Consider the following 72,089-nt stretch of genomic DNA (forward strand, 5'->3'; position numbering starts at 1 on the left):
GCTACTGGCCACGCCCTTTTTGACGCCCCATAGCCCTTTCCCGATCCCCTCTCGTGCGCGCCGCCACGGAGTTGGCTCGCCAGAGCTCCCTCTAGTGTGGCGCTGACGTGGCCGGCCTAGACCCACCCCCAGGGTCACTTCCTGGTGGCCCCAAGGGCCCGGTCTGACCAGTTAACCAAGTCAACGCAGTTGACTGGGCAGCGCCCAGTCGCTGACATAAGGGGCCCGCACCACCTGCTAATTAATTAATTTGATTAAGTTAATTAGTTTAACCTAATTAGTCATTAACATGTGGGGCCCAACCACTAATTAACTCTGTTTAGCTAAATTAAACTGTTGCTAGCCCCACTATCTATGACAGGTGGGACCCAACTACCAGGTTTGACCTGAACAGCTGTGGTTGACCTGTTGACCTCATGTTGACATCATGCTGACGCAATAATTCATTTCTGTTAATTTAATTCATTCCAGAATATTATTAAAACGTTGAAAATTCATAGAAAATTAACCGCAGCTCAGATGAAAATGTTTTCTACATGAAAGTTACCCTGAACGATGAGACGAATCCGAATACGCAGTCCGTTTTTCTATCACACGTCCCTAGCATAGTAAACGTTGAACGTTTCCCCTCCGGTTCATCTGTCTGGCAGACGTCCGGAACCGGGAAAACTTTCCCGGATGTTGCCCCCTTCACCAGTATCACCTAGCACTACGTTAGAACACCTCTAGCCCCGCTTATTGTCTTGTTATGCATATGATTGCGTGCATTTACTGTTTCTTCCCCCTCTTCTCTCCGGTAGACCCCGGGACTGTTGTTGATGCCCCTGTGATCGACTACGTCAACGACGACCCTCCTTCATGTCTGAGCAACCAGGCAAGCCCCCCCCCTTTGATCATCCCGATATCGCCCATTCTATACTCTCATGCTTGCATTAGATTTTGCTACTGTTATTGTTTGCTCCTATTCTGATGCATAGCCTGATTTTGTACGTTCTTATTGTTACCTACCTGCTTATCCTAAACTGCTTAGTATAGGTTGGCTAGTGATCCATCAGTGACCCCCACCTTGTCCTTTTTACCCCTGCTTCATCATCGACGACTCAATCGACGTGATCGACGACCAGAGCCCGACACCTCACATCACATCACGCCCCTTTTGTTGCTCGACTCTGTGGAGCTACTATCAAGTGCCGAGGGTGATCCCTCATAACGCACTCCTGATGATAATTCTGTAGTGTAGCTATTCGGTCATGGTCATCGAGGGTGATTTCCTCTTTCACCATTCCCGATACGGCTCTATCGTTCAACACTTCAAGTGTGAACCTCGAGGGTGGTCCCTCTTACATTCACCTTGATGATTACATTGAGTAGAATCCACCGGGGGTGATTCCTCGGGTTTTCCCCTTGATGTCTGGACACACAATTAGCTTGACTTTACTTGAGACCTTTGTTGAAGTCGGGCGGGCCCGTTGAGCACCCGTGAGTTGATGTGAAAGTCGGGCGGGCCCGTCGAGCACCCGCGAGTTTTCCACATGGCACAGCCGGGCAGTCTGGGCCCTTGCCGTAAGTCCATGAGATGGGGCGATGGGGTCATGTTATCATGAGTCTCTGCTCGTTTCCGCGAGCCCCCAATGCACTAAGAGGTTTGGGTATTTGTTCTGAGTTGGCCTATGGCCTTTACGCACTAACCACCATGCGAGAATAGATATTGGCCTCGACGTTGCGGTATCAGCCGAAGCTTTGTCAAACGTCCAGTTCAGCATTGTGGCACGGTCGGATCGTGCTGGCCATCCGAGGCGGTGCTGGTATCCACCCTTCACACAACGACCCGGAGTGCTGCGAGCGATGGGCCCAGACCCCGGAGTGCTTAGGATGTAGACCGGCGGGGACCTCCCTGCTGAGCCTAGGTCGGGCTGTGACGTGTTGATCTTCCGAGGGCGGGCATTGACCCCAGAAAGGTGTGTCCGTCCAGTGTGATCGAGCGTGTTGGGTAACGTGGTGCACCCCTGCAGGGAAGATATATATTCGAATACCGTGTCCGCGGTAATGGACGTTCGGACTTATATCCTAATCTTATATAACTAGAAATGGTTACTTGAGATATGTGATGGATATGTGGCTCCGTGATTACTTTACCGCAGGGAGTCGGGGAAGGATCTCTGGGCGTTGATGTTACAACATGTTTGTTAAATATTATAAACTGCTATTCTTTACTCTTCTACATGCTGCAAGATGCTTGGAGCTGCTTGAAGATGCTAGTCTTTGATAGGCTAGGCCTTACCCCTCTATTCTGGCATTCTGCAGTTCAGTCCATAGATACAACCCTTCCATTTGATACCAATGCATGCTTAGTATAGATCTGATGCTTGCGAGTACTTTGGATGAGTACTCACGGTTGCTTTGCTACGCCTTTCCCCCCTTCTTTCTTATTTCCGGTTGATGCAACCAGATGGTAGAACCCTGAAGCCAGATGCCACCGCCGAATGATGCTACTATGTGAAGATCGCCGACGACCAGGAGTAATTAGGAGGTCCCAGGCAGGAGGCCTTGCCTCATCGATTGTTGTTGCTTTAGTTCTAGCCTTCTTAAGGCATCCTTGTTTATACTTATGTCTGTACTCAGATATTGTTGCTTCCGCTGACTCTTATGTATCGAGCTTGTATTCAAGCCCTCGAGGCCCCTAGCTTGTAATATAAAGCTTGTATTATTTTGATTTGTGTCTAGAGTTGTGTTGTGATATCTTCCCGTGAGACCCTGATCTTGATCGTACATATTTGCATGTATGATTAGTGTACGATTGAATCGAGGGCGTCACAGAGACTAAAGGAAATATGCCCTACATGCAATAATTAAGTTATTATTTATTTCCTTAATTCATGATAAATGTTTATTATTCATGCTAGAATTGTATTAACCGGAAACTTAATACATGTGTGAATATATAGACAAAATATATAGTCCCTAGTATGCCTCTACTTGACTAGATCGTTAATCAAAGATGGTTATGTTTCCTAACCATAGACATGTGTTGTCATTTGATGAATGGGATCACATCATTAGGAGAATGATGTGATGGACATGACCCATCCTTTAGCTTAGCATTATGATTGTATTAGTTTCATTGCTACTTCTTTCTTCATGACTTATACAAGTTCCTCAGAGTCTGAGATTATGCAAATCCCGAATATCAGAGGAACACTTTGTGTGCTACCAAACGTCACAACGTAAAAGGGTGATTATAAAGGTGCTCTACAGGTGTCTCCGAAGGTGTTTGTTGAGTTGGCATAGATCGAGATTAGGATTTGTCACTCCGTGTTTTGGAGAGGTATCTCTAGGCCCTCTCGGTAATACCCATCACTATAAGCCTTGCAAGCATTGTGACTAATAAGTTAGTTGCGGGATGAAGTATTACGGAACGAGTAAAGAGACTTGCCGGTAATGAGATTGAACTAGGTATTGAGATACCGACGATTGAATCTTGGGCAAGTAACATACCGATGACAAAGGGAACAACGTATCTTGTTATGCGGTTTGACTCTTCGTAGAATATGTAGGAACCAATATGAGCATCCAGGTTCCGCTATTGGTTATTGACCGGAGACGTGTCTCGGTCATGTCTACAAAGTTCTCGAACCCGTAGGGTCCGCACGCTTAACATTCGATGACGATTGGTATTATGAGTTTATGTGTTTTGATGTACCAAAGGTAGTTCGGAGTCCCGGATGTGATCATGGACATAACAAGGAGTCTCGAAATGGTTTAGACATAAAGATTGATATATTGGAAGCCTATGTTTGGACATCAGAATGGTTCCAGGTGAGTTCGGGCATATACCGGAGTACCGGGAGGTTACCGGAACCCCCCGGAAGTATATGGGCCTTATTGGGCCATAGTGGGAGAGTGGAGGAGGCGGCCAGGTGGAGGGCGTGTCCCCCCAAGCCCAATCCGAATTTGGTGGGGGGCGCCCCCCCCCCCTTTCCGTCCTCCCTCTCTCCCCCTTCCTTCTCTCCTAGTCCAACTAGGGAAGGGGGAATCCTACTCCCCGTGGGAGTAGGACTCCTCCAGGGCGCGCCATAGTGGGTGGGCCCTCCCCCCTCCTCCAATCCTTTATATAAGGGGGAGGGGGCACCCCATAGACACACAAGTTGACATTGTTTAGTCGTGTGTGGTGCCCCCCTCCACAGTTACACACCTCGGTCATATCATCATAGTGCTTAGGCGAAGCCCTGCGCCGGTAACTTCATCATCACTGTCACCACGCCATCGTGCTGACGAAACTCTCCCTCGGCCTCAACTGGATCAAGAGTATGAGGGACGTCCCTGAGCTGAACGTTTGCTGAACACGTAGGTGTCTTTGGTTTGGTGCTTGGATCGGTTGGATCGGGAAGACGTTCGACTACATCAAGCGCGTTAACTAAACGCTTCCGCTTTCGGTCTACGAGGGTACATGGACACACTCTCCCCTCTCATTGTTATGCATCACCTAGATAGATCTTGCATGATCGTAGGAAATTTTTTGAAATTACTACGTTCCCCAACAGTTATTGTTGTGTAGTTTCCCACACTTATATTCTGTGTATGCTGCTTTGTCTTAAATAGATATGATTTGAACTGTCTCTATCTTGATTTGGCAACATAAATTAGAATGATATAGACCATACAGTGACCATACTACATAGATGTTTGTTTCATGTTGTTATCATGTCCACCTTACTACTGAACTGGTTTACCAAAATGAGTTTCATATACAACATGGTAAACATGTGATGTGTCTGTTTGTTTCTCTTTAGAATGCGGATAAAATATTGGAGAAGAGTACCCCGTTATGCAATTGTAAAGGAAGTAATGCAGATAAGGTTCAAGATAGTGAGACATCCCTGTTGGGTCTCCAAGAAAGCTGATAAAAACTATATTGAAGACACTGAGACAACCCTAAAGTCATGTCTTGATGTAGTGTTCGAGTTATTGGCTACTACTGCTGGCACCAGCTCTTTGAACTCGCTGCCTGAATCAGTTTGGCTTCTTGAGTCTCAACTTCAAGTTGAAAGACATCGATCAGATGTTATGCGACAAGAAGCCGAAGGACTGAGGAAGTCCCTACAGAATTCAGATGCATACTTTCTGGTGCAACAGCAAGTGCTGGAGGATTTAAGCGCCAAACAAGATAAAGTTAATAAGCTTGCTAAGCATCTTGCCAGCATTATGTGTACCCAAGATATTGTTTCTTGAGCTCTTCTGAAGTGGTTTCAGTTCTGTACTTGTTTTGCTGCGGCGTTTATTTGCACTGGTCGCCAAGTTTGACAACCAGTGTATGTGATATGTTGCTTTGTTCCTTTATTTGCACTGGTGGCGAACTTTCATGCCCAGTGGATGTAATATGTGTAATAGTCGTGATAGCGTAGTGTAAGTTGCTTGCTTATTTATTTTCTTGTTGTCTTGTTTATTTGTTTGCTTGTAGTCAGTGCAGATCTTTTTCCATGGTTTGCTAGTGGCCGCAGTAAATAATTTTAAAAACTACGCCACAATAACCATGGGCTACATATTTACTGTAGTGACCCTGGGCCTCCTACGGGCCGTAGAAACAATGGGCCTTCTATGAACCGTAGAAACAATGGGCCTTCTACGGGTCGTATCATCAATGGGCCTTCTACGGGCCAATAACAGACCGCATTATGGGCCGTAAACGGGCTAGAGTTGGAATCGCCCGTTCATGGGCCGACCATAACGGGCCGTTGTTAATTGACCGTATTTGATGATGCCATGAAAATGGCCCAACGAACTAACTGGCCACAAACGAACCGACTGTAACCACAGGCTGAATTTGGCCCACAAGCAGAAAGGGACAGCAACGGGCCGTAAGTAACCAAATGCTGGAAATGAGCCCAAGAATAAATGGGCCCTGAGAAGGCTGAAAGATAACATGGGCTGGAAACGGCCCAATGGAATAGTGGACCGTTAATGGGTATAAAGTGATACACTGTTCATTACGGCCAGGTTCACCATGGGCCATTAATGGGCCAAGAGTTACAAAGGGCCTCATATGGGCTGAAAGACGTCATGGTCCCTACATGGATTGGAAGTTAAAACGGGCTGGAATCATATTGGACGGCCTAGATGATGCTACTGGGCCTAATTCGGATTGGCCATAACGGGCCACTCGTTAGCAGGTTGTAAATAGGCTATATGCGAATAGGCTGTTAACAGGCTTTCCGTGGGCCAGCCCGCTACCTTTTGACCAAGTCAAACGGACCGACCTTTTCACAGGAATGGGCCTCTGTTTGGTCATGCCACGTGTCGACGTATCATAGGCACCTTCAGTCCAATGAGTGGATGACATTTGTCCCAATGGTGAGCCAACATGTGTTTCCTCCAGCCAATGATGATTTTACACGTGGAAAATCCCCATTGGCCGTGGCTGTTAGCGGGTTATCGGATCCAAAACCGGACCCGATAGCTTAACAGCGACCCGTTACAGTGGATGCCACGTGTCGGTCACCCTTGACGAAAGCACTTCCATGACGCGCGATTTATCGTCATGGAAGTGGACACTTCCGTGATGATAATTTTGGTAATGTCATGGAACACTTCTATGACAGCACATGTATGACTATCTTGATTCTATCACAAAATCGTCATGGATGCACATACATGACAGAAAATGTGACCTACTATGACAAATACGTATCATCACGGAAGTGTATTTTTTTATAGTGGCTTCATCCTCATAATTTGATCCTCCAACACTATTTTCACGCTAGTCCTCCCTCCTTCTCTTAGTACCGACCAACATACGATATGCGCATGGTAAAAGTATTGTTTTTCTCATAGTCCCAAGTCGAAATGTCACCCATGTTTTTTGTACATAATGTGATACTTGCAACTGCATCCACATCATGTGCAAGAAAGACTTGGTGTTGTAGCTCCCTCCTCCATGTTGCACTAGTAGCATCGATAAGTTCAATGACTCTAGTTGCTGGGTTACTGTACAGACATGCAATCGGCCTCATCATCACAATGGTAGGTATCCAGCTATCCTCCCAAATCATTGTTGATGCTCCATTGCCAATCCTCTGGTTCAAGCAGGAAAAACTAGGTGCGCAGACCCAAAACCCTAAATGGTAAAGGCCCAACAAGCACATGATATAGACACTCGAATTAGGCTCCCCTAGAGCTCTGAGATTCCCGAGGAATGGACGGACACAAAAATGACCTAAATCGAATTAAAAAACAGACACATGAAAATTAGGAAAAGAGAACATCTAACCAGAGCTTGTATTCCGTGCGAAAAATACATCTAAGAAGAGCCTAGCTATAATATTCTTTAGTGGATTTCTTTTATCATACTAGATATGTGCCCGTGAATTGCCACAGAGGTCATACATTTGCTAACATAATAAAGGAATAATATTGGACAAATCTTGATCAAAGCAAATAGACAAAATAAGCTTATGATTGAGTTACCAAAGATTGGTTTGATGAAAAAACCAGAAAAAAAGTGAAGGGTGGAAGGTTGGGCAAAGGGATAGTTAAAAGAAAACAAAGTGAAAGATGGAATCTTAGGTTCTTTTTAAGTATATAGGGGTAGAGATAGAGATAGAGAAGTGATGGAGATAATAGAGGCAGAGAAAAGGACGTGGAGTATCCGCTCGCGAGATCAAATGCACCTTGTCGTAAAATGTAAAAAGATAATAAAACTGATTATTTTGGTGGTAAACTTTGATAAATGTTTTGTGTACTTGCAAAAAAAATCATGAAAGAACATTCGTGGAAGTTGTGGCAAAAAAACAAAATTGATGCTAAAAAATGTTATTTTGAAAGCGTGTTGAAGTGCTGATTTTGTTTTTTGTTGCCATGACTTCCTTCTTTTTGTGGGAAGTCATGACTTCCAACAGTGTCATTTCTTAATAAAAATTTGTCAATCATACAAAACATTTGGTGTTTATGGAAATCTAGAAATGAAAATAGATTTCACAGCAAAGCAGGTAACCCTCGACAGGTTCATCATATAGCTCAGGCAATTGCTGAAAACCATGAACTAGGAAAATGCATGGATAAGGACCATCACAAAACATATTCTGGACACGTAGGATAAGCAAATGTTTTTCTAGAACAGGGAAGCACCATCAAGACGGATCTCTTGATCCCATGTGTAAAGATCTTCTCTGATGCATCATGGAAAAATGTCAAAGTTCCAGGCCTTGCCGAAGGAGAAACAGCTACAGGGATTGGTGTTGTCATGCATCTACCAGGAGAACAAAGTATCAACGTCCAGATTCAAGCTTCATCACCCACAACATCTACACCTTTGCAAGCCGAAGCAGCAGCACTCGTACTCACAGCAAATGTAGCAAAGCATCTACAGGTCTAACAAGCTACATTTTTAACAGACAACCTGACACTTGCTACAGCTGCTGCAAAAAGGGAAATTGCTTCAGACAAAATCCTTTGGGAGCTCAGAAAAAGCTTACAGCCTCTTTGATTTGCAGGATTTTGAAAACGTAGGAATAGGAAAAGTATAGGATTGGAGTGCCATGCCCACACTAGTAGAAAAGGGGGAATTTGTCCCGGTTCGTAAGGGCCTTTAGTCCCGGTTCATGAACCGGGACTAATGGGTCGTTACTAATACCTCCCCCCTTTAGTCCCAGTTCAAACACGAACCGGGATAGATGTGCCTCCACGTGGCCGGTGCGCCGAGCCCAGGCAGGGGGGCCTTTGGTCCCGGTTGGTGGCACCAACCGGGACCAAAAGGCCTCCACGCGTCAGCATTCCAGTGGCTGGGGTTTTTGTTTTTTTTTTGAAAGGGGGGGTTGGGGGTTTTGGGGGGTTAATTTAGGTATTTCATATATTGTGTTAGCTAGCTAAATAATAGAGAGAAGTGTCCTCTCTTATGTCCGTGCTTGGTCGACGCTACGTACTATATATACATAGAGAGGCCCTCGACACGCTAGCTAGTAAGAAAATAAAGGGAACCATTAAGTACAGAAGTTCGTCATGCATACCGAGAGAAGTGATTGATCGACCTCTCCTTCTCCGAGAGATTGGTCAAACAACAAGTTTTCGTATTATCTATCCGACGCTATTGGCTACATACATATACAATATGTAAGATCTCTTAATTACAATCCCCTAGCAATTGAAATCAACTTCCACATGGTATTCTCCGGCTTTATTGATGACGTGGTCAAGAAAGAATCCCGCCAATTCCTCTTGAATTGCTTTCATGCGATCTGGTTCTAGGAGTTCATTCCGCATCTGCCACGTCTAATTTGAAGAAGGGGGTTAATTAATACATATATATATATATGTCTGAATGAAACTCAACAGAAATGATGGTGTAATAAAATGAAATTGTGAATATTATTGCTTACGCACTTCATATTGTCTTTTAGAGTAGCCCCGCTTATTTTTCAAAGTCGCGTTGTGGATGAACTCGCACACGTAGTATCCACAGAAATCATTCCCTTGTTCCTGCCACAAGCACTTTACGAGAAATAGAGGTCAATCAAACTGATAATGAAGCATTATAAATGGCATTGATGAAAGTACAACTATAGAATCAATGGGAGTTGCGCGCAACTAGCTAGCCAGTAGTACTTACTTTCGGGTATGTATATCGCAGCTCCTTCGGCAGTCCCGGAGTTTCTGCGGTGAAATTTTTCCAAGCCCTGCAAGACAAAGAAAATAATTATTATTACTTGAGATATCAGGAAATGAACAAAAAGTTTCCAATATGGTGCGATAATGATAGATTGAACTTACTTGTTCAGCAATTCAGTCATTTCCGCATAGGTTTTGGGATCTTTTCGTCTCGAGTCTAAGACGGTTACTAGTCCCCGCTCAAGCTTAATCTCCAGAAGAACATAGTGGAAGCTGCGCACGCAAGCATAACTCATCAATTACATTACTATAACCTCGCTCGAGTAATAAGGGAAACCGAATATGCACACGACAGTAACTCACGCGAAGTTGGAAGGAAAGAGTATGGTATCTTTGTTTTGATTTTTGATCAACGATTGTAGCAAGTTTTCCTCGACCTCTTTGGCGTGCTTTTTAACTAGAAATTCATCTATGATATTTGTGTTAATGAACCCAATATCATAAATTTCTTGTTTTTTGCACTCGACGATCTTCAATCTGCATAATATATTGAGGATAATTAATTATAAATACATGCAATGAAAGAGCCGAGCTATATATAGAGACTTAATGACAGAAATAGTAGTTATAGGCAGTAGCAAAAGACCATTAATTTATCAAGGGCCTTTTGGTTGAAGAACGCGAAGAACTCCTCAAATGGAACACACAACATATCAGTTCCAACGAGGTCATGCTCCTCTTTAATGTTCAGATACAAACTATTCGTCCCCCCAGACTCTCTACAGGTTGTCATGTACCAATTATGGAATCTTCGCATCATCGTTGTTAGAGATTTTTCATCTTTGACGAGAGGCTTCCCGTACTCGTATTTGTGTTCGTCCACCTCCATGAAATCAGGAAGTTGATCGTCAGGCAGGTAATCTTGTAGATTGCCATAACCGGCCACCATCCCTGGAGCATTAGCGACAATGTTGCCGCTAGACACATTGAACAGGGGGCACGATTGGTTTGCTTGTTCGCCGAGCTGGTCAATTTTTTTCGCAGCTGGTCGTTCTCTTGACCTTTGATGTCTGACAGTACTTCCCGACTGCTCCGCTTGGAGATATGTCTGTTCAGTAATGCGCTCATAGTTGGTTCTCGACGGAGACTTTTCCGATTTCCTCAGGGCATCGAGAGTGCGCTTTGCTTTCACCGGATCTACCTTCTCCTCCGGAGGTGGATGTCTCTTTGATTTCACCCCTTCAAAGAACTCCTTCACGTGGGTCTGCACGATCGTCGCATTTTCCTCCTCGGTCCTATTGTACGGTAACTTCTCTAGAGACTTGAGAGGTGGACCATATCTGTATTGCCTCCCGCCTCTGGTTGTGTTGCTAGGCGCCAGACCAGACGGAGCGGCTGCGGCATTTGTCTTCTTTCGTGCTTGCTTACGAGGCGGAGGAGAAGGACTACGACGCGCCGGAGTAGCCGGGGAGGCGACGGGTCTCTTCTGCCCTTGCTGGCGAGGCGGAGAAGGAGGAGGCTGCTGGCTGCTCGGGCGCGCCGGTGCAGGAGGAGAAGGAGGCAGAGTGCCGCCACGCGCCGGAGAAGGAGGCCCAGTGCCCTGATCGTCACTCGCCGGAGGAGGAGGCGATGGAGGAGGCGGAGTGCCCTGACTCGCCGGAGGAGGAGGAGGAGGCGGTGGAGGAGGCGGAGTGCCCTGACTCGCTGGAGGAGGAGGAGGAGGCAGAGGCGTCCAGTTCGGAAGGTTGATGAGCTCCTTCCGCCATAGGCATGGAGTCTTCAGAGCAGAACCCAGCCTAGTCTCTCCTTCACCGGTAGGGTGGTCAAGCAGGAGGTCCTCAAATCCCTTCGATATTTCATCCACCATCACCCTAGCATATCCTTCCGGAATCGGCCGGCAGTGATAAGTTGCACCGGGTCCAGTAGGATAAACAGAGCCAACAGCCGCCTTGACCTTCAAATTCATCCATCGCGTCATAATGTGGCAATTTTGAGACTCCGTGATAGCATCCACGGGATAGCTGGCAGGAGCTGTCAAGACATGCTCCGGCTGAAGCAGCTCGGTGGAAGCCACGTTGCTTCTCCGCTGAGATGGCGGGGTAGCTTCGGGGGAAGCTTCGGCAGGCCGTTTGCTGCGATCTGCTGCTTCTCGTTCCTCTTCTCGTTCCTCTAGCCCCATTACCCTTTCGTGCAGCGCCTGCAGTTGGCTCTGCTCCAGTTTGTTCCTCCTCTCGTGGGTTTTGTAACCCCCTGCATCCGGAAAACCAACCTTCCACGGAATGGAGCCTGGCGTGCCTCGTGTCCGTCCAGGGTGCTCAGGATTCCCGAGGGCCATTGTGAGCTCGTCCTTCTCCTTGTCTGGAACAAACGTCCCTCACTGCGCTGCATTGATATAGTGTCGAAGCTTCTTGACTAGTATTTTTAGTTGCTCGTCCGTCCAACGGCACTTCCCTGATACAGGGTCCAAGGTTCCGCCAGCCCCGAAGAACCAAGTCCGGCAACGGTCTGGCCAGTTCATTGTCTCTGGTTCGATCCCTTTTTCAAGCAGATCATTCTCAGCCTTGGACCACTTAGGCCGGGCTTTGAGGTAGCCACCTGACCCCGTGTGATGGTGAAGCTTCTTCTTTGCAGCATTTTGCTTGTTTGTCGCCGACATCTTCTTACTCTTTTCCGATGTCTTGTGGGCCACAAATGCGGGCCAGTGATCTTTGATCTTCTCATATTTGCCGATGAATTCTGGTGTCTCTTCTTTGTCGACAAACTTGTTCAGCTCTTTCCTCCACCTCCTGAATAGGGTTGCCATCTTCTTAAGAGCACAAGACTTGATTAATTGCTCTTTAACTGGCTCCTCCAGATCCTCCTCTGGCGGTAAGGTGAAATTTGCCTTCAGCTGAGTCCAAAGATCTTCTTTCTGCATATCATTGACATAAGACACCTCAGGGTCTTCCTCCTTAGGCTTATACCATTGTTGGATGCTGATTGGGATCTTGTCCCTAACAAGAACCCCGCACTGAGCAGAAAATGGGTTCTTTGTCCGGATGGGTTCAATCGGTTCGCCATCGGGCGCGATTTCTATGATCTCAAACCTTTCATCCGAGCTCAACTTTTTCTTCGGGCCTCGTCTCCTTACCGAAGTTGTGCTCGATCCGGAGGGCTAGAAATTAAAAGGAAGAAAGACAAGAGTAATTAATATGTGTACATATACCAAAACAATGGATGCATCAATTAACTAGTCAGCACGGGCTTAACTAATATATATATATATATATATACCTGGCCGGACTCGGTTCGGTCACGGGAGCAGTCAGCACGGTCTCCTTCTTGTACCTCCATTGTGTCACCGGAGCCATCATGAATATAGCACTCTTCTTGTATCGGCATTAATGGGCCGAAGCCATCATGAACATAGCCCTCTTCTTCACCCAGTCCTTCCTGACCATCGGTGTCGTTGAGAAATGATGCAACTTCATCACTTCCTTGTGCGATTATGTCCCCCAACATCGCTTATGTTGCTTCGTCTCGGGAGTGCTCCATAGTTTCTGCAAATATTTACAACATGTCAATTATTATTCAAACATGGTACAGATGGATATATATTAGTGGCAAACGTAGAACTAGCTAGCTAATCACAATAAGGAATAATGTTAGTGGCCTCAATGCTACTTCTCTAGGGTTTGGGATGGCCTCGACACAACGCTTCAAGGGTTTGGGGTGGCCTCGACGACAACGCTCTTTTAACTTGGTAAATTTGGGTGGCCTCGAGAGAGTTAATTTGTCGGGTAGGGGTGCAGCGGGAGGGGGTATGAGACGACCAACATCGTTTTCTCTCTAGGGTTTGGGTGTCCTCGAGAGTTTTGGTCGAGCGAGAGGGCCGAGGGGGGTGCTGTCGTGGTATAAGTTATCACGGTCGAGAGAGGGTATATATATCGACCGCCCCTCATGTCGAAGTTATCCGGGAGGGGGTTATATCGACAACGACGCAACATACATATACAACGGTGGCGCGCCGGCCGCGCAGGGGCGCGGGACGGGAGGGGCGCGGGAGCAGGCTGTGCTCACAGGGGGCGGCAGCGACGGCGAAGGCGAGCAGCCTGACGGCGTCGGTGGCGGCGACGATGGCAAGGTGGAGCAGGGGCGGCGGCAGCGACGGCAAGGTGGAGCAGGGGCGGCGGGCGGCGACGGCGACGAGGAGGAGCGGGGGCGTTGGGGGAGAAGTGGGGGATTCGGTCGAAACTGCTAAGTGCTCTATATATAGCAAGAGCATTGGCCCCGGTTGGTGGAACCAACCGGGACTAATGCCCCCTTTAGTCCCGGTTGGTGCCACCAACCGGGACCAAAGGCCTCTTTTCAGCAGCCCAAAGGGCGGGAAGCGGCGGCCTTTGGTCCCAGTTAGTGGCACCAACCAGGACTAAAGGTGGGGCATTGGTCCCGGTTGGTGCCACGAACCGGTATCAATGCACCCCCTTTAATCTCGGTTGGTGCCACCAACCGGGACCAAAGGCCCCTGTGCTACCCGCGTCGCGGCCAAAGTTTAGTCCAACCTTGCTAGTTGAGAGGGGCGCGCAGTGGTTTATAAGCCCCACCAACGCACCCCTCTCAAGCTCCTCTCCACTGCAGGCTTACGGGCCTACTTGCTATTGCTTTGCCTGATGGGCCTTCTGAGCCTACTACGGGCCTGAATCCTGGCCCATGGATGGGTTTCTAGTCATATTCAGGCCGTGGGCCTATTGCTTTGCTATTTTTAATTATTTTCCAGTTTTTTTGTTTTGTTTTCTGCATTATTTATTTTCTTTTGTTTTTTGCTTTATTTTTAAATTATTTTTTGCTTTTAGTTTTAGAAAAATTATAAACTTTCTGTTAGTGCCATTAGTTTTCAAATTTGAACATAGATGCGCCTATAGAGTGTTCTTGGTGAGAACATAGTTGACAAGGAGCAAAACGGGATTAATGGTATTATGAGGGCCGAACCATAAGACATTAAAGCATTTCAAATGAACTCTAAAAAAGTTGAAAGTTGGCAAGGTATCATAAATTCACCCACATAGCATGTGCATGTATAAAACGGACAATGGTATCATACTCGTCTGTTACAAAGTTGGCATGGTATCATCATAATAGTTGCGGGAGAAAGTCTTCACTTTTTCTTCGCTTGTGTCATTTGCTTATTGCGCCGTAACCATGGATAATCTTCATCGTTTATCAGGATGCTGGGGTCAGCCTTGACTTTGAAGGGAGGAATTTCATTAAACTTTTCATAAACTTCAGACATGTCTGTCTTGCCCTCCACTCCCACGATGTCCCTTTTTCCTGAAAGAACTATGTGGCGCTTTGGCTCATCGTATGATGTATTCACTTCCTTATCTTTTCTTTTTCTCGGTCTGGTAGACATGTCCTTCACATAGATAACCTGTGCCACATCATTGGCTAGGACGAACGGTTCGTTAGTGTACCCAAGATTTTTCAGATCCACTGTTGTCATTTCGTACTATGGGTCTACCTGTACCCCGCCTCCTGACAGATTGACCCATTTGCACTTAAACAAAGGGACCTTAAAATCATGTCCGTAGTCAAGTTCTCATATGTCCACTGTGTAACCATAATATGTGTCCTTTCCCCTCTCAGTTGTTGCATCAAAGCGGACACCGCTATTTTGGTTGGTGCTATTTTGATCTTGGTCAATCGTGTAAAATGTATTCCAATTTATCTCGTATCCTTTCCAAATCGTAATAGTCGAAGATGGTCCCCTGGACAACAAGTGCAGCTCATCACAAACAGTGTTGTCACCTCTGAGACGTGTTTCCAACCAACTGCTGAAAGTCTTGATGTGTTCACATGTAATCCAGTCGTCGCACTGCTCCGGGTGTTTGGAGCGCAGACTGTTCTTGTGTCCATCGACATACGGGGTCGCCAAGGTAGAGTTCTGTAGAACTGTGTAGTGTGCTTGAGACCAAGAATATCCGTCCCTGCATATTATTAAGTCCCTTCCAAGCGTGCCTTTTCCAGTCAGTCTCTCCTCATACCGCGATTTAGGGAGACCTATCTTCTTAAGGCCAGGAATGAAGTCAACACAAAACCCAATGACATCCTTTGTTTGATGGCCCATGGAGATGCTTCCTTCTGGCCTAGTGCGGTTACGGACATATTTCTTTAGGACTCCCATGAACCTCTCAAAGGGGTACATATTGTGTAGAAATACAGGGCCCAGAATGACAATCTCGTCAACTAGATGAACTAGGACGTGCGTCATGATATTGAAGAAGGATGGTGGGAACACCAGCTCGAAACTGACAAGACATTGCACCACATCACTCATTAGCCTTGGTATGATTTCTGGATCGATCACCTTCTGAGAGATTGCATTGAGGAATGCACATAGCTTCACAATGGCTAATCGGACGTTTTCCGGTATAAGCCCCCTCAATGCAACCAGAAGCAGTTGTGTCATAATCACGTGGCAGTCATGAGACTTTAGGTTCTGAAACTTTTTCTCTGCCATATTTATTATTCCTTTTATATTCGACGAGAAGCCAGTCGGGACCTTCATACTAAGCAGGCAATCAAAGAAGATTTCCTTCTCTTCTTTGGTAAGAGCATAGCTGGCAGGACCTTCATACTGCTTTGGAGGCATGTCGTCTTTTTCGTGCAAACGTTGCAGGTCCTCCCGTGCCTCAGTTGTATCTTTTGTCTTCCCATACACACCCAAGAAGCCTAGCAGGTTCACGCAAAGGTTCTTCGTCACGTGCATCACGTCGATCGAAGAGCGGACCTCCCAAAATATAGATTTCTTCTTCCACATGGGTGTGTGTCCCCCAGCGTCACTCAGAACAGCTAGTCCGCCGGGACCCTTTCCAAAGATTACGTGTAAATCATTGACCATAGCAAGTACGTGATCACCGGTACGCATGGCGGGCTTCTTCCGGTGATCTGCCTCGCCTTTGAAATGATTGCCTTTCTTTCGACATTGATGGTTGGTCGGAAGAAATCAACGATGGCCTAGGTACACATTCTTCCTGCAGCTTCCCAGGTATATACTATCGGTGTCAAGTAAACAGTGTGTGCATGCGTGGTATCCTTTGTTTGTCTGTCCTAAAAGGTTACTGAGAGCGGGCCAATCATTGATGGTCACGAACAACAACGCCTTTAGGTCAAATTCCTCCTGTTTGTGCTCATCCCATGTACGTACACCATTTCCATTCCACAGCTGTAAAAGTTCTTCAACTAATGGCCTTAGGTACACATCAATGTCATTGCCGGGTTGCTTAGGGCCTTGGATGAGAACTGGCATCATAATGAAATTCCGCTTCATGCACATCCAAGGAGGAAGGTTATACATACATAGAGTCACGGGCCAGGTGTTGTGATTGATGCTCTGCTCCCCAAAAGGATTAATGCCATCCGCGCTTAAAGCAAACCATACGTTCCTTGGGTCACTTGCAAACTCATCCCAGTACTTTCTCTCGATTTTTCTCCACTGCGACCCGTCAACGGGTGCTCTCAACTTCCCGTCTTTCTTACGGTCCTCATTGTGCCATTGCATCAACTTGGCATGCTCTCCGTTTCTAAATAGACGTTTCAACCGTGGTATTATAGGAGCATACCACATCACCTTCGTAGGAACCCTCTTCCTGGGGGGCTCGCCGTCAACATCACCAGGGTCATCTCGTCTGATCTTATATCATAATGCACCGCATACCGGGTGTCGGTGTCAAAACCGGCGGATCTCGGGTAGGGGGTCCCGAACTGTGCGTCTAGGCGGATGGTAACAGGAGACAAGGGACACGATGTTTTTACCCAGGTTCGGGCCCTCTCAATGGAGGTAAAACCCTACTCCTGCTTGATTAATATTGATGATATGGGTAGTACAAGAGTTGATCTACCACGAGATCGGAGAGGCTAAACCCTAGAAGCTAGCCTATGGTATGATTGTTGTTCGTCCTACGGACTAAAACTCTCCGGTTTATATAGACACCGGAGAGGGCTAGGGTTACACAGAGTCGGTTACAATGGGAGGAGATCTTCATATCATATCACCAAGCTTGCCTTCCATGCCAAGGAAAGTCCTATCCGGACACGGGACGAAGTCTTCAATCTTGTACCTTCATAGTCCGGGAGTCCGGCCAAAGGTCATAGTCCGGCCATCCGGACACCCCCTAATCCAGGACTCCCTCAGTAGCCCCTGAACCAGGCTTCAATGACGACGAGTCCGGCACGCAAATTGTCTTCGGCATTGCAAGGCGGGTTCCTCCTCTGAATACTTCATAGAAGATGTTGAACACAAGGATAGTGTCCGGCTCTGCAAAATAAGTTCCACATACCACCGTAGAGAGAATAATATCTGCACCAATCTAATCTGCTGATGTATTCCGCAGCGTGACATCACGCCACGGCCAAGCCTTTATTCGAATCGTTTTACTGTTCCACCTCAGCGCGTTTAGCGAGGCGGTTTCCTTGGCACGTCTTGTCAAATTAGAGATCGTGTCCCCTTATTCCGGGATTCTCATCAATACGGGCGTGAGTAACCCAACCGTGCCTTTTGGTATGACTCCCTAATTGAAAGCGAGTCCCAAACGGTTACGGGGAGGGCTCTTGGTATTCAACTCCTTTATAAAGAGACCAAGGCTCGACTCCTTTCTTTTCAATCCAATCGAATCCACCCCTCGCCTCGAGTTCCAACACCCAAAGCTCTAGTTTTAGGCGCTTCGGACCTTCGATGATGTCCGGCTCCGACCTTCAAGGCCGGTGGATGCCTTCCTCCGTTATGGAAGAAGACGTGCGAAAGATGAGAGATGCCAGGTATCTAACCGGCGAAATCTCGCATAGGCTACCTGCTCAAGGGCAGGCCATTCCCACTCCCCAGCCCGGTGAGAGCGTGGTGTTCACATCTCACTTCCTTCGGGGGCTAGGCTTCCCGATTGATCCCTTCGTGAGGGGGCTACTGTTTTATTATGGGCTGGAATTCCACGACTTAGCTCCAGAGTCCATCCTCCAAATCTCATCATTCATTGTCGTGTGTGAGGCCTTCCTCCATATTACTCCTCACTTCGGATTGTGGCTTAGAACCTTCAAGGTGGAACCAAAGATGATCGAGGGGCAGTACGCTGAGTGCGGAGGAGCTATCATAAGCAAGGTGGTCGACGCTCCATGGCCCGAGGGCTCTTTCCAAGAGGAGTTCGGCTTATGGCAACGGGACTGGTTTTACATCACAGCCCCCAGGGGCACCAAATGGGTGGCACCACCTGTTTTTCGCTCGGGTCCCCCACCACGGCGAGCGTTATGGGTCAATGAAGGTCTTATCTGGGGGCCGTCCAAAGACGTGCCCCAACTGCAGGATCGCATTCAGGATCTCCTAGAAAGAGATATTAACTTGACCATAGTGGCGCAAGTTATGCTGATTCGCCGCATGCTGCCCTGCAAACGCCGCCCTCTCCGCCTATGGGAATTTAATCCGAAGGGACCGCGAGTCCTCCAACATTTTATGGGCGCGAAGCCCGTGGAGATGTACAAATTGTTCTTCGGATCACAAGCAAGGTGTCCGGACTTGTCCGAGGACGGAGGTCTGAGCTGCAATCGCCCGGATGCTCACGTAAGTAGCCCCGTATTTGGACACGCCATCCGTATTTTCATCATAACATTGCCCTTTAACAGAGCTATCCTTTGAACAGGAGTGGATAGCGAAGGCAAAGCTTATCAGGTGTCTAGCCCCCCTGCCCGAGACCGTGCCGGATCCCTTGTTAACCAGGATGCTGGAGATTATGCTTTCGACAGAGGGCGAAGAGGGGAACCAAGGAGCTACCGCCTCCGCGAAGGAGGCTGCCAGGAAGGGAGGAATCGAGAATTCCCCCAACCTGGGAAAGAAAAGGACTGCCTCTAAAGACCCGGAGGAGATGGCCTTGAAACGGGGGAAGAAATCTTCGCCAGAGGATCCGGCGCCGGAGAATGCCCCGCCGCATTGCGCCCTCAAGGGGATCAGCTCTCCTCCGAGCCATAAGTAAAGAGAGGGGTTACAAAATGAGTGACATCCCTGTTTTATTTCTGAGGAACATAACCGAAATATTACCTTGCAGTTCGGATCTCAACCCTTCTCAGCAGAGCTCGTCTTCAGGGGATCTTCGTCCGGAGATGATGGAGAGCGAAACGCCTCCCCTAGCTGCACCATCTTACGAGGCGGATGACCCCGAGGTGTCGTCCCGGAGGGTTTTTCCAGTCCGGACCCTGAAAAAGGTCGTCCGGCTAGTCCGGCACCCTTTGGTGCGCGGTCGGAGGGGCTGAGGGATCTGCTCGGGCGAGCGTCCATCTTAGAAGAACACCGTATGTTGATGAACACGGTGATAGGAAGGATTTCATCCGCGGAAAGCGGATTGTACGAGGCCGCCAGGAGTTTACTGACAGGCTTTGAGGTACGTGAAAAGGTGTACCTTTTGGTAGAGCCGCATATATAAAATGCGCCATGCATAAATGGTAGCCCCTGAGATTCTATGTGTCGTCAAAAGTGACGGCGCGCAGAGGATCATAACCCCAGGTGTAATATGTCACCTTTTTATGAAGGTGGCGAGGCATTCGGTGGCTAGCCGGACTGATGAATCTGTCGAGCTAAAGCGGCAACTTGACATGGCGGATGCCGACATCGCGCTTGTAAATAAGCGGCTAGACGAGGCACAAGGTATGCTCCACAGACATCTGATAAGAGGGGTTTGACGCTCGTGCCTTATAAGATATGTGCTTAATGTAGATGGTGATGCTGCCATGGAGAACCTTCGTGCGGAACTTGCACGAGCCAAGGAGCAAGCAAGGAAAAGTGATGCGGCTGCCATTAAGGCGGCTGAAGAGCTAAAAGCCGAACAGGCTGCTGACTGCCAGAGCAAGAAAGTAATAGCCGAGATGGCTATAAAATTGAAGGATGTTGCTGACCATTGTAAATTTCTTGAACAAGAAGATAGGGCGGCTCAGAAGGACCTTGAGAAGATCACTGCCGAGGCCAAGGATACTCGCTCTGCAATGAGAGCTATGAAGGAGGAGCTACATCAGGCCGGAGATATCACGGCTGGAAAGCCCTATATGCTGTGGATGAAGTTCGGGGATCCTAAGTATGCTCCGTTAGACCGGCAGTGGAGTGCGGAAAACACTTATCTGGATTTGGCAGCGAGTGCGGCAGACGCAACCGAACACTTCCGGGGTCGAGGTGACCATGAATTGGAAGAACTTTTTTGGTCGCAGTTCCACAATCCAGAACGCCCACTTTCGGTATCTGACCATTTGGCCGCCTGGGCGGAGCTGAATAGGTTATCCGGACTCGCCATGAGGTATGTTGCGAGTCGTCTGTGGCCGGAAGAGCTAGAGCCGCAGAGTTATTTTAGCTTGGTGCAACAGTTCCTTGGTTCGGTGCCGCATGTTGATGCAATGAAGAGGTCGGCGTGCATAGAGGGTGCACAGATGGCTCTTGCCCGTGTCAAAACATATTGGGCGGATATGAAGGCCAGTGTTGTTGCATCCCGTGATTCGGACGAAAGCTGAGTACCTGCCAAGCACTACTTTGAGGAAGTTCTTCAGGGCGCTCGTTTAATAGAGGCGCAGTGCTCAAAGGATGTTGTGTTCGAATAGCATGTGCTATTGTAAAACAAATATTTTGATAGAATATAAAAGCTTTTTATACTTGTGCTTGCAAGGATTATAATGCCTCCTGTGTGGCTGTTAATGTATATGTGTATATAACCTGAAAGATGGCAGTCGTTGGCTTCAGCCCCCACGCATATAATGCGGGGGTGTTCGTAAAAAGGCGCCTTTTCACACTTAATCCAACGTCTTGGTCCTATAAAGGAGGTGATAGCGCAGCGAACTAGGCAACCGGACTATAATGCTTTATCACTTTCACTTATCCATAGGAGTTTGACAGTGGGGCTACTTAATAGCCCCTAGGGGCACCGCGCTCGCCCGGATTCGGGGCGCGTGTGTGCCTGACCGGGAAGCGGCCCTTCGTTAATGCGGAGGAATCCTAAAGATTCCGAGAGTCATCGAGTGGTTGACCAGTCTCTCGCTATATCATGACAGTCAGTTTTCGGCTTTCTCTACTGAGGTGCTCGCCTGGCCGTACTGGGGCACAATCGCAGTAGTTCTCCTGGTGCCGCCTTAGCCGATAGAGCGAAACGTAAGGTAGCAAAACACAGGAGCCAGGCAAACCCAACATTTGACCAAAGACATGATTCGGAGCTGATGCATATAAGGCCAAACTCGCGACGCCGAACACTCCCTAAGGTATTTGGTCTTTATGAAAATGGGTCGAACAAAAGCCCTTGGTAAGAAGCCCTGGTGCCCAGGAACGCGCAAAATTCTGGCGTGGCCACATGCCAAGACGCCAGCCTCCTCCTCGGTTATAGCGAAAACCAGGGGATGTTATCAACAAGAGACAGTAAAATAGTTTTACGCAGGGTCTTAATCTGAAAAGAATCCTTAAAACAGGTCCCTACTGCACACCTGCGCCTGTGTCTCCATTGTGCCGTATCCTGGACGGGCGTAGCACGGTGTTCGTCTGCGAAAGAGAGGAACTTAGTAAAAAATAATCGTGCGAGAAATTTAAAATAAACAAAATATAATGCAGAGACATGAGTAAAATTGAGCCGTATTGTCTCCTGGTGTAAACATGTGGAGCCCCTTGTACAGGGTTATGCGGCTATTAAGCCTTTGTATGGACTCGTCGAGCCGTGTCCGGGGTAGTAAAGCTGGATTAGTGTGCGGCTCTCAAGGAGGCCGCACCATTATCCGTACTTCGGGGATCAATTGATATTTCCCTTTAATGAGATGATGCCTCGTGGACCGGGCATTTTGAGTGTAAGGGATGCATAATGCGGTATTGCGTTAAAGCGGGCGAAAGCTTCACGTCCCAGTAGTGCTTGATAGCGACTTATGAATGGGGCAATGTGGAAGGTTAGCTTTTCGCTTCAGAAGTTGTCGGGTGAGCCGAACATGACTTCTAACGAAAGGGAACCCATACTCTGGGTACCTGGGCCCGGCGTGACTCCTTGAAAGGAAGTGTTGCCATGGAGAATTATTGCTGGGTTTACCCCCAGTTTGCGGATTGTGTCTTGATATAACAGGTTTAGTTCACTGCCGCCGTCCATTAGGACTTGTGTAAATTGGAGTCCGTCAATAATCGGATTCAAGACCAAGGCAGTCCAGCCTGCGTTCCGGATACCTCTGGAGTAATCCTGATGATCGAAGGTGATTGGTTGTAACAACCAGTGGCGGTGCTCCTCTGGGGCAGGCCGTATGGCGCGTATCTTCGTAGGCGCCGTTCTGTTTTTCCCTTTTGTCACCTGAAGTGAATTTACTGTTTTGACTTCTTGTGGGAACTTCTTTTGTTCTCCGGTGTTCTGCTTGTGGGGTGCGTCGTCATCCTCGCTTGGTGTGTCGAGCCCCTTGTGTTCGGCGTTGAGTTTGCCAGACTGCTTGAAGACCCAACAATCTCTGTGGGTATGGTTTGCAGGTCTCCCGGGAGTACTATGGATTTGACATATTTTGTCCAAGATTTTGTTGAGGTTAGATAGCTCGTCCCTATCATCTTTGGGGGGCGGCTTTTTCTGATTTTGCTGAGAGCTTTTGAATACGGCGTTGACTGCCGTGCTCATCGGGCTGTTATCCTTGATCCGGCGCTGTTCTTTGTTATGGCGCGGTTTCCCGTTTCCATCTCTGAGTTCAGATGTACTCGGGTCGCTGGTGCTGCTTCTTGCCAACCAGCTATCTTCTCTTGCGCAAAAGCGGGTCATGAGGCTTGTTAATGCGGCCATTGTTCTTGGCTTTTATTGGCCGAGGTGTCTGGCGAGCCATTCGTCTCGGACGCGATGTTTGAAAGCTGCTAGGGCCTCGGCGTCCGGACAGTCGACTATCTGATTCTTTTTAGTAAGAAATCTGTTCCAGATTTTCCGGGCTGACTCTCCAGGCTGCTAAGTTATATGACTCAGATCATCTGCATCCGGAGGTCGGACATAGGTCCCTTGAAACTTTGCCCGGAAAGCATCCTCGAGCGCTTCCCAACTTCCCATGGTGTTTTCGGGAAGGCTTTTAAGCCAATGCCGGGCTGGCCCTTTGAGCTTAAGGGGTAAGTATTTTATGGCGTGAAGGTCATCTCCTCTGGCCATGTGTATGTGGAGGATATAATCCTCGATCCAGATTCCAGGGTCTGTTGTTCTGTCGTATGCTTCTATGTTTACGGGCTTGAATCCCACTGGAAATTCGTGATCCAGTACCTCATCGGTAAAACATAGGGGATGTGCGGCGCCCCTATATGTAGACGCACCGCGGTAGAGGATGCAGTCATTAGGGCATGCATGTATCTTCTGCACCTCCCATCCTAGAGGGCATACGACCTTCTTTGCTGCGTATGTACTGTCGGGCAATTCGTTATCCTTTGGAAGCTTCTTCTTCAATATTTTCAGTAGCTTCTCAAATCCTTTGTCAAGCACAGCATTCTCTGCCTTCCACTGCAGCAATTCCAGTATGGTACCGAGCTTAGTGTTGCCATCTTCGCAATTGGGGTACAGCCCTTTTTTGTGGTCCTCTAACATCGATCGAACTTCAGCTTCTCCTTTTGACTTTCGCATTGCGTCCTTGCATCGACAATGACCCGGCGGAGATCATCATCATCGGGCACATCGTCTGGTTCCTCTTGATCTTCAGCAGCTTCGCCCGTTGCAGCATCATCGTGCACATCGTCTGGTTCCTCTTGATCTTCAGTAGCATCACCGTATTCAGGGGGCACATAGTTGTCATCATACTCTTCTTCTTCGCCGTCTTCCATCATAACCCCTATTTCTCCGTGCCTCGTCCAAACATTATAGTGTGGCATGAAACCCTTGTGAAGCAGGTGGGTGTGAAGGATTTTCCGGTCAGAGTAAGACTTCGTATTCCCACATATAGGGCATGGACAACACATAAAACCATTCTGCTTGTTTGCCTCAGCCACTTCGAGAAAATCATGCACGCCCTTAATGTACTTGGAGGTGTGTCTTGAACCGTACATCCATTGCCGGTTCATCTGCGTGCATTATATATAATTAAGTGTGTCAAAAATTATTACAGAACATCATGAATAGATAATTAAGTTACCAAATTAATAGAAGTTCATCATCACATTAAAACCAAAGTACATACATAGTTCTCATCTAACAACATAAAGCTCTGCAGAGCATCTAAATTAATTAAACCATACATTGAAACTATGTAAACATTTCAATGCGAAAACAAATGCGATCATAATCGCAATCAATGTAACAATTGATCCAACGGCATAATGATACCAAGCCTCGGTATGAATGGCATATTTTCTAATCTTTCTAATCTTCAAGCGCATTGCATCCATCTTGATCTTGTGATCATCGACGACATCCGCAACATGCAACTCCAATATCATCTTCTCCTCCTCAATTTTTCTTATTTTTTCCTTCAAGAAATTGTTTTCTTCTTCAACTAAATTTAACCTCTCAACAATAGGGTCGGTTGGAATTTTTGGTTCAACAACCTCCAAGATAAATAAAATCTATGTCACGTTGGTCGGCATAATTGTCATAAACAATAAATGAACCAATAGTTATGAAAAGATAATATATACCACATCCAAATCATAGACAGGACGAGGGCCGACGGGGGCGAATACCAAAACCATCGCACTATATAAGATGCAATAATAAAAGTAAGAAAAATATACAAGTATCTATATACACATACAAGTAAGAATTTTTTTTCCGTTCAGAAAGAAGATAAGAACAAGAGGCTCACCACGGTGGTGCCGGCGACGAGATCGGCGCGGGCGATCGACGGCGGTGAAGACGGGGACGGGACGTGACGGACCACTAAACCTAGACAAATATTGAGGAAAATGGAGCTTGGAGGTCGAGCTTGGAGAGGAGAAAGCTTAAGTAGTGTGGCTCGGGCATTCCATCGAACACCTCATGTGCATAGGAGGTGAGCTAGAGCACCACAAAGCTCTCTCCTCGCCAACCAGGAAAAACAGAGCAGTGGGAGTGCTCTGCTCGCGGGCGAGGGGTATATATAGGCAATTAATTGGTCCCGGTTCGTGGCACGAACCGGGACTAAAGGGCAGCCTTTGGTCCCGGTTCAGGCCACCAACCGGGACCAATGGTGGTGGGCCAGGAGCGAGGCACATTGGTCTCGGTTCGTCCCACCAACCGGGACCAAAAGGTCCAGACGAACCGGGACCAATGGCCCACGTGGCCCGGCCGGCCCCCGGGGCTCACGAACCGGGTCAAATGCCCCCATGGGTCCCGGTTCTGGATTGAACCGGGAATAATGGGCTGGCCCTTCCTGGACCATTGCCCCCTTTTCTACTAGTAATGGGCTGGCCCTGCCTGGATTAGCAAGGAGTGTTTGATTTCACATAAAAAGTAAAGGAATTGTAAAAGGAGGTTGGAGTGGATGTTAGATTTCCTATGAAATATAGTACTAAAGATTCCAAAGGAAAAATTTCTGTGGGATTTAATCCTATGAATCAAAGGACAAACATAGGAAAAATTCCAAAGGATTTCAATCCTTCAAAAATCCTATTGAATTCCTTTGAATCGAAGTAGCCCTTAGCGGATTATATCCATGTTTCAGCAGGTCTCCAAACACAGGTGTATATCACATCTCTAGAGATCTAAATGGTATTTCCCATAGTATAGCTCATGAGGTTCTAAATCACTCTTTAGAACCTTCTTTTACATGCATAAACTCAGCTCACAGAAATAGGGAGTGCCCTGTAATTTCTTCCCTTCATCAAGTTAATCTCAAGGGATATGTACTCCATGTTGTAAACTGCTTATGAGTTGAATATAAGGCGTCTCTGGCGCTTTTTTTACTACTAAAAAACATTTTTCATAATTTGTTTTGATTTTACTGTTCATGCCTAGCTCAGCAGAACTTTCATGGAGAAAACAGTAACTAATCAGAGAGAGCAACTAGTTAACAAACGCTCCTTCGGGAGGCTCACAACGATCAGCGTCACTTGGCGCGCTCTTGCCCGCCCGCCACGTGTCGCACTCCGGGCGCTCCCTTCGGATTTTGTTTTTTTTCGCATGCGTTTTCGGCTTTTTAAACGGTTTTTTCGGGGTTTTTTTTTTGACATTTCGGTTTTTCACCGATCTTCCTTAACTTTTGGAACTAAATTTTTTTTGAGAAAAGAATTTTTTTGCGCGAAAAAACGCGTTTTTTTGCAAGAGTCACGGTTTTGTTTCTGCAAGAGGCACTGTTTTGCTTTCGCGGGAGTCGTGGCCGTGACTCTCGGAAACAGAAAAAGAAAACGTATTTTCTATTTTTTTTCCTTCCGCGAGAGGAACGGTTTTGCTTTCAAGAGAGGTACGATTGTGCTTTCGCGAGAGGCACGGCCGTGCATCTCGGAAACGAAAAAAACATGTTTTCTGTTTTTTTTTCATCCCGAGAGAGGCATGGTTTTGCTTCCGTGAGAGGCATGGTTGTGCTTTCATGAGAGGCACGGCCGTGCCTCTCGGAAACGAAAAAAACGTGTTTTCTGTTTTTTTTCTTTCACGAAAAACACGGTTTTGCTTCCGTGAGAGGCATGCTTGTGCTTTCGCTAGTGCCTCCTCGGAAACGGAAAAAAAGACGTGTTTTCTCTTTTTTTTTGTGAGAGACATGGTTTTGCTTCCGCGAGAGGCACGGTTGTGATTCCGTGAGAAGCACGGGAGTGCCTCTTTCGAAAAGAGAAAACCCCGTGCTCCCGGTTCGGTTTTTTCGTCCGGTTTTTTCTGGAAAAAAAGTTCGTCAAAACCTATCAACATTGGATCTAGTTCTGAATATCTCGACGTGAGGAATCCAACGGTGAAAACGGTTTGAGATTTGGACACACGGTTTAAGAGATAAAACATTTTGAATAAACGCATCTAAAAAAAGGAAAACTCCCCGGTTGCGACAAGTGGCGCACATGCAGCGCACCATTTGTCGCAACCTGAAAAAGTGGGAGTAATCTTTGCAACGAGTACTTCTTAACTACTGATTTCACTAATCGGCCAGTGGTTTAGCGAAATAGAAAAATAATCCGTCCATGGCTTTTCTTTTTTTTGAGCAAAAATTCATTTTGAGTCAACGGGTAGATCTTGGGCATCCTCATTCCCTCCCACCGTCACCACCATCAGATAAGCATGGTTGGATGGTCAAGACTATTTTATTCTTCGCCCTTCATGCTTTTATAGAGGTAGTAGATGCACGTGCAAGGCATGTTCCAAATAACTAAATAAGGCACTGGGAAGCTTGATCCTATCACCCTACGTGATGTGAGGTACAGAGAAAACCGAGTCATTAGAGGCAATTGTTCTTTACTATTACATTACTCTGCACACTAAATTTCTGTACTTCTTTAGGTTGCAAGTTCTTCCAAAAATACAATTCTATTAAATTTAGTCATCTTGAAGATAAAATATCAATCATAGATGCGCGGATTTCCTTATTTCAAAAGTGATGAAAGGAAGTCATTTGAAGTTACATTTCAGAAACTGCCTTGCAAAATTAGCAGGTTACATACATTATACAAGATACATTAAAAATCTACCACCGGATGCCGATGACATTTGCTCAAGCCACAGACGCTGATTTCAGGAGTAGAACTTGCCAGGACATTGAGGTATCTGTTTCGAGGTGTCCGCCTGCAGGGCTGCATGTGTTCAGTCACTCCAGTCGCAGAAATGAACCAAGTTACAATCATAATCCACAGATCAACTCTGAAATCAAACCTATATTATAAAGCTTGCATGCTACACCTTTGAGAGCTTCAGCAAAAAAAATCATGTATCAGTAGTAGGTACAAATATTATGACACTTGACGTATTTTGCTCTGTTTATCTGCATAGAAACCGATAAACGGACATTGATGGCGCCCAAGTAGCAAGGCAAGACATAGCCAGACACGTAGGAATATTTTAATTGCTATAATATGTAATTTAAATAGCATGGAGCAAAGAGTAAAACAATGTTCAGTGAACTATGATCCAATGTCTTTCATATCCCTATTTTTATAGTGTAGGTGCAAGAAGGAACTCTTGTATATTAAAGGTAGTTTTCCCCATGCAACTCTCTGCAGCTTGAGTGGGTGATGGCTCTGAACCACTATTTCTCTTTTGGGCAGCTTCAAATATTTCACAACCGATAACTCAATAGCATATCCATGTATTTTGAGCTAGCTTGCTAATTTTTCTGGATGTTACAATAAATTTATGTTACATCCAATCTGCCTGAATGAAATGGTGCATAGTGCAGGCAGGCATAGATCTACAACAATATGCGCTGCCTAACAATATCCACTTCAATTTCAGATTTCAATTTTATACTCCAACTTATCCTTGGGTATAAAGGAAAAAAATTGTGACTGGGAAATTGTACCACTACAAAGAGTAATCTGATCAAACTGCTTGCCAAGAAATTAATCCTCAACAAGATGAGAATTAGAGCAAAGAGCAAAAGTTATGTGTAGCTTTAACTAATCTAACCTGATAGCAGCATCGAGGGACATGGAGAGCATACCTTTCGATGCCTCTATGAACATGCTGAAAAAGTGCTTTGTCAGCTATAGTTAGTATTCAAAGCATGTAGAATAAAAGGGAAGGAAGCTTATTTAGTTACTTCAGAATGTTCTCATCAAATTGCCGTTCTGATTGTGAGCTCAGCAGTCAAGTAATAAGAGTAGCCGGTAAGTACCAGATACTCAGTGAATGAACAAAAATCTACCCATATTGGATGTCGCTTGTCAGGACAATGAGCATGAAGAGGTACAAAATCTTATTGAAGAGCATGACGACGGACTCCCGCGACAGCTTGACGAACGCCCACACCTATAGAAGGGAAATTGTTCGAGATGTTAAAAGTAAGGCCTCCTCTAAATAAATAAATAAACATTTGAGTAAATCCTGACCTTGCAGGATGCCATCTCTAACTTGGAAGATACTCTATAACGATGTTCTTCTCACTGTCACGTTGACAATGGCAGTTGGACATTCACATGTCTAAAGATCTCATGCTAATTATGTAGCAATCATGCTCAGTGATGATGCAAATTGTTGGTTTTGACAATGGCTTTACTTACGAATAAAAGAATGTACCTATCAATAGCAGCGGTCGCATGAGGTAACAGCAGTGGCAGCTGGAGGAGTGGTTCTGCTGTGCCCCCACAGTCAAGCACCAGCTTCCACCATCCAGCAGCACAGCAGTGACCATGTCGCTGAGCAGAGGAGGAATAGAGGAGCACCGGGATGACCTGCAAGCCAAAAATTAGGACCAAATTAGCGAGTTTTACAGGACTTCAATGGATGGGAAATTCAGGAGAATCCTTCTATGTTCATAAGAATCCCAAGAATCAAAACATGCAGGCTAACATGAAAGATTAGTCCCAGGCTTCTATTTCAGAGAGGAAAAGCATCTAGCATCAAGAGAGTTAAACCAAATAGTATAAAATTTTCTTCTTTAAACAATAGGCAAATGCCAAGCTATAGTTATGCATATTCTGCAATTAAGGAAAGATAAAGTTGGTCCATGATTGTTAAACATTGGCTTGATTCTGCTGCAGTAACTTCCTGATGCGAAATTATAAGATAAATATGAGCCTCTTATGTAGGAAACATGCAGCAGTACATGCCACCACATAAATCCAGATATAATTTTTGTAGAGTATAAGAAAACAAACTAATACTCCCTCCGTCCCGAAATACTTGTCATCAAACTGGATAAAAGGGATTGTATCTAGATGTATTTTAGTTTTAGATACGTCTCTTTTTATCCATTTTGATGACAAGTATTTTCAGGCGGAGGGAGTATGTATCAGCAAATGCAAGTCTCAACTAATGCACTAAAGCTAAGGCATAAATTCAATCAAATGCAATGTGCTCACCCAAGCACATGGATCACGCAAGGCACTTCTCATGTTCCACTGTTGTCTCTCGTACGATAATCCTCTTCCTTCACTTGAACCTTGGACCACAACATCTCCGTGCCTATGATTCCGAGCATGAATGTTTCCTCAGTCATGCTCTTATACCATAGCACCAACGCGTTTTTCGTCAGTAATTTGGTACAGGCCTCCACATTCCACAATTAGTACCGCTAATTCACAACTTTCAGATAACAAGTGATCCACGTTACAGCAGGTGATCCAGACGATTTTGAAGACATAGGTATGCACATCCAAAGCAGGGTAGCCACAAATCAAAAGCATCCACCAGCACGCACCTTTTTAATTCCAATGTACAGGGCCATCATTGTGACCGTTGTGGTCCGGCATTTCTTCGAACGGGTCGAGGGTGCATACACCTGCAGTACGATAGCTTCGAGTCAACTTCAGTTCAGAGAAAGATACATCTCGCCAAAGGATGGTAGAGAAAAGATGAATTGGCATGAGGAATATGCAAATCAGGATATGGACGAACCCGCATTGCTGGTCGCGTGCAGGGAGGTGCCTTGCGCGAGGAGGGCAAAGATGGTGATGCGGGCGCCGCGCTCATCGGCCTCGAAGTCATCCGTGACGCCGGAGGCCTCGAGCAAGGAGGCGGCCACATTGAACCCCCGGGCTTCGGTGAGGACGCGAGTGATGTTGCCTGCGGGGGACCGGTGGCTGTTGGAGACGGTCGCGGCGATGTCGAAGCCGTAGGGGACGATGAGGCCGCCCACCACGAGCACGCTGACGTTGCACGGGTCATTAGTGATGGCGCCGACGAAGGTGGAGTTCGACCACGAGGAGGGCGCCGTTGAGCGGACCACGACGGCCGAGCTGCCATAGCCGCCCGCGACCATGAGGTCACCGGCACGGCACCGATCTTGCGCATCCGCCGTCCGGCGAGCCGCGCCGATTCGCTGGCGTGGATGGGGGCCAAGCACGGTCGGGGGGCTGAGGTCTTGGTGTTGCATTGCCGGAGTGAATGGGGCAGCCGCGGACAGAGGTCGTGGCAGCCCGTGCCCTACGTGGATGGGGCGGCCTTGTGCGGAGGATGTAGCAGCGTAGTTGTGGCGGCGGGGCAGATGGAAGTGGCGAATGGAGGTGACAGGAGATTGAATACGTTTCCTGGAACACGCATTGGCGGACGAAATATTGGCAGAGTGCGGTGCGGTAGAAATTATCGCTAAGTGCACCCGAGACGTCAGATTGGATCAATGTAGTCTGTTAGATCTAATTAGTTGGGATAATCTGACGGTACAGCTGAGATTGTGTACACTGCATGGGGTGACTTTAAGAAAGAAAATGTTTGCTTATTTAATACTAATAATAAATAATAAATAATAAGTTTTTTTGAGGGAATTTAATACTAGTAAGTATAAGTATAGAAATCGGTCGATGGCTGTTTTCTCTTGGTTTCTGAGGAAGTGGGCCGGCCCACTCGCTCGGTCGTGGTTTCCCCTAACCCCCCAAAAAAGAATATCAATCTATGTTTGCCTAAAAAAAGGAAAATCAACCAGTGTCGTTCTGATCCCCTCAACAAATAATCTCCCAACATTTCAAAAAAAAAAAAATCTCCCAAACCCTAAAAAAAATCTCCCAGGCGGGCGGCGATTTTCCTGCCGTGGCGGTTGCCCGAGAAAAATATCGGGAGGCTGACGAGCGGATGTTGAAGAAGCAGGAGCAGCCGGCGGAGGGGAGGGGGCCAAATCATCTCGACGCGAGTACGACCCCGTACAGAGGGAATACACATACACCCGCTTCTTCAACCCCAGACTCGATCTCGATAAGTTGTGTAAGACCCCTCCGATTCCCCACCGATTCTCCCGCCGTTCGTTGTTGATTCCTGGTTGTCATCCCGGGACGATGAACCCGGCTTTTTTTTTCCTTTCGAGCTTTAATTGTGATGCGATTTCTCATAAGTGTTGTCTTGTTCGTCTCCACGTCGATGCACCGAGAGATGAATTTTCTGGGATGGAAAATAGATCGGATTACAATTTCTCATCGGTTGAACTGAACATTATAAAAGCCTTTCATTATACCTGATGACCCGCCGTTACAGGGATATATGCAAATCAAATAGATCTGGCATGATTCATCCATTGATGAACTGACCATTAATAATGCTATGCTTCAGCGAACAAGTAGTTTCTGAAGAAGAGCTACTTGAATACAATTAGTTTCTGGAGCGGCCTCGCAGCATGGTCGCCGGAGGGTGGGGCGATGAACCGGAGCTGGTGCTCCTTCGTGGAAGAGGCAGAATATTTTGTCAGGGCTTTGACAGTAGACCAAAAACTTCAGCCACAGTAGTACTACCATGTACTCCCTCCGTTCCAAAATAGATGACTCCTTGTTTTGGCATCATCATTAGACATGTAAAACGTCTCATACAGGATACAGCAACCACGCCCTATATTTACACCCGTCTGAATCAAGTAAGCTCCCAATACAACGCAGAAGGTTCGTAAACCACACCGTTACCTCATCCTGTTATGCATTCCCTTGACTTTCCCCAAGAATCAAGGAAAGTACAGACTCTGTTTGTACAGTATAACATTCCCTTAACTTTCCCAAGAATCAGCCCGCAGCAAAAAAGGTAACAACACATCCCTCAAAGGCAACGTTACTTTTCCATGCCGCCTTGGTCAGTATAACATCTAATTCTAAACTGAAGGTCTTCTTAGTGGCATTTGTACAGACTCTGTTTCCTGTGGAACCAAATATAAATATAAATATACGGGTACCAATTCAAGAATAACATGGTACACACTTAATTATTACTGTGCATAAGACGGTAGCAATAGGAATATATTGGGAGAGCTACCAAACAACCTAACCACTACCAATCATGTTGCAACCGTCTTTAGTTCCCTTGCGTACTCTACGTTTGGGCAAGGTTAGAAGGAATTTCTGTTCTCGTTTTCCAACAAAGAATTTATGTTCATTTCAGGAGTAAACTGGATAGCAGAAGCATATGACCCCTAGTTCAGCAATTGGTATTTATGCACACAAGTAAGAAAAATGAGAAGATAAGACAAGAAATGCATACCCTTGCTCTAAGCACGCGATTTAACTATACGTGCACATACTCTGGTTATTGTTTCATTCATGCTCCTAGTCTGTTCAATTAATAATTGAAGAAAAGTCAGGATGATCTGAGGAAAAAGGAAAAAGAGAGCTAGAAACTAAACTACTCCCTCCGTCCCATAATGTAAGACGTTTTTTGACACTACACTAGTGTCAAAAAACGTCTTACATTATGGGACGGAGGAAGTAATAAATATGCTCACCGGCTTGATCGTAAAATAATCATGCAGCCACCGCCGGATCTCATCAATCTTGAGAGCAAATTTGAACTCACAAAACGTACAAATCCAAATTCCCATAACTAGATGGCTCTCATTGAATACAGGTGCCCCATAACATCCCAGTGACCCCGGCATATCAAACTCAAAAACTCTAAGTCAGGAGCATACACTGGATCCAAATCCTTGCCAATCACGGGGCCGCCACTGCAGTAAAGAAAGACATGTTATGCATCTAGTGGATACCTTATACTAGATTTCAGTTATAATGTTTTCCCTTTATATTCTAGCAAATGCCAAAAACTCACCAGATTTTACCATTTATGGTAGTGCCAAATAAAACCTTGTCATCTTTCTGACAAGTGGGGAAGCAGAAAATTGAGAACACTTCTGTTGCCCTTTTGTAAAAAGACTGACCCATCAAGTCCTCATTGTCAATGAATTTAACAGGGACATATGACTTCTTGGGGTAAGGAACAAATACAAGACATAAGTCCTTCCACCAATCAACGCAGTATACTTCCCCCTTAGCTGAATGCCCATCAAGAAAGTCCACTCGTAGGATTATATTCTCATTTAGCATCCCAACTGAATTAAAATCAGGGCCAGGGCGTGTGGTGAAAGCTCTCAAAGCTTTAGAGGAGCTGAGAATTAAAATGAACTTTTTGGATGAGTGGATAATGGAACCTGTTCCGTAAGACCTCATCGGTTTCCTCCCCTCCTTAGAGCTATACTTCCACTGAACTTTTAAGGAAATGACTGACTCAAGATGCTTATCAGCGAGTTCACACATGATACGAGCTGATTTGCGGTCGTCATCCATGGTCAGCCACTGCCATATGATTATTCAAGCACATCATTAAGATAAGTAACACTGAAATGGAATTATATAATACATGCAGCCATTTTAAGTACAGTAAAGATGATTTCACAAGATGTAGAAATAATGCTGACATGGAATCTGGAATGCATGCCTTATAATGTCAATAAGAGATATGCAAACATATTTGCATGGCATTTCCCATATGAGCAAGAAAGAACAGGCAAAGGTTCAAGCAGCTGGAAAAGCTAGTGTCTACAATCCACAAGTTTCAATCTGAAGAGTATAGTGCAGCAGCAAATTGCATAAAACAGCCAATATAGTTAGGCAACAAACATGTGCATAAAGAAAAAAAAAGGAGAAATCCCCTGGTGTGTTCTGACCCTAACCATTCAATGCACCATCAGGTATATGTAAAAGCATCTCCAACTGAATCCTAATCGCAACCCATTGCTGTTTTTTTATCAGAAAGCAGAAAACCAGTCTCCAACTAACCCCATCAGGAGAGTATCTTCCTTATTTCTCGGTGAAATTTGGCTTGTTACTTCAGGAACAAAGATACAATACAGCTCAAAAATAATGTTTCATTTCTTATACGCGTTTTGGTTTTGGCTCGATGTTTCAAGATCAGATGACTTGAACAACAAAATATGTTGTTAGTTAACATGTGAAGATTGCCCTTTTGTGATGTTAAAATCCATAATATGCCAAGGCATGTGAATTAAATAAAATTATCTTGATGCTTCGTTATTCATGCAAATTTCTGATGTCTTTTCTATTTTACATGTCAGTGTAGTTTATTACTATGTTACCATTACTAAGCAACCCTAACACACATAGTTCACATCTAAACGCAGAACCGTCATGGCATTGAGCATTCAACAGCTGATATTTTTTGTGTGCTAGGTATGCTGCAGCAACAAAGAGCTAGTCGTCGTCGTATGACAATGAGACAACAAATCGAGAAATTACATGAGGAAGCTACGACCACGCACTGCAAGGTGGTCCCGAGACTCTTGGAGCATGAAGAGATATGGAGAGGGAATTTTTTTAAGAGGCTCTCCATATAAAGATATGGGGGTTTCTTTGGCGATGCTCTAGCTAAATATTATACAATATTCATGAAGGAAAAAATATGCTGCGGAATATAACAGCATATGAGATGGTAAGTTCTGTGTTTGCGGAAACAAACCATTCCCTGCATCATGATGTTGGCACGGTACTGCCATGGTAATATCTCTTAGAATTAGAAGTGTGGATGTTATATGTGCAACAGAATGCATAGGTAGTATTTTTAACACTTAATGCAGAAGGATTTCTATATATGAACAATGAGAAATACTTTATTGAAAGGCAGAAACCAAAATCCAGTCTACACAAACATATACTGATGCTTGGAAACTCCTAACGGCTCCGAAGCTATTTGTCTTTTGGAATTGCAAAAAAAAAATTCAACTGAAAGACACATGTAAATATTGCAATAATTATTTGGAATGGCAGATTTTCCTGGAAAAATATACATCTCTGCGAGCTGTGAAAAGAACAAGCACATCGCAGCACTAGTCTCCCATCCTCCCTTGTGTTCGTTTGCACAGTTTACAAATGAAAATACTGCTTCGCGGTCCATAGTTTTTTAACTCAAAAAACTTCTAAAATGTAGAAGAAAAAAAGAGCTCACTACAGCTCAGGAGCCAACTGTCTATTATCCTAATGTGGTGGATAAGGACTGAGTGGTGTTGCGCATAGCACTCATGGCTTGGAGTCAGGATGCTTCACAGACGACTCCTGCTGGCGTATGTGTGCCAGACATGTCCCTTCCAAAAGTCATAAGAAGAATATTGGTTCCCAAACAAATACTATCAAGCATGACAAATAATTGCTGCAAATCTACCCCCACGCATGCTATTCTTGTTTCATCTTCATACATACATATATAAGAACAGAAAATGGAAATTTTACCTTGGGGACAAGCTTGGCAGCTTCTGGAAGCAGAGGGGCGTCTGGGCATGCTTGGGCGGTGAGCTGACTTGGACATAGGTGGTCTTGATGGCGGACTGGGTAGAGACCTTGCCGGGGCGAATGCGGGGTGGGGGAAATGGGGACCGGCAGCTTAGATATGATTCTAGATAATCTGGCTACTGTTTTATTCATACTACTTGTCTGTTGGAATAATTAAAGAAAAGTCAGAAAGATATGAGGAAAATGAGAAGCAGAAACTAAATTAACAAAAATGTTCACCATCTCGATGTCAAAACAATCATGGAGCCACCGCTGAATCTGATCAAGCGTAAGAGCAAACTCCAATTTATCAAATCGACAAGTGCAAATACCCATAACTAAAAGATTATCTGTGAATACAGGTCTCCCAGGACACTCCTTTCCCCCCGGCATAGTGAACTCAAAAAACTCCAAGTCAGGATCGTAAACTGGACCCAAATCATTGCCAATTATTGGGAGGCCACTGCAGTGAAGAAAGACATGTTATGCATTTAGTGAATATCTTGTACAAGATTTCAGTTAAGCTGTTTTCACTTTAAATTTTAACAAATGTTAACAACTCACCATATTTTACCATTTGAGGTAGTGCCAAACAAAATCTTCTGACCATTTGGTATACAAAAGATTGAGAACACTTTTGTTCCCCTTTTGTAAATAGACTGATCCATCAAATTCTCATCATCCATGAACTTTACAGGTTCATAGGTCCTCTCAGGGAAAGGAATAAGTACAAGACACAAGTCTTTCCACCAACTGATGCAATAAACCATGCCCATAGCTGAATGCCCATCAAAGAAGTCCACTTGAAGAAATATATTCTCATTTAGTATTTCAATGGTATCAAATGCGGGACCAAAGCATGTGGTGAAATTTCTGAAAATTGTAGAGCAGCTGAGAATTAGCATGGACTCCTGAGATGAATAAATGATGGAACCTGTTGCCCGAGGCATAATCGGTCTCCTCCCCTCCGTAGACCAATCCCTCCACCAAACTTTTAGGCAAACAACTGACTGAAGATGTCTATCAGCAAGATCATTCATGATATGAGCTGACTTGCCGTTGTCATCCATGGCCAGACACTGCCATATGATTATTCAAGCACACCATCAAGATAAGTAGCATGGAAATGAAATTATATAATATATGCAGCCATTTTGAGCAAAAGTGAAGATGATTCCATCAGATATAGAAATAATGTTGACATGGAAATATGGAATGCATGCCTTATATTGTCAATAAGTGACATGCAAACATATTTAGATGTCTCCCATATGAGAAGAAAGAACAGTCAAATGTTCAAGAAACTGGGAAATCTAGCATGCCTACAATCCAATAGATTCAATGTTAATAGTATAGAGCAGCAGCAAATCACATAAACCAGCCAAATCAAGCAAGTCAGTGGATTTGAGCTTATGAGGTGTCCATCCTCATTTACCTTTTTCTCTTCAGCAACCGCATCTTCTGTTTTACTCTTGATTCCCCATGATTTGCTGCTATCTTCGTTGGGTTCTACAACCAGCACTCCATCCTCACCAGTTCCTAAGCCTGTGCTGTCTGCCTTGCTATCAGTCCCAATAAGTAGAGAGTTTGATCCAGTTGGGACATTGGATTTCTTTTCTGCATCCAAATCTTTCATGCCCGACTCATCCTTCTGAACCTCTGCTGCCTCGTTACAATCTGCATTCTTGTCAGCATCTTTTCGACTGCCATTGCTGCAACCATTGACTTTGTCACCCGCTCCACTGCCCTTTACATTTGTTGTCGCGACATCAGAAGGTGGAGACTTTGAGATGGGGATACTTCCCTTAACACCAGAATCACTTGGGGTAAACCTGATTGCAGAGAAAGGATTAGAAGAAGGAGCTGGCAGTGGCTGCTGGCTTGTAACCTCAACAGTCGTTCTGATTGTCAGCACTTCTTTACGAGCTTTCTTAAATGTCCTTGCCTCTGGCTCTGGTGAGCCATCATCAAGCTCAGGATTGTCCTTGTTGATTTGTTTATCTGCAGCCCTCTTCCTAGAGGTCTGAGGATGTTCCTCAACCACCATCTTAGGAGTTTTGAGTACCTGGATGTAAAAATATTGGAACAAACTATGAAAACAGTTACAAAGTAGTTTAGACAAGTAACCATCCAGTCATCACGGAGATAGCACAGTTTAGACAAATTTGACTACGCAGACCATTTACAGAATAAACTTAAAATAAACCAGGAAAGTTGAAAAGTTATTATTGTTGTATATGGTGGAACAAGTGTACACAAAATAAAAAACCATAATGTAGCCAAACTAGGTTGCCCAAAGTTGCAAAGATGGACTCATGTACATCACTGTGAGCTGTGAAAGAAAAAAAGCAGATCACAGCAGTAATCATCCTTGTGTTCGTTTGCACAGGTCACAAATGAAAAATATGCTTCATGATCCATAATGTGTTTCCTCATGTAAAAGGGGGGCTCCGGAGCCAACTTCTATTATCATTCCCATTAATCAAAAAAAAACTTCTATTATCATTCCCTCAAAAAAAAATTCTATTATCCTGGTACGGTGGAGGGAGTGACCGGTGGAGCGCATCGCACGCATGGCTTGGAGTCAGGTGGACGACTCGGTCTATGCAATTGTACATGCCATCTGCTGTTTCTTTTTTCTAATAAAAAGAAAAACAAGCCATCCGCTATCCTTTATCAGATACGTCCCTTCCATCAGGCATAAGAAGTCCCCAAAATAATCAAGCATCGCAATACACGTGGAAAAGCAAAACCACCCGCACACATAACAAATTAAGCAGCGCGCATACATCCATATGCAATAGAATGGAAGTTTTACCTCGGAACAAGTTCAGAAGCTTCTGATAGCAGAGGGGGCGAGTTTGGGGGCGAGCTGGCTCGGGCAGAGGCGGTCTTGACCGCGGGCTGGGCAGAGACCTCGTCGAGGCAGATGCGGACTGTGGCGAGTGCGTCCGGCAGCGGCGCGAGCTGGGCCGAGCTATGGGTGGACGAAGGAGGACGTGGAGATCTGGTACCGGAACAGGGCGGCCGCGGCGGGAGGATGGCGCAAAACCCTAACACCCGCCTCTCCTCGCCGGAGGAAGATCCAGTGAATATGCTTCTACAGAGTCACATATGAACAGCACCTCTCTAGGCCGTCTGATTGAGATCAATGGCCAGATTGGCATGAACAGTGACTCCTGCAACTAGAATCATCTTTTTTTTTTTGAGCAGTTGCTACTAGAATCATGAACGGTGCGCTCGTTGCTCTATTTGAACCGTCCATTTTCCTTCTTTTTAACGAGGAACTGTCCATTCTAAACCCAACAGTAAGGTCGTTACTTTTTCACAGCGTGAAATGTTTCTCCTTCTATCGGGTGACTCCTTAAGCGATTATGTTTGTCGGGCCGTCGCTGACCGCCTTCGTGAGGGCGTATTCGTGAGTTTTGCTGCTAAGGACCTGTTCTGATCTTCTCCAACTTCACAAAACTTCACATAACCAGCTTCTCATGCTAGCTTCTCGCTCTGCCTGGCGATCTCATTCCGTTCTGCTCGATCGGTAGCTTCTTCTAGCGATACATTAGCTGGCAGCCCAGCTAGACCAAGATCTGGCCTGTTCGGTGGCATTTGGGCCGGCTGAAACCAGCCCATTTAGAGGAGAGAGGAAAGGTTACGTACCAGGGTGAGCGAACCGTTTTCTTTACGAGGGAAAGAGCGAACCGTTTTCTTAAGCGGTGGCACATCGGCCGTAATATAAGCGAACTTCATCTTTTCGATTTGGTGGAGCTGGGCCGGCCTCGCTCCAGTTTTTTGCACTGGAATCGCCCAAAGCTTCCCGAAGCTAGCTTCCAGCAGCAAAATCGTTCGGCTCTGCTTCGCTCCAGAATTTTGTGAAGCGTGGAGTGGGAGGAGATCAGAACAGGCCCTAAGTATAGTAGTTTATGATTCAGTCTCGTGTGCATGGTGTATGTGGTGAGGTCGTAAGGAGTTGTGCTACTTCATATTCCTATTGTTAGGAATTTCTTCTCCTGGTTGACGTATTCAAGAGGAAGGGAGCAATAAGTTTTTTGGCTTGGAATTGTCATGGCAATGTTGATACGTCTCTAAGGTATCTATAATTTTTAATTGTTTCATGCTATTGTAATTGTCATAGATGTTTTATATGCTATTTTATATGATTTTTGGGACTAACCTATTAATTTAGAGCCCAGTGCCAGTTTTCTGGTTTTTTCCTTATTTTTGAGTTTTACGAAAAGGAATACCAAACGCGGTCCAAATGACCTGAAAATTTACGGTGATTTTTTGTGGACCAGAAGAAGCCCCCGAAGCAAAAGATTTGGGCCAGAAGAGTCCCGAGTGAACCACAGGGGTGGAGGGCGCGCCCTACAACTCCGGGAGGGTGCTCCGGTCTTGTCGTTGACTCGTGGACCCCCCTAACGTGAAGCCGGCGCCAAAAAATCATGTAAATACATAAACCCCCGAAAAGAAACCTAGATCGGGAGTTCCGCCGCCGCAAGCCTCTTTAGCCACCAAAAACCAATCGGGGCCCTGTTCCGGCACCCGGAGGTGGGAATCATCACCGGTGGCCATCTTCATCATCCCGGCGCTCTCCATGACGAGGAGGGAGTAGTTCACCCTCGGGGCTGAGGGTATGTACCAGTAGCTATGTGTTTGATCTCTCTCTCTCTCTCTCTCTCTCTCTCATGTTCTTGATTTGGCACGATTTTGATGTACCGCGAGCTTTGCTACTATAATTGGATCTTATGATGTTTCTCCCCCTCTACCTTCTTGTAATGGATTGAGTTTTTTCTTTGAAGTTATCTTATCGGATTGAGTCTTTAAGGATTTGAGAACACTTGATGTATGTCTTGCGTGTGCTTATCTGTGGTGACAATGGGATATTCATATGATCCACTTGATGTATGTTTTGGTGATCAACTTGCGGGTTCTGTGACTTTGTGAACTTATGCATAGGGGTTGGTACACGTTTTCGTCTTGACTCTCCGGTAGAAACTTTGGGGCACTCTTTCAAATTCTTTGTATTGGTTTGAATAGATGAATCTGAGGTTATGTGATGCATATTGTATAATCAAATCCACGGATACTTGTGGTGACATTGGAGTATCTAGATGGCATTATGGTTCTGGTTGATGTGTGTCTTAAGGTGTTATTTTAGTATGAACTCTAGGGCTGTGTGTGTGACACTTATAGGAATAGCCCAATAGATCGATCAGAAAGAATAATTTTGAGGTGGTTTCGTACCCTACAATAATCTCTTCATTTGTTCTCCGCTATTAGTGACTTTGGAGTGACTCTTTATTGCACGTTGATGGATTGTTATATGATCCAATTATGTTATAATTGTTGAGAGAACTTGCACTAGTGAAAGTATGAACCCTACGCCTTGTTTTCAAGCATTGCAATACCGTTGTCGCTCACTTTTGTTACTAGTTACCTTGCTGTTTTTATATTTTCAGATTACAAAAACCCATATCTACCATCCATATTACACTTGTATCACCATCTCTTCACCGAACTAGTGCACCTATACAATTTACCATTGTATTGGGTGTGTTGGGGACACAAGAGACTCTTTGTCATTTGGTTGCAGAGTTGTTTGAGGGAGACCATCTTCATCCTATGCCTCCCACGGATTGATAAACCTTAGGTCATCCACTTGAGGGAAATTTGCTATTGTCCTACAAAACTCTGCGCTTGGAGGCCCAACACGAGTCTACAAGAAGAAGGTTGCGTACTAGACATCACATGCTCTCGGTCATGACAATTCTTGAACTCTTGGAATCCAAGGGCGGATGTGATTTTTTGTCGAAATCTCATCTGAATAAAGATAAGGCTACCAAGTTACATCTGCAATTAGGTTTTGATTTGTCCCATGTTGTAGTAAGTCATGGTAGAGCTAGTGGTTTTGTCTGGTTTTACAGTCAAACAAATGAAGTTGTCCTAAATTTTCCATCCTAGAATTATATTGATGGCATGACCATGTCTAGGTCTAATGCGGGGTGGCGCCTAAGTGGATTTTATGGCGAGCTTGCTTGGGATAAGAAGCACTTGTCATGGGATTATATTTGAGGAATTTTCATGCTGGTGCAACTGGTCCATTGCTAATCACTGGAGACTTAATGAAATCTGGAACTCCAGTAAAAAGGAAGGAGGGGCCCAGAGGCCGAGTGCTATGATGCAAGTGTTCAAGAATTATTTGGCTGATTGCGGGCTTGATGATGCTGATTTTATTGGAGATCCATTCACATGGGCTAGAGGTATGATCAGAGAATGGCTGGACAAGGCATTTTGTAACGGAGCTTGGTCTGACAAGTTCCCAATAGCAACTCTGATCCATGAACAACAAGTACAATCAAATCATAAACCCTTTCTTGACACTGAGTACATTGATGCGTCACATCCTTGTAATCTAATGGAGGCGCCACTTTGAGGCTCATTGGCTACAAGAAGAGATGGTGTCAAGAAATTGTTCACACGACATGGGAAAGGGCGAAGCTCGCTGACATTAGTCCATCAATGAGGCTAGAACTCACGTTGTAATTGACGATCTTCACCAATGGGATCAACAAGGTTTGAAAGGACCGAAAAGCACATTGCAAAGCTGACGAAGGAACTTGAAAAAAATCATTGTGGGCCTTTAAATGCTGAAACTCAAGGGCGACAGAAAGAAGTACAAATTCTTATCGAAAATCTCCTTGATCAAAAGGAGATTTACTGGTTGCAACACATTCACGCCAACTAACTTTTGCATCGTGATAGAAACTCTTCCTTTTTTCACAAGGCAATGTTCGCACCCATTTTTGGCAAACCACCTGCCAATGAGACATTCCTATAATGGTAGGCGGCTCGGATGATTGCACCCGAGGAGGTACTCGGAACGTGAAGAACAAGCAAGAGACATGCAAGAAACACTTGGGAGCAAGGTGCACGGGGGGTCTGAGAGTGACCAATTCTAGCTCTCCCAAGGTGTTACAAGATGCCATGTCCCAATCGATAGGCTCATCAGTTCGGCATGTTCCATGTTCTAGATGGCATGCCACCATGTCCCAGCCAGTAGGTTATATCCGACTACCGCCATGCTGATGTAGGGAGGAACCCTAGATTCGAGCCCTTTTCACTCTTGGAGGGGGAAATCAAGATGAACACCCAAGAACACAAGAACAAGAGGAGTCTCTTAACGAGAACCAAGATACACAACCCACTATCTCACAAATCCATACAAGAACCAAGATCCATAATCAACGAAAGGAAATAGTTAATAAGGTAGTTCTTCCCAATCCTTAGAGGAACTGAGGTCTTGTAAGGTAGTCTTCTCCAATCCCTAAGGGAGGAGGCCTTGATATCCACTAGGGAATATTCTCCTAGGAGGTCTTGAATTCCAAGGAGTGATATATGAGAAAAGCTATCTCAAGGTCTAATACAATATACTTTGCTAGCCCTAACAAATGGAAGATGTATGAAATATATAGGTGGCTGGAGGTTGGGGACGAGCTAAGGGGTACAAGCTACATTTCCTCAATTGTTATGTGCGCAAGCATGTCGGATGTTCCAACTTAAGTCGGATATTCTAACTTGTCGAAGGTTGGGCCGGGTTTTACTTCGGAGTATCTAACCCAAGCTAAATACCGGATGCAGCAAGTCGGGTGTCCGACCGGAGGTTGGGTCGAAGGTTCCGACTTGACCTCCGACTTTTGCAGTTTCACCTGCTTTTGCCTCCTTGTGTCGCTTCTTGCTCTCCTCCTCAATTCCATCATACCAAATCACATTTAGCATTACAGCTTGAGGTAGCAACCATGTCTCATTGAAATGCAAGGGAATTTTAAAGAGGAGTTCACCTTGAATTCAATAGCACGTGCGCGGGCTCTTGTCATAGGACCACTGGGAGGCATAGGTGTTGGTGTAGGGACCATGGTGGTGTCCATGGGGTACTCTGCACCATCTTCCCCCTTGGGGAAGATTCACTCTAGAATTGATATACTCATCACCATGGAAAGGGGTCAAGTCCTTGACGTTGAAGATGTTGCTCATGTTGTACGTACCACGTGGGAGGTCGATCATGTATGCATTATTGTTGTGGCATTCCAATACCTTGAATGGACCATCTGCTCGAGGTAGTAGCTTTGACTTGTGCTCACTGGGGAATCGGTCCTTGCGAAAGTGGATCCTTGAAGAGATCACCAGGGTTGAATACCATCGGCTTCTTGTTGATGTTTATCTTGGCGATGAGGCATTGCACTTAATGCTCAATGGTAAAACTTGTGTCTTCCTGCATCTTCTTTGTGTAAGTAGCTCTTGCCCTTTCATAACCCACAAGTATAGGGGATCAGTTGTAGCCTCTTTCGATAAGTAAGAGTGTCAAAACCCAATGAGGAGCTAAAGGTAGAACAAATATTCCCTCAAGTTCTATCGACCACCGATATAACTCTACGCACGCTTAACATTCGCTTTACCTAGAACAAGTATGAAACTAGACGTACTTTGTAGGTGTGATAGGATAGGTTTGCAAGATAATAAAGAGCATGTAAATAAAAGGTAGAGGCTGTTTAGATAAACACACAACTAAGTTAGTTTTAGTAGAGAGCTTTTTGTCACGAGAAAGTTATTTGTCCCTAGGCAATCGATAACTATACCGGTAATCACTATTGCAATTTTATATGAGGGAGAGGCATAAGCTAACATACTTTATCTTCTTGGATCATATGCACTTATGATTGGAACTCTAGAAAGCATCCACAACTACTAAAGATCATTAAGGTAAAACCCAACCATAACATTATAAGGCATCAAGTCCTCTTTATTCCCATACGCAAACAACCTACTTACTCGGGTTTGTGCTTCTGTCACTCACGCCCCCCACCATAAGCAAATTATGAACATATTGCAAACCCTACATCGAGGATCCCTCGCGCTTGCGCAACACGGAGAGCACCATAGGACAACACTAATAATAAAACATGCAACTCAAACCAATCACGATCACCAATTAACCCATAGGACAAAACCGATCTACTGAAACATCATAGGTGAAGGAAATATGCCCTAGAGGCAATAATAAAGTTATTATTTATTTCCTTATATCATGATAAATGTTTATTATCCATGCTAGAATTGTATTAATCGAAAACATAATACATGTGTGAATACATAGACAAACATAGTGTCACTAGTATGCCTCTACTTGACTAGCTTGTTTATCAAAGATGGTTATGTTTCCTAACCATGGACAAAAGAGTTGTCATTTGATTAACGGGATCACATCATTAGGAGAATGATGTGATTGACTTGACCCATTCCGTTAGCTTAGCACTTGATCGTTTAATATGTTGTTATTGCTTTCTTCATGACTTATACATGTTCCTGTAACTATGAGATTATGCAACTCCCGTTTACCGAAGGAACACTTTGGGTGCTACCAAACGTCACAATGTAACTGGGTGATTATAAAGGAGTACTACAGGTGTCTCCGAAGGTACATGTTGAGTTGGCGTATTTCGAGATTAGGTTTTGTCACTCCGATTGTCGGAGAGGTATCTCTGGGCCCTCTCGGTAATGCACATCTTTATAAGCCTTGCAAGCAATGTGACCAAATGAGTTGGTTACGGAATGATGCATTATGGAACGAGTAAAGAGACTTGTCGGTAACGAGATTGAACTAGGTATTGGATACCGAGGATCAGATCTCGGGCAAGTAACATACCGATGACAAAGGGAACAACGTATGTTGTTATGCGGTTTGACCGATAAAGATCTTCGTAGAATATGTAGGAACCAATATGGGCATCCAGGTTCCGCTATTGGTTATTGACCGAGAATAGCTCTAGGTCATGTCTACATAGTTCTCGAACCCGTAGGGTCCGCACGCTTAACGTTACGATGACAGTTTTATTATGAGTTTATAAGTTTTGATGTACCGAAGTTTGTTCAGAGTCCCGGATGTGATCACGGACGTAACGAGGAGTCTCAAAATGGTCGAGACATAAAGATTGATATATTGGACGACTATATTTGGACACCGGAAGTGTTCCGGGTGATTTCGGAGAAAACCGGAGTGCCGGAGGGTTACCGGAACCCCCCCCCCCGGAGAGTTAATGGGCCACATGGGCCTTGGTGGGAAGAGAGAGGGGCGGCCAGGGTGGGCCGCGCGCCCCCTCTCCCTCTGGTCCGAATTGGACTAGGAGGAGGGGCGGCGCCCCCCTCTTTCCTTCCCCCTCTCCCCCTTCCTTTTCCCTCCTAGTAGGAGTAGGAAAGGGGGAGTCCTACTCCTACTAGGAGGAGGACTCCTCCTCCTTGGTGCGCCCACAAGGACCGGCCGGCCTCCCCCCTCCCTCCTTTATATACGGGGGCGGGGGGCACCCCATAGACACACAAGTTGATCTACGGATCATTCCTTAGCCGTGTGTGGTGCCCCCTCCACCATATTCCACCTCGGTCATATCGTCGCAGAGTTTAGGCGAAGCCCTGCGCGGGTAGAACATCATCATCATCACCACTCCGTCGTGCTGACGGAACTCATCCCTGAAGCTTTGCTGGATCGGAGCCCGGGGATCGTCATCAAGCTGAACGTGTGCTGAACTTGGAGGTGCCGTACGTTCGGTGCTTAGATCGGTCGGATCATGAAGACGTACGACTACATCAACCGTGTTGTGCTAACGCTTCCGCTTACGGGCTACGAGGGTACGTGGACAACACTCTTCCCTCTCGTTGCTATGCCATCACCATGATCTTGCGTGTGCGTAGATTTTTTTTGAAATTACTACGTTCCCCAACAGTGGCATCCGAGCCTAGGTTTTATGCGTTGATGTTATATGCATGAGTAGAACACAAGTGAGTTGTGGGCGATATAAGTCATACTACTTACCAGCATGTCATACTTTGGTTTGGCGGTATTGTTGGATGAAGCGGCCCGGACCGACATTACGCGTACGCTTACGCGAGACTGGTTCTACCGACGTGCTTTGCACACAGGTGGCTGGCGGGTGTTAGTTTCTCCAACTTTAGTTGAATCGAGTGTGGCTACGCCCAGTCCTTGCGAAGGTTAAAACAGCACCAACTTGACAAACTATTGTTGTGGTTTTGATGCGTAGGTAAGAACGGTTCTTGCTAAGCCCGTAGTAGCCACGTAAAACTTGCAACAACAAAGTAGAGGACGTCTAACTTGTTTTTGCAGGGCATGTTGTGATGTGATATGGTCAAGACGTGATGAGATATAAGTTGTTGTATGAGATGATCATGTTTTGTTGAAGTTATCAGCAACTGGCAGAAGCCCTATGGTTGTCTCTTTGTTGCATAAGATGCAAGTGCCAAATAATTGCTTTACTTTATCGCTATGCGATAGCAATAGTTGCAAGAGCAATAGTTGGCGAGGCGACCATGTGACGACACATTGATATAGATCAAGATGATGAAGATCATGGTGTCGTGCCGGTGACGATAGAGATCATGACAGTACTTTGGAGATGGATATCAAAGGCGCAAGATGATCATGGCCCTATCATGTCACATATTTTGATTGCATATGATGTTTTTATACATCTTATTCTGTTTTGTTTGACGGTAGCATTTTAAGATGATCTCTCACTAATTATCAAGAAGTGTTCTCCCTGAGTATGCACCGTTGCGAAAGTTCTTCGTGCTGAGACACCACGTGATGATCGGGTGTGATAGGCTCTACGTTCAAATACAACGGGTGCAAAATAGTTGCACACGTGGAATACTCAGGTTAAACTTGATGAGCCTAGCATATACAGATATGGCCTCGGAACACGGAGACTGAAAGGTCGAGCGTGAATCATATAGTAGATATGATCAACATAATGATGTTCACCATTGAAACTACTCCATCTCACGTGACGATCGGACATGGTTTAGTTGATTTGGATCACGTGATCACTTAGATGACTAGAGAGATGTCTGTCTAAGTGGGAGTTCTTAAGTAATATGATTAATTGAACTTTAATTTATCATGAACTTAGTCCTGGTAATATTTTGCAAATTATGTTGTAGATCAATAGCTCACGTTGTTGCTTCCCTATGTTTTTGCTTCCCTATGTTTTTATATGTGTTCCTAGAGAAAAACTAAGTTGAAAAATGTTGGTAGCAATGATGCGGACTTGGTCCGTGATCTGAGGTTTATCCTCATTGCTGCACAGAAGAATTATGTCCTTGATGCACCGCTAGGTGACAGACCTATTGCAGGAGCAGATGCAGACGTTATGAACGTTTGGCTAGCTCAATATGATGACTACTTGATAGTTTTGTGCACCATGCTTTACGGCTTAGAATCGGGACTTCAAAGACGTTTTGAACATCATGGACCATATGAGATGTTTCAGGAGTTGAAGTTAATATTTCAAGCAAATACCCGAGTTGAGAGATATGAAGTCTCCAACAAGTTCTATGGCTAAAAGATGGAGGAGAATCGCTCAACTAGTGAGCATGTGCTCAGATTGTCTGGGTACTACAATCGCTTGAATCAAGTGGGAGTTAATCTTCCAGATAAGATAGTGATTGACAGAATTCTCTAGTCACCATCACCAAGTTAGTAGAACTTTGTGATGAACTATAGTATGCAAGGGATAACGAAAATGATTCCCGAGCTCTTCGTGATGTTGAAATCGACGAAGGTAGAAATCAAGAAAGAGCATCAAGTGTTGATGATTGACAAGACCACTAGTTTCAAGAAAAGGTCAAAGGGATAGAAAGGGAACTTCAAGTAGAATGACAAGCAAGTTGTCACTCCCGCGAAGAAGACCAAAGCTGGACCAAAGCCTGAAACTGAGTGCTTACACTGCAAAGGAAATGGTCATTGGAAGCGGAAATGCCCTAAATATTTGGTGGATAAGAAGGATGGCAAAGTGAACAAAGGTATATTTGATATACAGGTGTTTGATGTGTGCCTTACTAGTGTTTATAGTAGCCCCTGAGTATTTTGATACTTGTTCGGTTGCTAAGATTAGTAACTCGAAACAGGAGTTACATAATAAACAGAGACTAGTTGAGGGTGAAGTGACGATGAGTATTGGAAGTGGTTCCAAGATTGATATGATCATCATCGCACACTCCCTATACCTTCGGGATTAGTGTTAAACCTAAATAAATGTTATTTGGCGTTTGCGTTGAACACGAATATGATTTGATCATGTTTATTGCGATACGGTTATTCATTTAAAATCAAAGAATAATTGTTGTTCTGTTTACATGAATAAAACCTTCAATGGTCATACACCCAATGAAAATAGTTTGTTGGATCTCGATCGTAGTGATACACATATTCATAATATTGATGCCAAAAGATGCAAAGTTAATAATGATAGTGCAATTTGTTTGTGGCACTGCCGTTTGGGTCATATCGGTGTAAAGCGCATGAAGAAACTCCATAAAGATGGATTTTCGGAATCACTTGGTTATGAATCATTTGATGCTTGCGAACCGTGCCTTTTGGGCAAGATGACTAAAACTCCATTCGCCGGAACAATGGAACGAGCTACTGACTTATTGGAAATAATACATACCGATGTATGCGATCCAATGAGTGTTGATGCTCGTGGCAAGTATCGTTATTTTCTGACCTTCACAAGATGATTTGAGCAGATATGGGTATATCTACTTGATGAAACATAAGTCTGAAATAGTTGAAAGGTTCAAAGAATTTCAGAGTGAAGTAAAAAATCATCGTAACAAGAAAAATAAAGTTTCTGCGATCTGATTGCGGAGACGAATATTTGAGTTACGAGTTTGGTCTTCAATTAAAACAATGTGGAATAGTTTCACAGCTCACGCCACCTGGAACACCACAACGTTATGGTGTGTCCGAATGTCGTAACCGCACTTTATTGGATATGGTGCGATCTATGATGTCTCTTACTGATTTACCACTATTGTTTTGGGGTTATGCATTAGAGATAGCTGCATTCACGTTAAAAGGGCACCATCTAAATCCGTTGAGATGACACCATATGAACTGTGGTTTAGCAAGAAACCCAAGTTGTCGTTTCTTAAAGTTTGGGGCTGCGATGCTTATGTGAAAAAGTTTCATCCTGATAAGATCAAACCCAAATTGGAGAAGTGCGTCTTCATAGAATACCCAAAGGAAACTGTTGGGTACACCTTCTATCACAGATCCGAAGGCAAGATATTCGTTGCTAAAAATGGATCCTTTCTAGAGAAGGAGTTTCTCTCAAAAGAAGTGAGTGGGAGGAAAGTAGAACTTGGTGAGGTAACTGTACCTTCTCCCGAATTGGAAAATAGTTCATCACTGAAATCAGTTCCAGTGATTCCTACACCAATTAGTGAGGAAGCTAATGATGATGATCATGAAACTTCAGATCAAGTTACTACAGAAACTCGTAGGTTTTCCAGAGTACGGTCCGCACCAGAGTGGTACGGTAATCCTGTTCTGAAAGTCATGTTACTAGACCATGATGAACCTACGAACTATGAGGAAGCGATGATGAGCCCAGATTCCACGGAATGGCCTGAGGCCATAAAATCTGAGATGAGATCCATCTATGAGAACAAAGTATGGACTTTGATTGACTTGCTCGATGATCAACAAGCCATGTTAAATAAATGGATTTTCAAGAGGAAGACGGACATTGATAGTAGTGTTACTATCTACTAAAGCTCGACTTGTTGCAAAAGGTTTTCGACAAGTTCAAGGTGTTGAATACGATGAGATTTTCTCACTCGTATCGATGCTTAAGTCTGTCTGAATCATGTTAGCAATTGCCACATTTTATGAAATCTGGCAAATGGATGTCAAAACTACATTCCTTAATGATTTTCTTAAAGAAGAGTTGTATATGATGCAACCAGAAGGTTTTGTCAATCCTAAAGGTGCTAACAAAATATGCAAGCTCCAGCAATCCATCTATGGACTGGTGCAAGCATCTCGGAGTTGGAATATACGCTTTGATAAGTTGATCAAAGCATATAGTTTTATACAGACTTGCGGTGAAGCCTGTATTTACAAGAAAGTGAGTGGGAGCACTACAACATTTCTGATAAGTATATGTGAATGACATATTGTTGATTGGAAATGATATCGAAATTCTGGATAGCATGAAAGGATACTTGAATAAGAGTTTTTCAAAGCAAGACCTCGGTGAAGCTGCTTACACATTGAGCATCAAGATCTATATAGATAGATCAAGACGCTTGATAAGATTTTTCAATGAGTACATACCTTGATAAATTTTTGAAATAGTTCAAAATGGAACAGTCAAAGAAGGAGTTCTTGCCTGTGATGCAAAGGTATGAAGTTGAGTAAGACTCAAGACCCGACCATGGCAGAAAATAGAAAGAGAATGAAAAGTCATTCCCTATGCCTCAAGTCATAGGTTCTATAAAGTACGCTATGCTGTGAACCAGACCTATTGTATACCTTGCTCTGAGTTTGACAAAGGAATACAATTTTGATCTAATAGTAGATCACTGGACAGCGGTCAAGAATATCCTTAGTAAGGACTAAGGAGATGTTTCTCGATTATGGAGGTGATAAAAGAGTTTGTTGTAAAAGTTACATCGATGCAAGCTTTTACACCGATCCAGATGACTCTAAGTCTCAATCTGGATACATATTGAAAGTGGGAGCAATTAGCTAGAGTAGCTCCGTGCAAAGCATTGTAGACATAGAATATTTGCAAAATACATACGACTCTGTAATATGACAGACCCGTTGACTAAACTTCTCTCACGAGCAAAACATGATCATACCTTAGTACTCTTTGGGTGTTAATCACATAGCGATGTGAACTAGATTATTGACTCTAGTAAACCCTGTGGGTGTTGATCACATGACGATGTGAACTATGGGTATTAATCACATACAGATGTGAATATTGGTGTTAAATCACATGATGATGTGAACTAGATTATTGACTCTAGTGCAAGTGGGAGACTGAAGGAAATATGCCCTAGAGGCAATAATAAAGTTATTATTTATTTCCTTATATCATGATAAATATTTATTATTCATGCTAGAATTGTATTAATCGGAAACATAATACATGTGTGAATACATAGACAAACATAGTGTCACTAGTATGCCTCTACTTGACTAGCTCGTTTATCAAAGATGGTTATGTTTCCTAACCATAGACAAAAGAGTTGTCATTTGATTAACGGGATCACATCATTAGGAGAATGATGTGATTGACTTGACCCATTCCGTTAGCTTAGCACTTGATCGTTTAATATGTTGCTATTGCTTTCTTCATGACTTATACATGTTCCTGTAACTATGAGATTATGCAACTCCCGTTTACCGGAGGAACACTTTGGGTGCTACCAAACGTCACAACGTAACTGGGTGATTATAAAGGAGTACTACAGGTGTCTCCGAAGGTACATGTTGAGTTGGCGTATTTCGAGATTAGGTTTTGTCACTCCGATTGTCGGAGAGGTATCTCTGGGCCCTCTCGGTAATGCACATCTTTATAAGCCTTGCAAGCAATGTGACCAAATGAGTTGGTTACGGAATGATGCATTACGGAACGAGTAAAGAGACTTGCCGGTAACGAGATTGAACTAGGTATTGGATACCGACGATCAGATCTCGGGCAAGTAACATACCGATGACAAAGGGAACAACGTATGTTGTTATGCGGTTTGACCGATAAAGATCTTCGTAGAATATGTAGGAACCAATATGGGCATCCAGGTTCTGCTATTGGTTATTGACCGAGAATAGCTCTAGGTCATGTCTACATAGTTCTCGAACCCGTAGGGTCTGCACGCTTAACGATACGATGACAGTTTTATTATGAGTTTAGAAGTTTTGATGTACCGAAGTCTGTTCGGAGTCCTGGATGTGATCACGAACATAACGAGGAGTCTCGAAATGGTCGAGACATAAAGATTGATATATTGGACGACTATATTCGGACGCCGGAAGTGTTCCGGGTGATTTCGGAGAAAACCGGAGTGCCGGAGGGTTACCGGAACCCCCCTGGAGAGTTAATGGGCCACATGGGCCTTGGTGGGAAGAGAGAGGGGCGGCCAGGGTGGGCCGCGCGCCCCCTCTCCCTCTAGTCCGAATTGGACTAGGAGGGGGGGAGGCGCCCCCCTCTTTCCTTCCCCCTCTCCCCCTTCCTTTCCCCTCCTAGTAGGAGTAGGAAAGGGGGAGTCCTACTCCTACTAGGAGGAGGACTCCTCCTCCTTGGCGCGCCCACAAGGGCCGGCCGGCCTCCCCCCTCCCTCCTTTATATACAGGGGCGGGGGGCACCCCATAGACACACAAGTTGATCTACAGATCGTTCCTTAGCCGTGTGCGGTGCCCCCTCCACCATATTCCACCTCGGTCATATCGTCGCAGAGTTTAGGCGAAGCCCTGCGCGGGTAGAACATCATCATCGTCACCACGCCGTCGTGCTGACGGAACTCATCCCCGAAGTTTGCTGGATCGGAGCCCGGGGATCATCATCGAGCTGAACGTGTGCTGAACTCGGAGGTGCCGTACGTTCGGTGCTTGGATCGGTCGAATCGTGAAGACGTACGACTACATCAACCGCGTTGTGCTAACGCTTCCGCTTACGGTCTACGAGGGTACGTGGACAACACTCTCCCCTCTCGTTGCTATGCCATCACCATGATCTTGCGTGTGCGTAGATTTTTTTTGAAATTACTACGTTCCCCAACAATAGGATAGCCATACATCATTGGGAAATAATATATAGTTTTGAGAACCATGTTTAAGTAGAGATTACATCAGGTAAAAGAGGGGTTACACCGCTTCATAGAGGGAGGAAGAGTTGGTGATGATGGCGGTGAAGTTGTTGGTGTAGATCGTTGTCGCAATGATGGCCCCGGCGGCGTTCCGGCGCCACCGGGAGAGAGAGGGGGGAGAGCCCCCTTCTTGTTCTTCTTCCTTGACCTTCCCCTAGATGGGAGAAGGGTTTTCCATCTGGTTCTTGGCTTCCATGGTGGCAGAGGGGCGGGAGCCCCTCCGAGATTGGATCTCTCTCTCTCTCTCTCTCTCTCTCTCTCTCTGTGTGTGTGTGTGTGTGTGTGTGTGTGTGTGTGTGTGTGTTTGTTTGTTTCCTTCTCTTTCCGCGCTCCCTGATTCTAGGCTTCCATCGTTTCTTAAATTCCCGGAGATTTGTAACTCCGATTGGGCTGAAATTTGGACATGATTTTTATCCGATATTGGCTTTCTTGCGGCGAAAGAAGGGCACCAACCGCCTTATGGAGTGGCCATGAGGGCCCAGGGCGCGCCCTACCCCCTGGGGCGCGGCCCCTGCCTTGTGGACTCCTTGGGCATCGTCTCGCCTTGATTCTTTTCCCAAAAATCACATATATTCCAAAAAAATCTCCGTAAGTTTTTAACGCGTTTGGACTCCGTTTGATATGTCCGCGAAACAAAAAATGCAACAAATAGGAACTGGCACTGGGTACTCGATCAATATGTTAGTCCCAAAAATAGTATAAAAAGTTGCCAAAAGTATGTAAAAGTTGTAGAATATTGGCATGGAACAATCAAAAATTATAGATACGACGGAGACGTGTCGGCATCCCCAAGCTTAATTCCTGCTCGTCCTCGAGTAGGTAAATGATACAAAAGATAATTTTTGATGTGGAATGCTACCTAGCATAATCTTGATCATGTAATCTAATCATGGCATGAATATTAAGACACGAGTGATTCAAAGCAATAGTCTATCATTCGACATTAAGAAAATAATACTTCAAGCATACTAATAAAGCAATCATGTCTTTTCAAAATAACATGGCCAAAGAAATTTATCCCTACAAACTCATATAGTTTGGCTATGCTCCATCTTCACCACACAAAATATTCAAATCATGCACAACCCCAATGACAAGCCAAGCAATTGTTTCATACTTTTAATGTTCTCAAGCCTTTTCAACTTTCACGCAATACATGAGCGTGAGCCATGGATATAACACTATAGGTGGAATAGAATATGATGGTGGAGGTTGTGTGGAGAAGACAAAAAGGAGAAAGTCTTGCATCGACGCGGCTAATCAACGGGCTATGGAGATGCCCATCAATTGATGTCAATGTGAGGAGTAGGGATTGCCATGCAACGGATGCACTAAGAGCTATAAGTGTATGAAAGCTCAAATTGGAAACTAAGTGGGTGTGCATCCAACTTGCTAGCTCATGAAGACCTCGGGCATTTGAGGAAGCCCATCATCAGAATATACAAAGCCAAGTTCTATAATGAAATTCCCACTAGTATATGAAAGTGATAACTCAAGAGACTCTCTATATGAAGAACATGGTGCTACTTTGAAGCACAAGTGTGGTAAAAGGATAGTAGCATCGCCCCTTCTCTCTTTTTCTCTCATTTTTTTGTTTTTTTGGTGGGCTTCTTTGGCCTCTTTTATTTTTTTGTGGGCTTCTTTGGCCTCTTTTATTTTTTTGTAAAGTTCGGAGACTCATCCCACTTGTGAGGGAATCATAGCTTCCATCATCCTTTCCTCACATGGGACAATGCTCTAATAATGATGATCATCACACTTTTATTTACTTACAACTCAATATTACAACTTGATACTAGAACAAAATATGACTCTATATAATTGCCTCCGGTGGTGTACCGGGATGTGCAATGATCTAGCATAGCACTGACATAAAAAATGGACAAGCCATAAAAACATCATGCTAGCTATCTTACGATCATGCAAAGTAATATGGCAATGAATGCTCAAGTCATGTATATGAAGACGATGGAAGTTGCATGGCAATATATGTCGGAATAGCTATGGAAATGCCATAATAGGTAGATATGGTGGCTGTTTTGAGGAAGGCATATGGTGGGGGTATGGTACCGGCGAAAGTTGCGCGGCACAAGAGAGGCTAGCAATGGTGGTAGGGTGAGAGTGCGTATAATCCATGGACTCAACATTAGTCATAAAGAACTCACATACTTATTGCAAAAATCTATTAGTCATTGAAACCAAGCACTATGCACATGCTCCTAGGGGAAGGGTTGGTAGGAGTTAACCATCGCGCGATCCCGACCTCCACACAGGATGACAATCAAAAAATAAATCATGCTCCGACTTCATCACATAACGATTCACCATACGTGCATGCTTCGGGAATCACAAACCTCAACACAAGTATTTCTACCAATCCACAGTTACTCATTAGCATGACTCTAATATCACCATCTTTATATCGCAAAACTATTGCAAGGAATCAAACATATCATATTCAATGATCTACAAGTTTCATGTAGGATTTTATGACTAACCATGTGAATGACCAATTCCTGTCAACTCTCTAAATAGATATAAGTGAAGCAAGAGAGTTTAATTCTTTCTACAAAAGATATGCCCACGCTCTAACAAATATAAGTGAAGCAAAAGAGCATTCTACAAATGGCGGTTTTCTATGTGTAAAGAAACAGGCAATCCAAACTTCAAATGATATAAGTGAAGCACATGAAGCATTCTATAAAGCCATACTCAAAAGATATAAGTGAAGTGCAAAGAGCATTCATAAACCAACCAAGGACTATCTCATACCAGCATGGTGCATTTATTAAAATAAAAATAAAAAGCACATGACACTCCAAGATTTACGCATATCATGTGACGAATAAAAATATAGCTCTAAGTAAAATTACCGATGATCGTTAGAAGAAAGAGGGGATGCCTTCCGGGGCATCCCGAAGCTTAGTTGCTTGGGAGTCCTTGAATATTACCTTGGGGTGCCTCGGGCATCCCCAAGCTTAGGCTCTTTCCACTCCTTATTCCTTCATCCATCGTGATCTCACCCAAAACTTGAAAACTTCAATCACACAAAACTTAACAAAACCCTCATGAGATCCGTTAGTATAATAAAACAAATCACCACTTTAAGTACTATTGCAAACTCGTTAATATTTTATTTTTTCATTGTAACTACTGTATTATAACTTCTCTATGGCTTATACCACCGATAAAATCGATAGTTTCATCAAAACAAGCAAAACAATGCATCGAAAACAGAATCTGTCTTAAACAGGACAGTCTGTAGCATTCTGAACATCTACCATACTTCTGTAACTCCAAAAATTCTGAAAAAATTAGAACAAATAAACAATTTGTATAGAAGTACTTTTCAAAAAGTTTCATAACCGTTTTACTTTCCATTAAAAAATGTAAAATCACTCACTACAGCCAAAGTTTCTGTTTTTGCACCGCACAAACCAAACAAGCAATCTAATCATCCTAAAGGCAAATCTTGGCACATTATTTTTATAATACAATGGATTTATACAAGGGGATAATTATTTTTGTCGAAAAGTTTCTGTAATTAAAATTCACAAAGTTTCCATGGGCATGAAAAAAATTCAAGGCATGCTCCCACTTTAACAATGCTCGTCTCTCCCACTTTCACTTTTCTTTTTGAAAAGTTTTAGGTTCCCCACTTTATTTTTTGTTTTAAAACTTTATAAAATCACACAATAGAAAAAAATGACTCTCTAAAACTTCCGGGTTGTCTCCCTGGTAGCGCTTTCTTTAAAGCCATTAAGCTAGGCATATAGTGCTCAAGTAATGGATCCACCCGGATCCCAAGATATATCAAAGCCAATTTTAATTAACAATGATTTGTAATTTAGTAGTGAGCACAAAGTAACATATATCATGTAATGACGAAGTCTAACTCTCTTCCTTTGCATCGGCATGTCATAAAAGAAAAATTCATGCACATAAAGTAAAGGCCAATGCATAGTATAAACAGTTTCTTGCAATTTTATCATGTTGGAAACATAGAGAGGTGGAGACGTAGTTCCTATCCAATAGTAATTACAAGTAGGAGAAGCAAGCACATGCATATTACATTCATCAAAATTATCATGTGCAACGGTAAAAGGCAACCCATCAATATAATCCTCAATAAGCACAAACTTCTCCGATATAGTGTAGTTGGGAGAATTCAAAAAGATAATAGGACTATCATGTGTGGGTGCAATAGAAACAATTTCATTCTTAACATAAGGAACTATAGCAAGTTCATCTCCATAAGCATCATTCATATTGGCATCATGGCCACAAGCATAGCAAGCATCAAGTTCATCAAAAAGGGGTATTTCAAATGAATCAATGGGATCATAGCAATTATCATAGTATTCATTCTTTGGTAAGAACAAAGGGACATTAAACAATGTATGAGTTGGAGGGTTACTCTCATTAGAAGGTGGGCACGGGTAGCTAATCGCTCTTCCTCCTTTTGTTCTTTGCTCTCCTCATCATCTTTTTCATCTAATGCGCTCACAGTTTCGACAATTTCTTCTTCCATAGATTCCTGCAAAGTATTAGTATCTTCTTGTACATCGGAGACTTTCTCAATAAATGCATCAATATCGGCATTGTATTCATAATTCTCATAGCAATATTTAAGTATAGCAAAATTTTCAGGCCTATAAATATCATCATCAAAAGCTTCATACTATTCAAACAAAGACTCAATTTCATAAGCACCCTTAAAAGCAACAAATTCTTCTATTGGTTCCACATCATAGTAATCATATATACCATTAGCATAAGAAGCCAAGGTTTCATTATCACTAAATCTGCATGAAAAGGGAAGGTGTGGAGCCTTCATCCTAGAGCAACAAGTATAATCATATCTCAAGCATAGTTGCCGAGCATACCAATGCAACATATGAATTTAATCCCATAATAGTTTCCCTTTTTGTATCAAGCGATAATCCCTAAAGTATTCACATTGATCCAACGTGTCTCCCATTATATAATTGAATGGGGTTTTCTCAGGATTATTAAAGTAGTGCATAATATCTTTCACATAATGAGCATCGAGGGTTTTAGGAGGTTCCCCATCTCCATGAGTAGCAAGTACACCTATTTTTTTTGGTATTTTGTGTTCCATATCCATAACTAAAGATAGAGAACAACTTAGAACAGAAAATAAAAACTATTTAGTGATAAAGCAAACAAGCACACACGAGAATATTCACCCCACGCTATTACTCCCCGGCAACGGCGCCAGAAAAAGGTCTTGATAACCCACAAGTATAGGGGATCAGTTGTAGCCTCTTTCGATAAGTAAGAGTGTCGAACCCAACAAGGAGCTAAAGGTAGAACAAATATTCCCTCAAGTTCTATCGACCACCAATACAACTGTACGCATGCTTAACGTTCGCTTTACCTAGAACAAGTGTGAAACTAGAAGTACTTTGTAGGTGTGATAGGATAGGTTTGCAAGATAATAAAGAGCACGTAAATAAAAAGTAGGGGATGTTTAAATAAAGACACAACTAAGTTAGTTTTAGTAGAGAGATTTTTGTCACGAGAAAGATATTTTCCCCTAGGCAATCAATAACTAGACCGATAATCACTATTGCAATTTTATATGAGGGAGAGGCATAAGCTAACATACTTTCTCTTCTTGGATCATATGCACTTATGATTGGAACTCTAGCAAGCATCCGCAACTACTAAAGATCATTAAGGTAAAAACCAAGCATAGCATTATAAGGCATCAAGTCCTCTTTATTCCCATACGCAAACAACCTACTTACTCGGGTCTGTGCTTCTGTCACTCACACCACCTACCATAAGCAAATTATGAACATATTGCAAACCCTACAACGGGGATCCCTCACGCTTGTGCGGCACGAAGAGCACCATAGGACAACACCAATAATAAAACATGCAACTCAAACCAATCATGATCATCAATTAACCCATAGGACAAAATGAATCTACTCAAACATCATAGGATATCCACACATCACTCGGAAATAATATATAGCATTGAGCACCATGTTTAAGTAGAGATACAGCGGGTAAAAGAGGGGTTACACCGCTGCATAGAGGGGGGAAGAGTTGGTGATGACGGCCGTGAAGTTGTTGGTGTAGATCGTTGTTGCGATGATGGCCCCAACGGCGTTCCGGCGCCACCGGGAGAGAGGGGGAGAGAGCCCCCCTTCTTCTTCTTCTTCTTCCTTGACCTTCCCCTAGATGGTAGAAGGGTTTCCCCTCTGGTTCTTGGCTTCCATGGCGGCAGAGGGGCGGGAGCCCCTCCGAGATTGGATCTCTCTCTCTGTTTCCTTCTGTTTCCGTGCTCCCTGATTCTGGCCTTTCACCGTTTCTTAAATTCCCGGAGATCCGTAACTCCGATTGGGCTGAAATTTGGACATGATTTTTATCCGGATATTGGCTTTCTTGCGGCGAAAGAAGGGCACCAACCGCCTTACGGAGTGTCCATGAGGCCCCAGGGCGTGCCCTACCCCCTGGGGCACCCCGTACCTCATGGACTCCTTGGACATCGTCTCACGTTGATTCTTTTTCCCAAAAATCACATATTTTCCAAAACAAATCTTCGTAAGTTTTTATCGCGTTTGGACTTTGTTTGATATGGATTTTCTATGAAAGAAAAAACATGCAACAAACAGGAACTGGCACTGGGCACTGGATCACTATGTTAGTCCCAAAAATAGTATAAAAAGTTGCCGAAAGTATGTAAAAGTTGTAGAATATTGGCATGGAACAATAAAAAATTATAGATATGATGGAGACGTATCACGCTTGCGTCCATGTTCATTCTCTCTTGTAACGGTAGCGGGAGGATATCCAATGGGTACAACGGGTTGCAGACGTAGACCACCATGAAAGGATACTTGTTTGTGGTCAAGTGTCTTGCGCAGTTGTATAGGCATACTCGACGATGGGTAGTCACCCCTCCCATTCCTTGATGTTCTTCTTGATAAGCATGCGAAGAAGCGTGAAGAGTGTTCGGTTCACCACTTCGGTTTGGTCGTAGGTTTGTTGGTGGTAGGCCGAAGAGAACATGAGCTTGATTCCGAGCTTGGCGCATAGGGTCTTGATAACCCACAAATATAGGGGGTCACAACAGTTTTCGAGGGTAGAGTATTCAACCCAAATTTATTGATTCGACACAAGGGGAGCCAAAGAATATTTGCAAGTATTAGAAGTTGAGTTGTCAATTCAACCACATCCAGAGAACTAAATATCTGCAGTAGAGTGATCAGTAGCACAGTAGTATGGTAATTTGATAGCAGTGGCAAAGTAGCAATGGTAACGGTAACAGAAACAACAGTAGTTTTATAGTGATTGTAACAGCAGCAACAATAATAGTAACTTGGCAAGGATCAATATATGAAAAGCTAGTAGGCATTGGATCGGTGATGGATAATTATGTTGGATAACATTCATCATGTAATAGTCATAACCTAGGGCATCACATAACTAGCTCCAATTCATCAATGTAATGTAGGCATGTATTCCATATATAGTCATACATGCTTGCAATAAGAACTTGCATGACATCTTTTGTCCTACCCTCCCATGGCAGCGGGGTCCATAAGTAAACTAAGGGATATTAAGGCCTCCTTTTAGTAGAGAACTGGAACAAAGCATTAACACATAATGATACATGAACTCCTCAAACTACGGTACCGGTCATCACCAGAAAGAATCCCAATTATTGTCACCTTGGGGTATGCGGATCATAACATGTAGTAGGCGCGTATAACTTGCAAGATAGGATCAAGAACACAAATATATTCATGAAAACATAAAGGGTTCAGATCTAAAATCATGGCACTCGGGCCCTAGTGACAAGCATTAAGCATAGCAAAGTCATAGCAACATCAATCTCAAAACATAGTGGATACTAGGGATCAAGCCCTAACAAAACTAACTTGATTACATGATAAATCTCATCCAACCCATCACCGTCCAGCAAGCCTGCGAAGGAATTACTCACTCCCGGCGGTGAGCATCATGAAATTGGTGATGGAGGATGGTTAATGATGATGACGGTGTCAAACCCCCCTCCCCTGAGCCCAAAACAGACTCCAGAGCAGCCCTCCCGATGAAGAACAGGAGGTGGCGGCGGCCCTGTATCGTAAAACATGATGATTCCTTCTCTTTGATTTTTCTTCTTGACGAATAGGTACTTATGGAGTTGGAGATAGGGTTACGGGAGCTGCCAGGGGTCCACAAGCCTACCAAGCACGCCCTGGGGGGTGGCGCACCCGATGGGCTTATGGCGCCCTTGTGGCCCCCCTTTGGTAATTTCTTTCACCAATATTTTTTATTAATTCTGAAATAATTCTCTGTAAATTTTCAGCTAATCCGAGAACTTTTATTTCTACACAAAAACAACACCATATCAATTCGGCTGAAAACAACGTCAGTCCGGGTTAGTTCCATTCAAATCATGCAAACTAGAGTACAAAACAAGAGCAAAAGTGTTTGGAAAACTAGATACGTCTGGGACGTATCAACTACCCCAAGCTTAACTCATTGCTTGTCCTCAAGCAATTCAGTTGACAAACTGAAAGTGATAAAGAAAAGACAAACTCTTTTTGTTCTTGTTGTTGTATATATGCTTAACTAATGTTCAAGTTTTCAGCAAAGATTATGACAACATTTAGGTCTCACATTTACTCATACCAATGACATAACCAACTAGTGATCAATAATAAGATATCTCATATGCCAACAATTTGTCAAAACAATCATGATATAATATGATAACATGGTATCTCGCTGGCCCTTTCTAAGACCGCAAAACATAAATGCAGAGCGCCTATGCAGTTCAAGCAACGACTAAACATCGTAATTCATGGTAAAATAGATCCAGTCATGCCACACTCAACATTAACTCAATGCATAAGAATGATAATAGTGTTGTCCAACTGGTTCTTGAATGAGAGGGTGATGACTCAATAATAAAAGTAAATGGATAGACCCTTCGCAGAGGGAAGCAGGGATTTGCAGAGGTGGCAGAGCTCAAAGGTTAAAACAGAGATAAACATAATTTTGGGAGGTATGCCTTTCCTGTCAATGTTACGATCAAGAGTTTTCAATATCTCCCATGTTAAACACATTAGCAGTAGTTCCCAAGCGAAAAAGTAAAGTTTACGCCCCCTTCACCAACAGACACAAGCCATGGCTGGCTAGCCGAATCCTCGAGTGCCCTCCATACCAACAACTTTCCGGGGGAGTTTGCTTCATTATATTTTTCCATTTTGATTATGGGACTAGGCATCCTGATTACCAGCCCCTCTTGTGCAATGAAAAGTGAATAAACACTCATCCTGAGAATAATCCACTTAGCATCGAAGATACTGACCGTCCCCTGTTGCTCCATGAGCGGTACGGGCACACAAAATAGATGCTTACTTGAATATTTAGAGGTGGTACATGCAAATTTATTTGGAACGACAGAGTAATACCGCATATAGGTAGGTATAGTGGACTCATCTAGAACAACTTTGGTTTACGAATTTGGATGCACAAATAGTATTCCAGCTTAGTACAGGTGAAGGCTAGCAAATAGGTTGAGAATCGACTAACAAGAGAGCAAAAACGGTCATAAGCATGCATTGAGAATAATTAACGTTGAACACGAGCATGAGTAGGATATCAAACACCATGAAAATAAATATCGTGAAGGCTATGTTGGTTTTGAATCAACTACACGTGTGAACATGTGCCAAGTCAAGCCACTTGAATCATTCAAAGGAAGATACCACACTATCATACTACATCATAACCATTTTAATGCATGTTGACACTCAAGATAAATCATTATCCACTCCTAGCTATTCAAGCATGGCAAGCAACTATAATCTCTAATTGTCATGTTTACTCATAATAAACTGAATCAAGAATGCTGAGCTAAACATATTTTACAAAAACAAAAATAAGAGGAGTTCATACAGGCTTTTCTTCACCTTAATCACTTCATCAAATCATCGTCATTACGACCTTTCACTTGCACAACCGAATGTGCAAGTGCGTCCTGGACTAAGCTGGAATGCATACATTTTATTCAAAGGAGAAGACAAGGTAAAATGGACTCTTTGTTAGATAAACAATAATGCATATGAGAGCCACTCAGTGATTTCATCATGGTCTTCTCCTTACAACAACTCAAAAGAAAGAATTTCAAAGAAACACACCGAAATGTTTTTGGAGTTTTTGTTTTTCTAAACAAAGCTAATTAACGAAGAAAAGAAAACAAAAATGAGAAAAGCTATTTACACGGGAAAGCTCCCAACAAGTAAAAGAAGAACATGAAATCTTTTTGGGTTTTCTTTTTAATATTAGACACTAATAACGAGGAAAGAAAAACTGCAAAGAAGCGAGAAATGTTTTTGGGGTTTCAAATTTTTTTCAAACACATAAGAAGAAAGCGGAAAATAAAACTAGCATGGATATACAATGAAAAAGGATGAACACCGACAACTGGAATGAAACCTGTGAGCATGAATGTAATGTTGGTGAGAAATACATACTCCCCCAAGCTTCTGCTTCTAGCCTAAGTTGGTCTATAGCCCCTGGTAGCCTGGATAATACCCATAGTCATAGATCGGGTTGTACTGACGCGCAGCTGCCAGAGCTTGGTGTGCTACCTCGTTGAGATGGGCAGTCTCAACTGCCCTCTTGTACTCCTCGGCCTCCTCCTCAAGTATGAAGTGTCTATGTTTTTCCTATAAATTAAAGAAGGCAGGAACAGGCAAAGTAATATGAAAGGCACGACACCAGTTAAAGATTAACCTGTATCTGAGCGGAGGGTCGTTCCTCTCAAGGAACTGGTGGCGTTCCATAGCATCGTAATCAAGAAAACTAGGTGGTAGCACGACATATTTTCTTTAATGGGTACCTCTAGATGAGGAGCTAAGAGAGTAGCATAAATTCCACCAAAGAAATCTCCAACTAAGGCATTATTATGTAAACGACGTGCAAAAATAGCCCTGATAATCCCCAAGTGCAGGGAATCATCATAGCAATTTCCAAAGGTCGAAGTGATAAGCATGGAGTGTCGAACCCACAAGGAGCTAAAGTTAAGATCAATATTCTCTCAAGTCCTATCTACCACTGATACGTCTCTACGTACACCGAACATTTGCTTCCAACTAGAAACGAGAAATAAAACTATGTTGTGGGTATGAAGAGGATAACTTTGCATGGTATCAGAGAGCTAAGATATAAAAGTAGGTGCTCTTATCATAAAGTTAGAATATATTACTAAATATTATAAATAGCGAGTGTGGAATAATGATGGGTCGGTGTGCGGAATTATCCTAGGCAATTGTTAACAAGACCGGTAATCACTATTGCAATTCATATGAGGGAGAGGCATAAGCTAACATACTTTCTCTTCTTGGATCATATGCACTTATGGTTGGAACTCTAGCAAGCATCCGCAACTACTAAAGATCATTAAGGTAAAACCCAACCATAGAATTAACATATCAAGTCCCCTTTATCCCATATGCAACAACCCCCTTACTCGGGTTTATGCTTCTGTCACTCAAGCAACCCACTATAAGTGAATCATGAACGTATTGCAACCATTGTTCAAGAAATCTTCCGATTCACCGATTAATCTTCCGATTTATCGCTAATCGGGGGGTGACCGATAAGATTATGCCTTATCTTTTCCGTTTATCTTTTGGACCGATTTATCATTCTGACAAGCGATTTATCGGGAATATACCGATAAATTAGACATATTCATAGCACGATGTTTGCAAAAACTATGTTTATTTATGTTTTGTGGACCTTGTTACGAAATATGTACTATTTTCCTATTTTGTTTGCCATTATACGAGGATCCAAAGGCTAGAAATCAAGGTAACACTTTTGTCAAATATTGTTTTTGTGTTGAATATAACGTATTTTAGTGTTGGGAACCAGATATTTGCAATAAAATATCTGATTAATAGTCGACAGGTAAATTCGATTAATCGGCCGATTTCCGGTTAATCCCTAATCCCTAGCTGACCAAAACGATAACGATAAGCGATATCCTCAACATTGATTGCAACACCCTACAGTGGGAATCCCTCACGCTTGCGCGACACGGAGGTCACAATAGGACATCACCAAAATAAAACATACAATTCATACCAATTTAGATCATCAATCAACCCAAAGACAAAGAATATCTACTCAAAACATCATAGGATGGCAACACATCATTGGATCATAATATGTGGCATAAAGCACCATGTTCAAGTAGGGATTTACAGCGGGGTGCGGGAGAGTGGACCGCGTAAAAGTGATGAGGATGGTGATGATGATGGTGATGTTGATGAAGACGATCACCACGGCGATGATTCCCCTCCCTATGGCACTCCGGCGCCACCGAGAGAGAGGAGGAGAGGTCCTCGCCCTTGTGATTCCTCCTCCATGGCCTCCCCCCTGCTGGATGGGGAGAGCTTCTCCCTCTGGTCCTTGGCCTCCATGGAGATGATGGCCCCTCCGGGATCCTCCCCCATGGCCTCCAGTGACAATGGCCCCCTCCGGCAGGGTGCCAAAGAGGGCCTAGATTGATTTCTCGTGGCTACAGAGGCTTGCGGCGATGGAACTTCCGATCTCCTCTCTGTTCTGGGGTTTTTAGGATTTATAGGAGGGGCTGGCGCCGATTTCACGTCAAGGGGGCCCACGGGGAGTCCACGAGGAAGGGGGCGCGCCCTAGGGGGGCGCCCTCCACCCTCGTGGTGGCCTCGGGACTCCCCTTTGGTAGATTTTTGTTCCAGTATTTTTTATATTTTCCAAAATACTCTCCGTTGATTTCCGGCGCATTCTGAGAACTTTTATTTTTGCACAAAAACAACACCACGGTAGTTCTGCTGAAAACAGCGTCAGTCCGTGTTAGTTCTAATCAAATCATACCAAAATCATGTAAAAATATTATAAACATGGCATGAATACTTCATAAATTATAGATCGTTGGAGACGTATAAGCATCCCCAAGCTTAATTCCTGCTCGTCCTCGAGTAGGTAAATGATAAAAGAAATAATTTATGAAGTGTGAATGCTAGCAAGTGCATAAGTTTGATCAATGATAGTTTCAATCACTTTTTCTAGCATCATTATATATCATAACAGTAGCTCAACTCATAAAACTTCTCATCATCAAGTAACAAGCTATTCACATGTTAAAGTATAGATCATAAACTTTCTTGAAAACTAGCAAACCATGCTCTTAGTCATCAAACAATTGCAATTCGTCTTATTTTTAGGAAGGGTCTATGTAAGAGCTTTGATTTAGCAAACTCCACATACTCAACTATCATTTATTCTTCCACAATTGCTAACACTCACGTGATATTTATGGGTTCAAAGTTTTAATCAGACATAGAGAAAGATAGGGGCTTATAGTTTTGCCTCCCAACCTTTTACCTCAAGTGTAATGTTAACAATAATACTTTATGAAAACCTACATCCAAGTGGATATATATATCCGGATCACTCCAACACAAAGTGCTTGCCAAAGGAAAAAGTGTAAAAAGGAGAGGTGATGATCACCATGACTCTTGTATAAGGGTAGAAGATAAAAGTAAAAGATAGGCCCTTTGCAGAGGGAAGCAGAGGTTGTCATGCGCTTTTATGGTTGGATGCACAAAATCTTAATGCAAAAGAACGTCACTTTATGTTGCCACTTGTGATAAAGACCTTTATTATGCAGTCCGTCGCTTTTATTTCTTCCTTATCACAAGTTTGTATGAAGCTTATTTTCTTCACACTAATAGATCATACATATTTAGAGAGCAATTTTTATTGCTTGCACCGATGACAACTTACTTGAAGGATCTTACTCAATCCATAGGCAGGTATGGTGGACTCTCATGGCAAAACTGGTTTAAGGGATGTTTGGAAGCACAATTAGTATCTCTACTTGGTGCAAAGAATTTGGCTAGTATGAGAGGGAAAGGCAAGCTCAACATGTTGGATGATCCAAGACAATATAACGTCTATTCAGATATAGGAAAACATAACCCATTAAGTTGTCTTCCTTGTCCAACATCAACTTTTTAGCATGTCATATTTTAATGAGTGCTCACAATTACAAAAGATGTCCAAGATATAGTATATTTATATGTGAAATCTCCCTTCATTCAATATTCTTCCGTGAATTGTTCAAGTGACCAATACTGTGTTTGCTAACTTTCAATAAATTTACCACCTACACTTATTATGTGTGAAGTCATTACTCCCCATGGCATAAGCATATGAAACATATATAAATTCAGATCTATGATATTCAATTCATTCAACCATTTACTCATAGGATATACGTGAAGCACGTGAGTAAATGACAAACTACTCCAAAAAGATATAAGTGAAGAACACTGAGTAGTCAAATAATTAACTAGCCATGGGAGGATTCTCTTTCGTTCAAGATTTCTGATCCAATGATTTTATTCAAACAGCAAGTAAAATTAAATACTCTCCAAGCAAAACAAATATCATGTGTCGAATAAAAATATAGCTCTGAGTAAGGTATATCGATGGTTTTGAAAATGAAAGAGGGGATGCCTTCTAGGGCATCCCCAAGCTTAGGCGCTTGAGTGTTCCTTGAATATTACCTTGGGTGTCTTGGGCATCCCCAAGCTTAGGGTCTTTCCACTCCTTATTCTCCTCATATCGATATCTCACCCAAAACTTGAAAACTTCAATCACACAAAACTTAACGGAACTTCGTGAGATGGGTTAGTATGATAAAGAGTAAACCATTCACTTTGGTACTGTCAAAGACAAGATTCATAATTGTTCTCACACAATTCCTACTGTACCATATCATTTCTACAATTTATATTGAGAAATATAAGCCATAGAAACTAGAAAACAAGCAAACTATGCATTGAAAACAGAATCTGCCAGAAACAAAACAGTCTGTAATGATCTGAACAGCAACCATACTTCCGCTACTCCAAAAATCCAACGAAATTAGGAAATCCTGAGAAATTTGTTTACCAATCCATAGCAAAAATAAGCAGATCAAAATCAAGTTTCTGTGAATTATAAAAACTAATTTACTGGATGCAAAAGTTTCTGATTTTTAGCAGGATCAACACAACTATCACCGTAAGCTATCCCAAAGGTCTTACTTGGCACTTTATTGAAACAAAAGCTATAAAACATGATTACTACAGTAGCTTAATCATATGAACACACAAAAACAGTAAAGGTAAATATTGGGTTGTCTCCCAACAAGCGCTTTTCTTTAATGCCTTTTAGCTAGGCATAATGATTTAAATGATGCTCACATAAAAGATAATAATTGAAACACAAAGAGAGCATCATGAAGAATATGACTAGCACATTCAAGTCTAACACACTTACTATGCCTAGGGATTTTGAGAGCAAACAACTTAAGGGAACAATAATCAACTAGCATAGGAAGGCAAAACAAGTATAACTTCAAAACTTTAAGCACATAGAGAGGAAACTTGATATTATTGTAACTCCTACAAGCATATATTCCTCCCTCATAATAATTTTCAGTAGCATCATGAATGAATTCAACAATATAACCATCACATAAATCATTCTTTTCATGATCTACATGCATAGAAATTTTAATACTCTCCACATAAGCAAAATTCTTCTCATTCGGAATAGTGGGACCAAACTCAACAAAATAACTATCATGTGAGGCGTACTCCAATTGAAAATTAAAATCATGATGACAAGTTTCATGGTTAACATTATTCTTTATAGCATACATGTCATCACAATAACAATCATAGATAGAAACTTTGTTCTCATAATCAATTGGAACCTCTTCCGAAATAGTGGAATCATTACTAACTAAAGTCAAGACCTCTCCAAATCCACTTTCATAAATATCACACTAAGATTCAACACCCTCCAAAATAGTGGGATCACTAATTCCTAAAGTTGACACTCTTCAAACCCACTTTCTATGATAGTATTATTCATACTCCAAAAGATATAAGTGAAGTTCATGGAGCATTCTACAATTAATATAGACTAACCAATATCCAAGCTCAAAATATATAAGTGAAGCACACGAAGCATTCTGTAAAGCCATACTCAAAAGATTTAAGTGAAGCACATGAAGCATTCTATAAATAAATGAAGGGCTATCTCATATTAGCATGGTTCTTAAATAAAAAGAAAAACACAAAGGACACAAATCATGTGAACAAAACAAAAACCGAGGTATACCGATAATTGTTGAAGAAGAAAGATGGGATGCCAACCTGGGCATCCCCAAGCTTAGATGCTTGAGTATCCTTAAAATATTTACTTGGAGGTGCCTTGGTCACCCCCAAGCTTGAACTCTTGCCTCTCTTTATTCTTCTCACATCGGTAACTCCTCGTTCTTCGAACACTTCATCCACACAAAACTTGACAAAAAAACTTTGTGAGATCCGTTAGTATAATAAAGCAAACCACTACCTTTAGGTATTGTTGTAAACTCATTCCAATTTCATATTAGAACTATATCTACTATATTCCAACTTCACCATGGTTCATACCCCCCGATACTACCCATAGATTCATTAAAATAAGCGAACAACACATAGAAAAACAGAATCTATCAAAAACAGGACAATTTGTAGTAATCTGGAAATTCTGTATACTTCTGTAACACCAATTTTTTAAAAACAAATATGAATATTTTAAAAAATTGTACATAAATACTGTGCAAAAAGTTTCAGACCCATTTGACTTTCCAGTGAAAAATGTAAATTCATGAGCTACAGCCAAAGTTTCTCTTTTTGCACTGCACATAGTAAACAAGCACTCTAATCATCCTAGAACCAAAGCTTGGCACATTATTTTTATAATACAATGGATATATACAAGGGGATAATTATTTCTGAGAAACTTCCATGAAAAATTCTACATTGTTTCCATGAGCATGAGCACAAGTGTTCAAGGTCGACCCTCATTTCTCCAATGCATAACTTTCCAATCACTTCTCCTTTTGAAAAACTTTTTAGGTATATGAGGCAATACTAGTAGAAAAACACCTAATAGTCCCGGTTCGTGAGGGCCTTTAGTCCCAGTTCATGAACCGGGACTAATGGGTCGTTACTAATACCTCCACCCATTAGTCCCGGTTCAAACAAGAACCGGGACTAATGTGCCTCCACGTGGCTCTGTGCGCCCAGCCCAGTCAGGGGGACTTTGGTCCCGGTTGGTGGCACCAACCGGGACCAAAAGTCCATGTTTTTTTTGGAAAGTGGCTGCTTTAGGGGTTTTGGGGGTTATTTTTAGGTTGTTGTATTAGCTAGCTAATAGAGAGAAGTGTCCTCTCTTATATCTTCGTCCTTGGTTTACCAACGCTGCTGCTATATATGTTCATTTTACCCGCTGATATAATAACTCATGCATGCTCGCATACATCAGCATATATAATAACAAGTACTCGTCCTACTAATCATGCATCATCATACAACTTCTACTCGTTATTAATAATAAGTCATACGATCATCATCCTCATAGTCATCGAACCCAACCCTACATAATTGTTCTTAACACATGATCATCAGTATCAGGTAGGACCTAAACACCCTTAAGGTAAAATAGCATAAAACAATATAGACCCTGACTCTCCATTATGAAGAATGGCGATCATCCTGTCTCCAATTTTTGCCCTTCGCTGAATGTTGCTTCCAAGAAGCTCCTTACGACTGTCCATACCTTTTTTCCATTCTTTGATTGTCATGTCTCC

General features: G+C 43.6%; 2 protein-coding genes and 1 long non-coding RNA gene across 8 annotated transcripts; 1 reads left to right on the forward strand and 2 right to left on the reverse strand.

Annotated features, from left to right (window-relative positions):
• Positions 1-27,963: 27,963 nt before the first annotated feature.
• LOC123163176 (fasciclin-like arabinogalactan protein 4) lies at positions 27,964-31,616 on the reverse strand. Of its 6 annotated transcripts, XR_006481766.1 has the most exons (6): positions 31,008-31,616; positions 30,473-30,891; positions 29,501-29,842; positions 29,079-29,420; positions 28,326-28,361; positions 27,966-28,238 (listed from the first exon to the last, which is right to left on the reverse strand). XR_006481766.1 is itself a non-coding variant. In XM_044580927.1 (2 exons), the coding sequence occupies exons 1-2, from the start codon at positions 31,483-31,485 to the stop codon at positions 30,815-30,817; spliced, it is 555 nt and encodes a 184-aa protein (XP_044436862.1). In that variant the 5' UTR covers positions 31,486-31,616; the 3' UTR covers positions 30,035-30,814. The 6 variants fall into 6 exon arrangements, 1 of the variants encoding a protein (XP_044436862.1); XR_006481762.1 differs by having other exon boundaries at positions 27,964-28,361; positions 30,811-30,891; XR_006481765.1 differs by having other exon boundaries at positions 28,326-29,420.
• A 425-nt stretch (positions 31,617-32,041) lies between these two features.
• Positions 32,042-35,891, forward strand: LOC123156940 (uncharacterized). Its single transcript, XR_006478552.1, has 2 exons — positions 32,042-32,306; positions 35,543-35,891. It is a non-coding gene; the product is annotated as an uncharacterized lncRNA (long non-coding RNA).
• LOC123156939 (uncharacterized) lies at positions 32,500-39,776 on the reverse strand. Its single transcript, XM_044575135.1, has 9 exons — positions 39,453-39,776; positions 38,070-38,699; positions 37,199-37,713; positions 36,875-37,097; positions 36,596-36,796; positions 34,125-34,648; positions 33,802-34,023; positions 33,561-33,630; positions 32,500-33,219 (listed from the first exon to the last, which is right to left on the reverse strand). Exons 2-7 carry the CDS (start codon positions 38,679-38,681, stop codon positions 33,900-33,902), a joined length of 2,199 nt encoding a protein of 732 aa, XP_044431070.1. The 5' UTR covers positions 38,682-38,699; positions 39,453-39,776; the 3' UTR covers positions 32,500-33,219; positions 33,561-33,630; positions 33,802-33,899.
• Positions 39,777-72,089: the final 32,313 nt, after the last annotated feature.

Source organism: Triticum aestivum, chromosome 7B, assembly GCF_018294505.1.
Source record: "Triticum aestivum cultivar Chinese Spring chromosome 7B, IWGSC CS RefSeq v2.1, whole genome shotgun sequence".
NCBI lineage: Eukaryota > Viridiplantae > Streptophyta > Magnoliopsida > Poales > Poaceae > Triticum > Triticum aestivum.

What these genes read in the sequence shown, in the direction of transcription:
- LOC123163176 (XM_044580927.1), bottom strand. Translation starts at nt 31,485, where the DNA reads ATGCAACACCAAGACCTCAGCCCCCCGACCGTGCTTGGCCCCCATCCA. An exon ending in GCACGCGACCAGCAATGCGG is followed by an intron (nt 30,892 to 31,007) that starts GTTCGTCCATAT and finishes ATCGTACTGCAG; the next exon opens with GTGTATGCACCCTCGACCCG.
- LOC123156939 (XM_044575135.1), bottom strand. Translation starts at nt 38,681, where the DNA reads ATGGTGGTTGAGGAACATCCTCAGACCTCTAGGAAGAGGGCTGCAGAT. An exon ending in ATTGTTTTGACATCGAGATG is followed by an intron (nt 36,797 to 36,874) that starts GTGAACATTTTT and finishes TTATTCCAACAG; the next exon opens with ACAAGTAGTATGAATAAAAC. An exon ending in CTGCCAAGCTTGTCCCCAAG is followed by an intron (nt 34,649 to 36,595) that starts GTAAAATTTCCA and finishes ATCATATGGCAG; the next exon opens with TGGCTGACCATGGATGACGA.